The sequence below is a fragment of the Gossypium arboreum genome, chromosome 3, assembly GCF_025698485.1.
Source record: "Gossypium arboreum isolate Shixiya-1 chromosome 3, ASM2569848v2, whole genome shotgun sequence".
NCBI lineage: Eukaryota > Viridiplantae > Streptophyta > Magnoliopsida > Malvales > Malvaceae > Gossypium > Gossypium arboreum.
Genome location: NC_069072.1, coordinates 21,684,082 through 21,756,170, shown reverse-complemented (window position 1 = coordinate 21,756,170; position 72,089 = coordinate 21,684,082). Strand labels below are relative to the sequence as shown.

Sequence of the window (72,089 nt, the reverse complement as noted above, 5' to 3'; positions counted from 1 at the left end):
AAGCTATTTTCGCATGGCTATCCAAGTTTACACAAAACCGAAAGGTACATGACCTACAACAAAAGGGTAGTCCTATACATGCCATTTCAAAGTTCAACCAAAATTGTACCAAAAGGGGGCTTTGATAGTGTGGGAGACTTCGACTTCCAAAAATCCCGAGTCCGATAGCTGACGAGCCAAAATCTATAAACAGAGAAACAGAGAAACAGAGTAAGCAATTTATGCTTAGTAAGTTTGAGCAAGGGATTCTAGTACAACAAAAGCATAGCATTCATATAGCTAACGGATAATTTCATATGCACAAATTCTCAATATCATACTTATTTCACATTCCAACCCCTATATTCATACATAAGGGATCATCTTAGCCAAATACCGGAAGCTCATTACTCGTCTAAGCGAATACTATTCGAAGGGAATCAACTAATTCAAAGCACATACGAGCATACCTCATTGCTGGAATTTTTTTTTTCAAGCGTATTAACTGAAATTTTTACAGCAAGATCGCTCATTCTCGAATCACGTACCTTTGGAATTTAACCGGATATAACGACTCACTCAAATGCCTTCGGGACAAAGCCCGGTTATAGTAACTCGCACGAATGCCTTCGGGACTTAACCCGGGTTTAGTAACTCGCACAAATGCCTTCGGGCTTAGCCCGGATTTATTAACTCGCACGAATACCTTCGGATTCTTAGTCCGGATATAGTCACTTAGCACAAAGTCTTCGGGACTTAGCCCGGACATCATTCAAATAGCCAAGCACAATTATCAATAAATCATGACACATCCGTATTTCATTTTCATTAGCAAAATTCAAACACAAGACACTTATCACATTTACAATTTCGGCTCAATAGCCACACACAAAGAGCATGGTCTAATCAAATCACAATCTAAGTTCCATTACTCGAGAACTTACCTCGGATGTTGTCGAACGATTTCGATGGCTATTCGACCACTATTTCCTTCCCTTTATCGGATTTAGATCCCCTTTGCTCTTGAGCTTAATTAAACAAACAAATTGACTTAATCATTTGAGCATCGAAAAGAGGAATACAAGGCACTTAGCCCATATTTATACATTAGACATTAAAGTCACATACATGTGAAATCATGCATCAACTCAACATATTAACTCACATCCCTTTTAGCCGATTGTCCTAACCAAGATAAAGGCATCAATATGCTTGCCTCTAACCGAAAGCATGCAACACTAATCTTCTCATGTGGCCGAGTATGCATGTATATGTTGGGGCCAATTATGCTCAATACTTCCTACAAGTATGGTTACTTGTATTGATTATATCTCGTTTCGTTTCAAATTCAAAACTCGGCTAATACGCATTTATACACTAGTAATCAAATACTAACATTTTGCATTTCATCTTACTACCATGGCCGAATGCTCCTTCCACACCATTTACCTTCACAAAGCATGAATTTCATCATCCAAATTACAAGCTTACAATCTCATGAAGTTTAACCTTATAGTATCTATCAAACTCTCACTCATTAGCTTCTATCATAATCTCCAACAACACCAAATAAACATATACTTCGTGGGTCTATGGTAGAACCAAGAAAGGAACTCATAGATATCAAGATGTAAGCAACTACCATTATTTATCTAAGTTTAGCATAAGACACAACCATCACCCTTATTAATCTTTTATAGCCGAAAACCATACTCACCCCACAAATCAAATTTCAACATGGTTTACAAAAATCACTTAATATCTCATCAACACAACATCAACACCAAGCAAGAATGATACATCCATGGCCGAGTGTCATCTCCATCACATAGCAAGGTTTAGACCATGGGCTAGGTAGAGCTCAAGCTAACAACTAACACATGCAAGAATCTCATGGCACAACATCAAACTTACCTTAATAGTGACCTAGATAGCCGAATGCTTCACTCCCTTCTTCCCTTTTTCCTTCAATTTTCGGCCAAAAGATGTTCAAGGATGAACACACACATTTTTTTTTCTTCTTTGTTTTCTTTCTCTCATTCACGGCAAGGGGGGGCATGGATGAGACCATTTTTTTTTCTTTCTTTGCCCATGCTCTTTATTTTATTATTTCTAACATCAAGCATTCACCCAACATGTTTTATGACATGTTTTGCCCATAATTCTTTGTCATGGCCGGCCATTAGCAAATAAAAGGGGAAATTGACATGCAAACCCCTCATTTTTGCATGCATGATCAACTAGTCATCACAAATTTCCCCATCATACTTTCAAAGTTTTCTACTAGGTCCTTTCTAGTGAAATTCACATTTATAACTCTAAATTAAAACATCAAAAATGTCACACATGAGTTAACACATATTATAGGCAATAAAATAAATATTAAATTATTTTTATGCCTCGATTTTGTGGTCCCGAAACCACATTTCGACTAGGGTCGTTTTAAGGCTATCACAGTAGCACTAAAGAAGGTAAGCGATTGATTATATAACAAGCTGTTAAAATACACTCTCCCCAGAACCTAACAGGAACATTGGACTGAAACCTAAAGGCCCTAGTTACCTCAAGAAAATGTCTGTGTTTACGCTCAATGACGCCATTTTGCTGGGGTGTGTGAACACACGAACTCTGATGCAAAATACTAAGGGAAGCAAACAAAGGACCACACTCAGAATTGAAAAACTCTCGACCATTATCACTCCTGACAATACTAACAATAGCTGAGAATTGGCTTTGAACAAGGGCAAAGAAGTTTTTGAGTTGCATAATGCATTAGATTTAAGTTTTAACAGATAAACCCATGACATCCTAAAACAATCATTTACAATGGTAAGAAAAAACATATAACCAGCATGCGTTGAAACTTTATAAGGCCCCTACAAGTCAATATGAATAAGTTGAAACACTTTACGTGACCTAGAACTACTAATAAGAAAGGGAAGCCTACACTGTCTTACTAAAGGACACACAACACAATCTTTGATACAACTCGACTCAAGAGATTTATTATATAAAAAAGACAACAGAGGCATCTTAGGAAGAGGAGCATACCCTAACCAAGCATGCCAAATACCAATTTTATTCATAACAATTGCCATACATTTGGAAGTAAACTTTTGAGACTCACTGGGTAAAGAAAGAAAAGAAACAGACACACCATGCTGCTGAAAAATAGAAGACACAACTGGCTGCTTTTGAGAAGATCCAAACAAATACAAGCCCCCTGACTGCCTACCAATCGTCCTCACCTTGCCAGTGGAGAGGTCATGCATAACACAAAAATTGGGATAAAAAATAATAGCACATCCCAAGTCTCGAGATAGTTTAGAAATGGAAACAAGGTTATAGTTAAAAGAAGGAACACAAAGCACATTTTATAAGGTAAGATCAGAAGACAAACGTGAAGTACCAACATGAGAAATAGTGGCAGTACTACCATTTGGTAAATGAACAGACCTAGAGCTAGTGCAACAATAAGTAGAACCATTCAAAACATTAGAATCAGATAACACATGATCCGTGGCTCTAGTGTCCAATATCCAATCAATCGACTTCTCAAGAGAAGATTGAGATATAATACCTGCCATATTAACCGCAGGTTCTCCAACACCAGGGGCTTATTCAACAATTCCAAGACTCTGTTATACTGCTTCAGAGTAAGCATTGGAGAAGTTTGCAAAGAACGAGCCGAAGAATCTTCACTTGTCTCCGAGCTAGAAACATTTGCTACAGTCGTCCCTTTCTTCCTGAACTTGAAATTAGGTGGAAATCTAATAAGCCGATAACATGACTCACGCTTATGCCCCTTGACCTTACAGAAGTCACAAACCCCATTGAATCGATGCCGAGAAACCGAATTAGATAACATAACCTAAGAATCAGAAATAGGGGACACACCACCAACAAACTCACGATGACCTTCCTCTTGAACAAGCATCGAGTATGCTTGATTAACCGAGGGTAATGGTTGCATTAGAAGTATCTGACTACGAATCATAGAATACGACTCGTTTAACCCAATCAAGAACTGAAATAACCTTTGTTGCAGCAAATGCAACAAGTTATCTTGAGCTCGATCACAACCACAAGAACTATAGGGCACAAGAGCACTATGCTCATCCCACAACAACTTCAACCGATTAAAGTATGCAGCAATCAAAGAATCACCCTGACTTGCCGTGGCAATCTCTATATGTAAGTAAAAAATCCTCCCCCCATCAACCTTATTGAATCTCTCCTTCAAATCTCCCCAAACCAATGCAGCACTAGAAGCAAACACAATACCTCTAGACAAATCTTGGCTCACAGTATTGATGATCCAAGACAAGTCTAAAGCATTACAGTGATCCCATTGGTTACGAATCTGATCATCAAAATTCTCCCTACGACAAGTGCCACCCAAAAACCCTAATTTATTTTTCGCTAAAAGAGCAATCTCCATAGACCTACTCCAAACGTTATAATTCTCCGGTCCAGTCAACTGTTGTGAGACTAAAATCGTCCCCGGCGTATCTGATGGATGCAAATATAGCTGGTGAGTGTAATCGATAGAAGCATTCTCCAATCTCGATGACGGAAAGACTAGCTTTGATACCATGTTGGAAAATAAAATGTGGAATAATGCTTAATCTTTATTAACCATGTACATCCATATATATATACAAGTATTTACAGCTAACTGCCTTGATAACTAATCCTTAACTACCAGCTAACAATTACAACAAACTCTAACATATAATTAAAATGTGTTAAATAAAATTGTATACAAATTATTGAAAAATTTTAGTTTTATAAAATTATTTGTTTAAAAAATTAGAATATATTTGAAATAAATTTGGAAATAAATAATAAATACTACCAATTAAAAAATTAATACTAAAAATGCAATGGTGAAGTTGTTACAATGACTTTAGTATTAAGGGGCTGGAGAGGTTTTTTTACTGATATAGGATAAAAAAATAAAAAAAAAAATACTTAAATGGTATAAGGAAAAAACTAATGACGAAAATGGTATGGCCAGGGTGGTGTCGCCTATGGCAGTGGCGTGACCACCCTGAAATCTACCAAATACAGATAAAAAAAACAAAAACAGTAAAAAGCTGAAAAAAAGTTGAAGCAGAAAAAAATATAAAAATATTGGTGAAGCTTATGTCAGAGGCGGCACCGGTGTAGCCTCTGTCAGAGGCGGCACCCGACCCCAAAACCCCTATTTAAACCCTCAGTGTTAAAACGAAGCCACACAGCATAAAAATAATTGCAGAAGAAGAAAGGGAGAAGAGAAGAGAAGAAAGAAAGAAAAAAATCAGTAGAAAAAGAAGATTACAGAAGAAGAGAGGGAGAAGAGAAGAAAATTCAGTAAAAAAAGAAGATTACAGAAGAAGAGAGGGAGAAGAGAAGAAATAAAATGTATCTTCTTTTATGTTATTTTTAAATAGAATAGATTATGATAAGAAAAAAATATTTTGTTTGTATTATATAGTTTGTTTAGTGTTATTTTTATGTTTTGTTTTAAAAGTTTTTTGTTTATTGTGATTTTTAGTAAGTTTTGTATTTAGATTAATTATGTATTTATTGTGAATGTTATATTTTATTTTAATATATTTGAAAGTTTTATGTTAATAAAACTATTATAAAGTAATTGTTAATTAGTGATAACAATGAAAATAATTATGTTATACATATTGTTAGAAATGACAACATATTTGGTATTGCCTGATGAGATAATAACTTTAACACAAAAGGAGAAAGTTGATAAGATGATGAGAGAAGTGCAAGATTACAGAATGAAATCAGAAGAAGATATTGTTCAACATCTTATTACCGTAAATCGAAAGATGTAAATAGTGTTGTAGAAAGGTCATGAAATGATTAGAAATAATAAAGTGCAATACTTAACCCTTAGAGGGACATTAATTGAACTGGAGCATCAAATCATTTTAGACGAACTTTGGAAGACATCGGTACCACGAATCTATTGGAATCTAGTTATAAACTTCACGAAGTTTATAATCTCTTATGGAGCAAGGAAATTAGCGAGACAAAGTATAAGTTCACGAAAGTTGACTAAGAAGCGAAATGTGTTTGACAAACCATGGATGGATAAATTAGTTGTTATGAAATTACCGAGAGAACTTATATATTCAATACCCGTTATAAAGATTGAAAAGCCAGAAGATCCCGAGGAATTTCCAAATTGGATTGTAGAAGATGGATATAAAGAGAATAAAAATTTTCTAAATTGGATTGTAGAGAATTTCCCAGATGAAGAAATAGGATTGGAGATGGAAGAAAACAGAGAAATGAATTTAAGTGGTTAAATATAAAGATAAATGTTGTTCATGTACAAAATGGGAACTGAAAAAGTCTGAGCTTATTAATGAAAAAAATTGCATATTGATTAATTAATTTTTTATTTAAGTAATTTATTTGCTGTTCGAAATTGTTTTGAGAAATTTTGTTTATTTTTTAACAGATTAAGTATTGAAGATGGATAATCAATTTTTCGTATGCGTTTATTTCGATGGAATCATATTGACTACAACCGTTGGATACATATTTGAATGTCGATAATAAATAACAATGAGATTTAATAGAAATGTCTCGTTGGATGATATGAAGGGAATGATTAACGTAAAAATTGTTAGACGTTGTGGGAGAAGAATCTCGAAATTTTTCTACAAGTTTCCAATTTCGACAGATCCCATAAAACTCACCGACATGGAAATCGTAGACGATGAAGACGTGGAGATAATGATAGCTCTTTACTGTGGGAATGGGAGTGACAAAAATGCACTGATTCACTCATTTGCTGAGTTAGCCGGTATGGAGAAAAATGAAAATCTAACTGCATATGATGAAGAACAAGAAGCTTAAGAATCGTGCATGGTGGCTCCATCAACTATACGTGGGATCGATATCGATCTTAATGTTACACCCGATATTGATGTGGTTGGTGATGATGGATACGACAGTAGTGATCCTTGTGATCAAGAGGTCGATATTGATAGCGATCCCGATGGGATGATGTGCCCAATGATATTAACGATGAAGACGTGAATGACGATAGAAACATTAACACGTCTTCAATCGTGAACCAGATGCGACATATTGTGATACACAATAATCCTAGGCCACACATGTCGTTCATAGACCCCGACACGACGCATGCAACTGAGTTCCCCAAGTACCCTGAAATACTTTTTGCTCACCGGCTGGCCGTAAATTCCGATACTGAAGAATTGCTCGTAGGCCAGAGATTCGAAAGTAAAGAAGAGTGCGTATTTGCTATTAAGCAGTATAGCATGAATATATCAGTGGATTACAAAGTTGCAGTGTCTAAACCGACATTATATATTGGGGAATGTTGAAAGCCGGTAGAAGGTTGCAATTGAAGGGTACAAGCTGCATTTATTCAAAACTCATAGATGTGGGAGATACACAAATTTGTTGGGCCTCACACATGCACATCAACACGTATGACAGATGATCATCGAAAACTTGATTCCAAAACTATCTGTACGTATATCATGCCAATAGTGAAGGACATGCCAACCATTAAAGTTTCGGTACTGATAGCCGAAATGTAGGCACTATTTCAGTGTCGAGTATCATATCGAAAGACGTGGATAGCTAAATAGATGGCAATAGAGCAATTGTATGGGGATTTTAATGCATCGTATAACGAGCTACAATGATGGATAGCCGTTATGTGGGAGTACGTACCGGAGACTGTTATTAAGTTATAGACAAGACCTTATTACGGCCCGGATAACCAACTACAGTCGAGAAAAAGAATTTTCCATTGAATGTTCTGAATGTTTGATCCATGTGTGCGTGCATTTCCCCACTGCAAGCCATTTGTGCAAGTGGATGAGACCTGGCTATATGGAAAATATACACAGATCTTACTTCTTGTGGTTGCTCAAGACGACAACAAGAACATACTCCCAATAGTATTTGCCATCGTAGATAAGGAAAACATAGAATTGTGAGAATTCTTTCTTACCAACTTGCGGAGGTATGTTATTAACAACGATAATATTTACATTATCTCTGATAGAGGGAAATGATTAATTGCTGCCATTAGGCATTCCGGTGTACCATAGAGATCCATTTACTACATCCGACATATCGCGGCTAACTTCCATCGAGATTCTAAGAATGCAGACTGGAAGAGACAAGTTGTGAAAATGGGTAAATGATTACCTTATCTTCTAAATATAAGTTTTAATGTTTTAGGACAATACTATAACTTATCTTTTCCTAATACATATACAGCACACGAGCTAGAGCCACACATTTTCCGCCAAAGAATTACTCGACTTGAGAGTGACATGGAGGGTCAAACAAATACATGTTTCCGAAAGTGGTTGGGTACTATGGAGCTGTGGCAATGGGCTCAAAGTTTTGACGACAGCTTTCGTTATAGTCAGATGACCACAAACTTAGTATAGGGGGTCAACGCTGTGTTATTGAAAACACAACATCTTCCGATTTCATCTGTCTTCTCAGCTACATTCTACAAGTTGGCTACCTTAATGCTAAGAATGGGTCAGCAACAAGTCAACCAGATGGAGGCGGGACACGTGTTTGTCGAAGATGTCAGGGATGCAATAGTTACAAACTATCAGATGGCAAAGTCGATGAATGTAGAAATATATTCACGACGCCTTGAAATATTTCGTGTTACGGAAAGTATTGGTCGTTGACCTGGCATACCACCTAGGTCCTATGGAGTTGATCTTCGGAACAGACGGTGCGATTGCAGGAGGTTCCAAACACTTCATTATCCATGTGTGTATGTCGTGACAGCATATGTTAAAGTAAACCTTAAAGTTGAACAATTTGTCAATGATATGTACACACTCGAGCACATGTTACGTGTGTGGGAAAATGAGTTCCCCGTCCTGCCTGACCTATCTACGTAGGAGTTGCCTTTGACGACTTTCGAGCTTGTCCCAGACAGAGGGCTATGCAGGAATCCAAAAGGTCATCCGCAATCATCTAGAATCCGTAATGAAATAGACATTAAGGAGAAATCCGAGGGGTCACATTGTGGATTATGCAAGTTACCTGGTCATAATCGGAGTAAATGCTCGCAGCGAAACTATCATGTTGGCCAATCGTCACAGATTGGGTAGAAATTGAGCTTATGTTGTAATGTATTTAATTTATATAAAGAAATTATATTACAAAGTTTGTTCCAATTAGATTAATGTTGTAATGTATTTAATTTATATTACAAGATTAAGTTTGTTACAAGTTTTAGTGTTTTAATGTTCAAAATGTCCAAATTAATCTAATTTACGTTATGGTCAAATTTTGTTCCACTTTTCAAAGTTCAAATTAATCTAATTAAATATATACTAAAAAATACAAACTTTTTAATATCAAAACCCAAGAAACCCCTAAAATTGATGGTTCGATGGTGTGGTCCTTGGGGTATATTTCTGTGGAGGTTGACGTTCATGTTGTGGGTGATTGCAACCACCAAGTTCCTTTTCAGTCGCAGGTGAGGGTGTCTGATACATGGAAGAAAAATCATATGGCTCGAATGGCATCGATGAAATTGAGCCAGGAGGAGTGCCATGCTGCGGTGGATACAACCCAAAGGGAGTGGAGTACTGCAGTGGATACGGGCCGGGGTAGTGCTATACTGCCATGGATATATGCTGGGAGAAGTGTTATGTTGCGGTGAATACGACCCAAATATATCAAACCCGTAATAGTATCCGCCCCTTGACGAGCCTGGGAAATAGTCATAAGACGACAAATTCAGATGATAGGAAGTATCAGCCGAATGTGAATGAGATCGCTCAGACTCGGACTGGGGATCTGGTTGTGAATCGAGCTCTATATGGGCCACTGGCTCGTATGCCTCATGTCACTGCATGTGCGGGGGGACTACAGTTGACTGCCCACCAAGTAAATATGGTTTCCCCATACTAGAGTACCATTGTATATACTCTAACGATGGTTACGAATCGGAAGACATATCCATCTGAGGTCTTCAACCCATCTGATTATCCCACACCGAAACAAATTTTTTGTGCACAACCCCCCAATGCATTCCATGTTTCCCTCTCTTGTTGATGCCTTAAACCTTCCCCACCTGCATTGGCAGATCCGAGATATACTGGATGTAACCAAACTGTCATAGTACTCGATCCCCGTGGTACCACTCGACTATATTGAAACTGATAATTGGTACGTTATTGCACCACCATTGAGAATGAACGTAGGCAAACGAGGGTATAATAGCCACAATTTCTGATCTACGATATGGCATCCATATAAACTGCACGATTAATACCATGGCTAAAATTTAACACGGTTTGCGTAAGATATACAAAGTAATTACATGTCACGAATATTTGAATAGCTTATCCCTTCCCCGACATGTTGTTCAATCATTAGACAATATATCGGGACAGTGTACGATCTCCCGATACCCGGATAAATACTCTATCTACGAAACTAATTTTCAAGTAAATATAGTATCGTTAGAATAGTATCATTATAAAGAAATTGTCAATTAATAACAAGTTAAATTTTATGACCTGTTAACTAGTGGAAATACGTATGGTTGGTGACTAATCGATGCCAAGAATGATATCTAATAAAAAACCCATGACTGCAACAATACAAGGCATCCGCCTATGTCTACGGTATCAGGCTTTGTCGTCCGACAAAGCTCACGATACAACATAGCCAAAACCGCGGAACCCCAACTATATGAACGAACATTACTCAAATAAGCTAATAGAGGTAAATACTGGAGATGAACCTTGTTGTTGTTCGAATTGGGCATCAGTACACCCCCTATAATGTGCATAATGTACGCTCGAGCTGCACACATCAACTCTTCTTCAGTGGCATTAACTAATAAATGCTCAAAATTTGCTTTCAGCCATGTAAATTTCAACTCTGAAAAATTGGACTCATCATCGTCGGGCGAGGCTCTTAGTAGGCTACAACAAAGTGCATCCGGCTCAGCTATCGCACTTACGCCCGTGACGACATTCCCGTCGATTGGGAGCCCAAAGTGCAATGCAACATCCTCCAGAGTGACAGTGCACTCCCCACACAGCAAATGAAAAGTGTGGGTCTCCGGGCTCCAACGCTCGACCAATGCGAATATTAAATCGTACCGCAAATCAAACATCTAGGTCAATGCTGTTGACCCGAATCCAGCTAGCTCTAAGTAGGGCATCAGTCGTACATCCGGGGACTATCTTAAACCATTCACCCGACCTCTTAATACGTCGTACGAGTCCTGACAGTGTTAAATTACAAAAAATAGTTATAATAACATAATTTATTTCCTTAAATTATGTAGATCTTTTTTTAATGGAACCCGTGATTAACAAATAATAATATTTTACGATATTATTAACTATGTCACATATGTTAGGAAGATCCTTATTGATCAATGAAGCCATTGCAATGCCTACAATTTCAAAATAAATTTCGGTTATTAATTTTAATGTTTGATGGATTTTAAATATTTAATAGAATAACTAAATATATATTGCTTTTAATTACAAAAAAATAGCAAATAGTTTTTTCGACAACATATTTTTTGCTATACTACATTAAAAAATAAATATATCCAACTCAAATACAAATATTTTTATTATAATTTGAAATATTTAATAAGTAAAATATTTTGGTTTAAAATATAATATATTTAATACACCCGGCATGTAGTTCAATATATTTTAATTTAATTTAATTTTTATTTAATAATAATTTGAGTGATGCAATAATAATTAAAACACATGATAAGTTGTTCAATATTATTTTAAAATATATTATAATATGTAATTAATTAAATTCATTGGGAAATAAAAATTTTCGTATTTTTAAAATTTTAAAATTTTCGGATCTTATTTTTAAATATATTATTTTCGTTTTTTATATTATTTTAGTACATAATGTTTCAAATGTATTATTTTAGTGTTTTTATATTAATTTAGTAAATAATCCTGATTTTGGCCCTTTGTTTGTATTTTTAAATTTTTGGATTTTATTTTTAAAATATACTATTTCCGTATTTTATTTTTTATCTTATTTTAGTACATAATGTTTCAAATGTATTATTTTAATATTTTCACATAACCCTAATTTTGGCCCTTTGTTTGTATTTTTAAAATTTTTGAATTTTATTTTTAAAAATATTATTTTTGTATTTTATTTTTTATATTATTTTAGTGGATAATATTTCAAATGTATTATTTTAGTGTTTTTTATATTAATTTAGTAAATAACCCTGATTTTGGCCCTTTGTTTGTATTTTTAAAATTTTCAGATTTTATTTTTAAAATATACTATTTTTGTATTTTATTTTTATATTATTTTAGTACATAATGTTTCAAATGTATTATTTTAGTGTTTTTATATTAATTTAGTAAATAACTCTAATTTTGTCCCTTTGTTTGTATTTTTAAAATTTTTGAATTTTATTTTTAAAATATACTATTTTAATATTTTATTTTATATTATTTAAAAAAACCCGCCAGATACCACTTTCTCCCAAAATTTTTTTTCATATTTTATTTCTTTTCTTATTTTATTTTTTCATTAAGATATTTTTTAATATTTTATTTTTATACTATTTTTGTAAAATAGTATAAAACCCCATCACATAAAAAAAAATAACCAGAATATAACATGCCAAAGAAATTTTATAAAAATATATCTAATCAACTTAAAACACAATTAACAAATAAATTACATAAAATAATAATAAAATGTTCTTTACACATAACATATATAGGCTTTTTACTTCAATAAAATTAAAAATAAATTAGGAATGAATGAAAATATAAAATAAATACAAACATACCTTAATATCTCTTTTAACTAAATAACACCTTGCAAAAAATAAATTTATAAATTAAATCTAAATTAAATCAAAATCAATCAATAATAATAATAACACCTAAAATAAATAAATTACTTACTTAAAAAAAATTACCCTTTTTTTCCTTCTTTTTCTTTCTTTTTCCTTCCCTTCCTCTTCTTCTCATTCTCTTTTTCTTTTTTCTTCCCTCACCAATGCCGCCTGCTTTTCCTTCTTCTCCTTCTCCTTCTCTTCTTCTTCTTCTCTTTTTTTCTTCTTCTCTTCTTTCTTTTCTTCTTCTCCTTCTTTTTTCCCAAAATGAGGTAGGGGACCATAATATATGGTCCCAAACACAGAAAAAACCAAAATGCCCGAGCATGAGAGGTCTTCTCCATGGTGCCGCCTCTGGCACTGGCACCATCGTGCCGCCTGTGGCAGGCCCACCACCAGTGCCCTTCAACTTTTTTTTCAGCTTTTTACTGTTTCTATTTTTTTAACTGTATTTGACAGATTCCAGGGTGGTCACGCCACTGCCATAGGTAGCACCACCTTGGCCATACCATTTTCATCATTAATTTTTGTCTTATACCATTTAAGTATTTTTTTTTTATCTTATATGAGTAAAAAACCTGGCTGGAGATGTAATTTAATTAAAATAGTTTGTTTACATGGATTTAATTAAAATAAATTTGTAAAGCATAAGCGTTGAAGGTTTTTTTTTTCTTTATTTTTTTTTCAACTAGGCTTTGAAGCACTTGCACGGATAACTGGTGACATGGTTTTTTTTTTAATATTAATTTTTAATATTTTTTAAATAATATTTTTAAAATATAATATCAGTTTTTAAAGAATTATTTTTTATTAAAAATATTTTTAAATTTTTGTTGATCATGCTTTGAAGCGGTTGCATCATCGGCAAGGCTACCCATTTTTTGTTTGTATTTCTTTTTATTTTAAATATTCTTTATAAATATTTCAAAGTTCTCCACATTAAATTATATTTTATGATAAAAGTTTATTTTGTTCGGAAATGTTGTAAACATGGATTAAAAAAATTTTAAACTTTATTTTGTAGTTATTTAATAAAAACAGGGAGGTCATCTAAAAATATAATAATGTTACTATTACAACTTTTTAAAACATGTTTTTCATTAAAGATCATAATTTAAAAAATTATTTTAATAATTTATATTCAATTGCACGGGTTAATATATTTACTATTAGAATATAGTTTTAAAATTTTTAATCCATGCAGGAATTTATATATATATATATATATATATATAAAATTATAATATCTGTAATATTTCAGTAAATATATCATATCATCAACTCGTGCAATTCAACAAAATAATTTATTTAAATCCAATAATGAATATATTATATGTGTAATAATGGATATATTATCTATCAAATGAATATTTAGGAAGAATGTTATGAATATTTATTATTATAATAAAAATATATGTTTTAATTTATAAAAAGAAAACATACACAGTAAAAATATATGTAAATTAATTTGAACGGCAATTTTATTATTTGATGCACCTAATTGCACGCCAACGTTGAACTTGTTTTAATACATGTTTAGTATATTTGCACGGCAATACTTTTAATATATATATATTTTTGATATAATATAATGTTGAAAATTATCTATTGTCTGTTCTTAATTTTAAATAGAAAGATGGTGTGTTTTAGTGTACTCAATTTACATCCTTTTGTACTAATAATAATATTGATGTCAACTGAATTAAGACTTAATCGACTAATAATATGATTTTTTTAAATATTTCATTAAAGGTTAGTATTTGCAACACTAACAATGTATTTTTATTCTACAAATAATCGTAAAAATTGCATTGTATTTCTTTTTTAAAATATTTCTTTTTAATATTTTACTTAATCCTTATAAAACACTTGTTAATCTCCTATTCTTGCTTATGGTGTTTAAAAGTTTCAACGACAGTATATTAAATATTATTTTTCATTAATAAGAGGAAATATATCTTTAGGATGTTTTTTTTAAATATAATTACCCATTTGTTAAACATGTTTAAGTTGGAGTGTCCAAAAGAAAATTATTTGGATATAAAAAAATAAAGAGATGAAATTTATAAGATTAAAATCATAATTTATTAATAAAAATAAATTTAATAGATAATTATGACACTTGTCGTAATTTTAGTGTGTGCTTTAAGGAAAAAATCATTCTTTATTTTTTAGAGCTATAATTTATAATATATTTACTGAAACATTTTGTAAATGTAGTTAATTAATTTTTTAATAAGAAGTTAGTCTTCATAAAAAGATAGTTTCACTAATGCGAAACCTATTAAGTGTAAACAAAGTATTTTAATCGTATACTTATTTTTTTTTAAATTATAACTTAGAAGAATTAATTAGACTAATTATATAATAAACATGGAATTAAAGTAGGACCAGGTTAGTAATTTTGATATAAAATAATAATATTTTTATTTTTGAAACACAGTAAATAATTAGTAGTTATATTTAAGTAACATATTTCTTTTAACTAAATTCATTTGCCTACCGTTTAAAATTTTAAGTAGTAAATAATTAGTAAATTATAATCCAAATTAATGTACAAATGTTTATAATGTAATAAAAACAATAAAGTTATTATTAAAAGATTTTAAAAAATATATATAACTGTTTTAAAGCATTTTTGAATAAGTTTTTTTTAAGACAATTAAAAGTTAAAACAATATTTTTAAATTAAGTAGTTTTAGAACACTTAAAACAATATTTATAAATTGTTATTCGAATATTATTTAAAAAGTACCTAAAATAATATTATTGAATATAGTATTTGTAAACATTATTTGACTAATCATATATACTATACAAGGTCTTTGACTCCCAAGTATATGATGTGAAGGACTAATATTTTCAAGATATATTTTTATATTCACTCATTCATTTGTTTATTTTAATGCATTAAAAATTGAATGCATAACGATTTTAATTAAACTAATAATATAAAATAAAATTTTAACATTAATCATTATAGAAAAATATATATTTAATCAATAATTTGATATTTTTATAATAACTAAATAAATGTTAACATCAAATGACAATTATCTTACTTTGGAGGTTGTTATAAAATGAGGGTGGATTCTCCAAAATATAAAAATAATACTAGTTATGTACTATCAAAATAAATCATTTCATAAGGTTATATTACATTTATGATAACTTTAAATTATTTTAAACTTTTTAGAAATATTTGAAAATAAAAAATAAAGGTGAGATAAATATTGATTTCAAATAATATTGAAATAATATTAAAGTTAAAATTTTAATATTATCTAAATATTTAAGTTAATTTTATAAATTTATAATAAAATAAGTATTCAATACTAAAAAACTACCATACAAATATTATGTTAAATAGTTAACAAATTTAAGAAGAGACACTAAAATTGAATGAAATTAGTGCTAAAACGAGGAGATCATTCTAAATCCCTTAATTAAAATTGCAGTATTTCCATTCATTATATTTAAATCTATTTAACTTTTATAAATTTTTTTAAAAAAATAGAGCTTCAAAATGACTTAAGACTTTTTATAAATGTTGCTTGTTCTCAAATAAGTAATTTATCACAATTATTTGTTGAAAGTGATCATATTAATCATTAAGAAGACACAATGGTGACAATGAGATAAAATAGGATTGTATTGAATAATTGGATTTAACTCAAAGGAATAAATGACATCATGCTATGAGAGTAATACACACATGACGAGGTCATCGGACAAATCAACTAGATGAATTGCTTTTGCAAAGAGTATACAATAATGAGTTTTCAATCATGGTACTTTTTGTGGACTGGCTCCATGATTAAGTAAATTGTGAATTATCGAAACAATGCTTCTAGACATAATTGCAATTATTAAAGTCTAATTGTATATGTTCGATTGATCCCTTCACTAGCTCAACAAAAACTTGATTGGATTGCATTTGAATCAAAAGGAAATTCTATGACTTCAGAATAATTTAATTGAGTCAATTTATTCGATATGGAATTAAATTGGGCAGTCGTGAGAATTATTCAACTAGAGAATTTGATTAAAGAATTTTCTTAAAAAATAATTTTAGAAAATCTCAATGATTTTTGAGAAAATTAATTTTGATCAAGTAAAATTAAATTAATCAAATTAATTAAAATAAATATGATATTTTAGAAATTAATTTTCAAGTTAGATAATTGACCCAATGTAATTGGACTTGAAAATTGAACTTGAGATCAAAAGTTAAAATTGAGAACTAAAAACCGAGACTAAGACCCAAAACTAGTCGAACCGAGCCTGACATGTGAAACAGAGCCGATGGTCCAACCGGTGGCTGGAGCGGACCAGCATCAACTGAACCGGCTCTAGGTGTCGTGAGGGTGTCACGCCTAGGATGACACCACCAGGCACGATAGTGCCAATAGCTATGACGATGGCATTCCGGTGGTCGACAGATGGTCGGCAATAGTGATTCTTCGATGATTGAGCAATTGAAGAATTACACTCCTACTAGGACTCTACTGGATAATTTGATTTCAGATTAACTATTTCAAAAATAATAATATTTTAATAAATTTAATATTAAATTTAATTTAATACTTATCTTGATAGTATTTTATTAATTTAATATTTAAAGTAATTACCTAATATTAAATTTATTTTAATATTTATCTTGTAGATGAATATTCTATTAATTTAATAGATTTAATATTAAAGTGATTATGTTTAATCTTAATTGAACTATCTAAACTCTCCTATATAAAAAAGCTTGGGTTATTATTTTATACAAACTTGAATTTAAGAGAAGTTGTAGAGAGAAAATTCTCTAAAGAAATTATTTAAGAAGATTTCTGGAGATATTTTTCTTATTTATAACTTAAGCCAAAAGTTTAGAGAAATTTTGAAATTGCCCCATTGGTAATTTTGTGGAAAATTTTCTAATTCGAAGCGAGCCCACGCTCAACAGATGTGAGCTTCAAGATAGCGGAAAAGACTACTCAGTCGAAGCATTCATCCTAAACGAATAAAAAATGTACAATTTTGATTAAGTGTTTATTACTTTAGATATCAAAATCAAGTTCTTGTTTTTGGAAAAAAATTTAAAACTTTGATTTTTTTCCTTAAACTTATTTTCTAGCACGTTTTCCAAACTCGTTTTTTCAAAAATTGGTATCAGAGGCAAGTTGTGCTTTATCTATAAGTATAAACAGGTAATCAAAATAGATTTCTCTTCTTGAATGATTCGATTACATATAAAGTAATATTTTTTAGATCTTATGCATGTTTTGAGTTATATATGAGAATGGATGCGATATTATATATTTTTTAAGTAATTTTTATTTTTGTCAAGGTTGTGGTTCTTAAGAAATAGACCGTAGACTATCACCTCCACGTAGGACCATTTTTTTTTAAATTTATAGAATTATTGTAAGCCGAAAACGGATATAGAATTTAAATGTAATTTTTCCAAAAGGAGTCCATGATGAAGAGAAGATGGAGTGATAGCAGTTGAAAACCCAATGAATGCCTTGTGGTGAAAGCCTATATAATTTTATTTTTCATTTATTTTTTAAAAACAAAACCAGAAAACCTTGGTTGACAGTTTTATTTTAATTACCCATCTCTCTCTCTATATATATGTTTAGTAATTGTGATATATATTTATGAGATGATCCATAGTTGATCGATTAAAAATAAGAAGTGTGGTAATGTGAAAATACATTTGTTGTATTGTTCCATTCACTCTTTAGGTTATTCGATTGTTGTGAGGAGCATGATAATGAGAAGGTGCATGTCTAGGACTGACTCTAGCAAGGAAAGACTTGATTTTTTAACGGTCAAATAAGACTCACCTCCCTTTATTGAGACCTTACTTGGTGCACGGTTCACATTTACTTCTTCGGTTTTTCCCTTAAAAGAAAAACTGTGGAGAATCAAAATTATTTGTCTTTATGATTGATTGATTATTATCAATGAATGAACGCGAATATTATAAAATTGCCATAGCATGCCATGCATATATAGGAAGCATGTTATATAGATTAGGTAAGAATGCCATTAGGACTATTGTATGATCATTCTTGAAATTTGGGATAAAAACATTGCATGTTTATAAAATATTGAGTGAGAGAAGGTCCCTGAACAACACTTACGACCTTCATTGATGGTCCTTAAATAATAGTATGATAAAGTTTCAAATCGGTTCTTACCTTGACCACACCTCAAGGTAAACTTTATCATGTGGGTTCACTAGATGAGATTTCCTTGTTAAGGACAACTAGTCATACATGACTCTTAGTGAGATTGTCTTATTAAATAGTTTTCCAAGAAACTATATTTAAGCTAAAGATGATAGCAAAACATTAAACGGTTGTTGATTCGTGTGGAATATTGAGAATCAAGATTCACGAACTAATTGGATGTAATCCACGTTCTTGCTAGTTAATCATGAAAACCCAAAGCTACATGATTGATGGGTGTAAAAATGATCATAGCGACGAAAAAAAGATTTTCAAGGTTTTAATACAAGATGCATGCATGATACTGCATTCTTGATATGCTGTTGAAATGAAAATATTTGCTTAATACAAAGATAGTAATTAGTGAATCTTTATTATTTTTCAGTTTAAATATGTCTCCTACTCCTCTTATTAACATTCTTACTTTCGAGAATTAATTGAATGAGGATAACTTTCGAGAATGAAAATGGAACGTCTTGATAGCTTTCAGCTTTGAGAAACAAAAAGTCATCCTAGATGAACCGTGTCCGTCTGAAGCTCAACCTAAAGTGAGAAATCGCTAGAGAGATTCTAACTCGATTGCTCGATGTTATATGTCAAAGAGCATGAATAGTGTGTTGTAAAAATAACACGAGAATTTCTGTACTACTAAAAAAATCATGACAAATTTGGAGGATTTGCTCGGAGGCCAAGTACATTGGTTCGACAATCTGCTATTACAAATTTAATGAACTCCCAGTAAAAACCCGACACTCCGATCAAAGAATATATGCTTAAGCTTATGGGATTCTTTGCAGAAGCGAATGATAATGGGGTTGAATTGGGCATGAATACACATACTAAAAAATAGTGTTCAAATCATTAACCAAGAAGTTTGTTGGCTTTAGGGTCGCTTACAACTTAGGGAACAAGGCACTTACCTTGACTCAACTCCTAAAAGAATTGCAATCCTATGAGTTGATGTTGAATGGTGATAAGCTGATTTAGGAGAAACCTAAGTCAAACTTAGCTATAAGCCCCTCGTCCTCTAAGGGGAAGCAGAAAACTAAGGGAAATAAGAAACCAACTAAGCCTTCGGCTCCACCTCGTGTTGATAAGAAGAAGACTAAGAAGTCAAAAGATCCTAAAAAGATCAAATGTTTCTTTTACAATAGAAAAGTGCATTTTAGATCAATCTGCAAGGAGTATTTGAATTATTTAACCGAAAAGGAAAAAAGTATGAAGCTCTTTGTGGTTGAAGTTTACTTAGTGGAAGAATCAATTGACAATTGGGTTATTGATTTTGGAGTCACTAACTATGTGTATGTTTCTTTATAGGGGTTCAGTGAAATGAGAGTCTATATGACAGGAGCCTCTTGTTACGAATTAGAGATGAAAGCTATGTTTTAGCCGAAGTAGTGGGGGAAATTTTACATTTTGATCATTTCAGGAAGATTGTTTTAAAGAACGTGTTTTATGTACATCATTTTAAAAGGAACATAATTTTTATAGCATGTTTATTTAATGATGGTTATTATGTGACATTCAATAAAGGGACTTCTATTTACAGAAATCGCTCTTTGATCTATAATGAATGGATGGAAAATAATCTTTATTTTATCAAACCAAATAACTACTTAATGCTTCAAACTAAAATGGTAAATAAGAAGCTTAAAACTTCTCACTCTAATGAGGGATACTTATGGCACTTAAGACTTGGTCATATTAACCAAGAAAAAATCACTAGACTTATGAAAGATGGTCCCTTAAGTATGCTTAAGGAAGTTAGTCTTCTACAATGTGACTATTGCTTGGAAGGTAAAATGACTAAAAGGTCTTTTAATGTAAAAGGTACAAGGGCCAACCTACCCTTAGAACTTGTACACACTGATGTATGTGGTTTCATGACCATCATTGCCCAAGGAGGTTACGATTATTACGTGACTTTCATCGAAGAATATTCTTGATATGAATATGTGTATCTAATGCACCATAAAAGCGAAACATTTGATAAATTTTGAGAGTTACATACAGAAGTAGAAAAGTAATTAGATTTATCTATAAAGAATAAAGAATCTTCGCTCTAACCGAGGTGAGAAAACTTGTTCTACGAGTTCTTAGGATACCTTATAGAGAATGAGATTTTATCCCAGTTGACTGCACCAGGCATTCCAGTAGAATGGCATAGCTGAGAGAAGGAATAGGACATTGCTTGGCATGGTTTATTTAATGTTAAGTTAATTACAACTTCCTACTTCCTTCTGGGGATATGCAATACAAACGACTTGTTATATTATGAATGATGTGATAATGAAGTCTGCTTGTAAGACACCATATGAATTGTGGCATGGAAAGAAACTCGTTCTAAATCACTTTAGAATATAGGGTTGTCTAGCCCATGTTCTGGATAAGGATGCAAAAAATCTGAGATGGGATTATACATGTTTGTAGGATATTCGAAAGGAACAAATGGTGCATTATTTTATAACCCGAAAGATAATATGATTAAAGTTTCTACTCATGGTACTTTACTTCAGGAAAACTATATAGATAACTTTCAGCCTCGAAGTAAAGTGGTATTTGACAAACTTTTGAGACTTGTAAAACAATCATAAAGTTCAATTCTCGAGAAAGTTATGGAAAAACTTGCAAACGATCAATAGCATAAAGGAATCTATCGTATTGAGAGAGTTTTAGACTTCTTCATCTATGATGGTAGTATTTATAATACGGAAACCAATTATAAGGATAATGATTCACTCACTTACAAGGATGCTATACAGGAGTTGATTCCCAGCTTTGGAAATAGGCCATGGATTTCGAGATGGATTCTATGAAATCCAATATAGTGTAAGAACTTGTAGGCTTGCCGATTGTGTTTAAACTCATAGGGTGTAACTAGATCTACAAGAAGAAAAGAAATGCGGAAAGGAAAGTGGAATCACATAAAGCTAGACTTATAGAAAAAGACTACACATAGAAAGAAGACATCGATTACGATGAGACCTTCTCTCTGGTAGCCATGCTCAAATCTATCTACATACTCTTATCCATTATCGCTGCTCTCAATTACGATATTTTGAAATAGATGTCAAGATAGCATTCTTGAATGACTATCTTGATGAGACCATTTATATGGCTCAACCAACTGACTATGTTGTCAAAGGATAAGAGTAGAAAGTTTGCAAAGTGCTAAGATCCATTTATAGATTTAAACAAATGTCCCGCTCATGGAATAAAAGATTTGATCAAATAATCAAGACTTTTGGGTTTGAGCAAAACTCTGATGAACCTTGTGTTTATAAGCATATGAATGACAAAAATATGGTTTTCCTCATTCTTTATATCGATGGTATTCTACTTATCAGAAACGATGTAGGGGAATTATCATAGGTTAAACTGTTGTTAACTCAAGAATTTAACATGAATGATTTGGGTGAAGCTAGTTATATTCTTAGAATTCCAATCTTTAGGGATCAAAAGAATAAAATGGTAGCTCCATCACAAGCTTCCTACATCAATAATGTACTGAAATGGTTTGCAATAACTGATGCGAAGCCAGACACTCAACAGACTGTATTGAGTTTTCATCTTTCTTTGGATGACTGTCCTAAGACAATGGAAGAAAGAGAACATATAAGTAATGTTCCATATGCTTTAGTAGTTGGAAGCCTTATGTATGCGATGCTTTGCACACGTCTATATATATGTTTCATAGTGGAAATAGTTAGTCGATATCAGATGAATCATGATCTCAGGCATTGGCAAGTTGTTTAAAAGAACCAATGTCTATATGATTGTGTATTTTGGGGAGAACCTTACTCCTATTGGATACAAAGACTCAAACTTCCAAACCTTTTGTAATACCCCGAAAATTTTTGCAGTAAGATATTATCCTTGATATAGTAAAATAAGAAAATAAAGTGACAAAAAGGAAAATTTTGAGTTGTGTCAACCTTGGGAAGTATATTATGATATATTAATTCAAGAAAGGACTAAATTGTAAAGATGAGAAAAGTCTTGTTGCACAAGAGTAAATACTCAAAATTTGAGGGGTTAAAGTGTAAATATGAAAAATTTGAAGGACCAATAGTGCAAATATTTTAAGGGTAGAATGATCTAGAAACTAAGGAAAATAGATGAATTAGGACCAAATTGAATAGGTGAGAAATTATAAGGGACTAAAAGGGAATTTTACCAAATTAAGTGATGACTCAAGGATGGAATTCTAAAAGATCATGAAGGGCAAAATGGTCAATTAGTAAGAGAGAGAATTCTAGAATGTAATGATTATGTTGATGATATTTTAAATTAATTAATTAGATAAATATTATTTTATTAATATTTTAATGAGATATTTATTATTATTTTATTATTATTTATTTAGTATATAAGGAAGGAAAGATGAAGAATTCTCATCATCTTTCCATGCATGCAAACGTTAGAAGAGAAGAAAAGAAAGAAAGTTTTCTTTTCTTTACAATTTGGTCATTTCACCAAAAATTCGCTATTTTCACCTAGAAATCAAAAGAATTTCCATAGCTACCAAGAGAGAAAAATGTTAAGGAGACTATGAGGAGTTAGAATGTCAAATTGGATTCAAGGAATAGAAGCTGGAGGAGAGAGAAAATCAAGTTAAAGATTGGAATCAATAGAACAAGGTAAGTACATCAAGATTTTAATATATTTTTAAGTTGTTATTATTGAGAAAGCATGGAAATAATGTTATAGTATAGTTTTCTTACATAAGGTCCTATGTTCTTGATATGTTAGTGAAGAGAAAATAAGAGAAAGTGATGAGAAATAGTGTAGAAAAAGAAAATAAGGGTGTTATAAACATGGTAATTAATATCTTGCACTAAAACAGTTTTGGACAGCAGCAGTAGTCTAACTTTGAAAAATCATAAAAAATTGTATAAATATAATTATAGGATGAATAAAATATGAAATTAAAGCTTATTTAGTCTAGTTTCTTATAGAAGAAATTATGTAAGAAATGGATTGTAAATCATGAGATATAATAAATTTTGTGAGACAAGGTCAGAATGATTTTGGGTTCCCCTGTTCTGACTTTGGAAAATCATAAAAAAATTGGATAAAAATAATTATGGGATTAAATTTATATTTTTAGAATCCTGAATGAGTATATTTTAAAGAGAAATAAACGGGAACATCATTTGAATTCTGTACGAGGAGATAATTAATTTTTAGTGAAGAAGGGTCAGAACTGTCAGACAGCAAAATAGGGGTAACTTTAAAGAATAAACTGTACTTATTGACTAAACTAAAAATTCTGAAAATTTTATGGTAAGAATATATATGAGTCTAGTTTCAGGTAAAATTATCGGATCTTAAATTGGAGTTCTATAGCTCCAGATATAAATAATTAAGTGACTATGACACAGATGGACAGCTTGAATATTAATAAAAGTAAATAATAAAAATTATGGATAATGTTACTTTCAAGTGTGTTATATACACTAAGGATGTTGAATGGAGAGGAGGAGGAGGAAAAATATGTATGAATATTCATCTAGCATGGCTAATTTGCATGTTTTAGGCTCAGGGACTAAATTGAATAAAAGTAAAACTTTATGGGCAATTTTGTAAAAATGTAAAAAATGATAAAATTGCATGAAATGGATTATTTTATTATTTAAATTAAAAATTGAATGAAATTATTAATTTATTTCAAGATCGGGGGAAAAAATGTTTTAGGGATTAAATTGAAAAGTGTTGAAATTATGGAAAATTCTGATATTTTATAGAACTCATGGATTGTTATCAATATGTATGAGAATATTAGCTGGAAGTAAGGATTAAATTGTAAGAATTTTATTTTCCTAACCCTAAGGATGAAATCGTCATTAATTAAAAGTTTAGGGGCAAAATGGTAATTTTTCCTAGAGCATTAATTAAATGCATTAGAATATGAAACGAATGAAAATGATGATCAAATTTATTTATAAAGATCCGGACGACTCAAATACGAGACTTGATCGTGGAAAAGAAAAGATATCGAATTAATGAAATTATAAACACAAACGAGCAATGAGGTAAGTTCATGTAACTTGAATTATATTCTTAAATGCTTGAAATGTATGTTATTGATGTGAATATGATTTGAATGTTCATTGTATGAAAATTGATGAAACATTGATATATTTGATAAAAAGGGGAAGAAATCTCGGTTGAATGAAAGGAAAATTCGATGGATCTCTGAAAAGGAATTGACGGTAAAAAGGATCTAGCCCGGACGGGTGATCCTATCCTGATATAGCCCTCCCGGAGAATATGTGAAATATGGATTTAGCCCGGACGGGTAATCCGAATTAGGATCTGAATTTAGCCTGGACTGGTAATTCAGATCCAAGCTCATTAGAGTAATTGTCGTTGTAGGGGATTTAGCCTGGACTGGTAATCCCGACAATACTCTATGAGTTTACATTCTGAGGATTTAGCTCGGACCGTAATCCATTGTAAGGATGAGGTTCATGGAGTGTGCTCTCTGAAATGAAATGTGTAAGACCATGGTTGAAAGATACCATGGCAACATGATATGAAATGTGTAAGACCATGGTTGAAAGATACCATGGCAACGTGACATGAAATGAACAAGACCATGGTTGAAAGATACCATGGCAACATGATAGAAAGTGAGTAAGACCATGGTTGAAAGATACCATGGAAACGTGACATGAAATGAACAAGACCATGGTTGAAAGATACCATGGCAACATGATAAAAAGTGAGTAAGACCATAGTTGAAAGACACTATGGCATCATGTCGAAGATAAATAAGATCGTGGATGAGAGACGCCAAGACATCTATTGAACAATTAATATTCAGGTAATGTGTATCAAATGATGAATGGTTTTATGAATTGGTTATACAAAATGGTTGTATGAAATGTTTACAAGAATTGGTCATATGGAAATATATGTACAAAATAGTTGTATGAAATAATTAAGAAGATAGATAAATGAAATAAGTATAGGTACATGGAATATAATTTATGTTAAGTTTGATATAAACTATTACCGAAATAAATATACATAAAATATATGGAAATGATGGAGCATGAAATATTGATATAATGAAATGAATGATATATACTTATGAAGAAACGGTAAGAGAATGATATGTTTCATGACATGTACATATATGATTATCTTTAATATGTTGAAACAAGGAAATTATGTAAGTAAAAACAATTATTAAAACTCAAGTGTGACATGTCGAGAAAATAAGTATATCAATGTTGAATTTATTTGAAATATGTACTAGTATACTAACAATGTTGCTGTTTGATACTTAGACAAGTGCCAAGCTGTTGATTGAATGGTAATATATTTATTTATATGATGCATTGAATCTGTAAGTATTTAATTGAATTTTTTTAAGTGATCTGCAAATTCTAGTAATGCTTCGAAACCCTATTTCAATAGCGGATACGGGTTAGGGTTGTTACACTTTTAAAGATTTGAGGAAATCAAAATCGGGAAATGTATTCGTCCTAGGAGGTAGAGCCATAGTATAAAGAAGTGTAAAGAAAACTTGCACTGTTGACTCTACTATAGAGGCCGAGTATGTGTTTGCTTCTAAGACAATGAAAGAAGCAATATGGCTTCAAAAGTTTTTAATCGATCTTGAAGCCATTCTTGGAATGGAAAAAGCTAATCATTGTATTGTGATAACAATGTTACAATAGTTAATACTAAGGAAATGAGAAGTCACAAGAGAACCAAACACATTGATCGGAAGTATCATTTGATACAAGAGGCAGTAGCCATAGAAATATTAGATGTGGTGAAAGTAGCTTCTGAAGATAACCTTGCGGATCTGTTTACTAAGACTCTTTTAACTAAGAGTTTTAACAAACACGTCGAGGATGAGAATGCGAAACATGACACATTTACTTCACTAGGAAAAGTGGGAAATTGTTGGGAAATGTGCACATATTGTAGTAAACATGTAACTGTTTTCTATGTATTTGAACGATGAATAAATAAAGTTAATTTCACGTTTCACTGTTATATCTTTTGTGTTTCTATCTTTCATGTTTTGCATATATAGCAAAATTGTGACAAGAAAATATTAGTTCATTGATTGTCTAAGTTCAAACTGGTGATTAGTGGCACTGTAAGAACATTTACATTGCAAGAAAGACAACTTACTTTAGTAGATAAACTAAATAAGTCAGTAATCCTATAAAAGAATCAAAGTGAGCGTTTGATTCAAATACTTAGAAGGATTATTATGTTGTCTACAATTCCAATTGGGGAGATGGGTAGTCTTGGCTATCGCAGCAATTGACTCCATGGGTAGAGACATAGAAGTACTCATTGGAAGAATGATACATTGAACCGCACCCAAGTTGAATTAATTCTAAATCCATTTGTGAATTAATTTACTTGTGGTGTTCGTGGTGTGATTTACCTAATTCCTAAGTTAGTCGCTGACTATGTGTATGTAACTCGTGTGCTTTGATATAAGTAGAGGCTTATGCTCTAAAGATGATCGAGCTCATAGCTAGTATATTGGGTACATGACTTGTGTATGACATGGTTTTACTAGCAACAATGAAATTCATATCTCGATTAAAGAGTTAACGATATCCTCTCATTGACATTACGTGGATTGATAAATATGAAACGTGACCACGAGTTTCTTGTTATCAAACGAGTAATTTATTACAATCATTTGTTGAAAGTGATGATATTAATAATTAAGAAGACACAATGGTGACAATGAGATAAAATAAGATTGTATTGAATGAATGAATTTAACTCAAAGGAATCAATGATATCATATGAGGGTAACACACACATGATGAGGTCATTAGACAAAGCAGTTGAATGAATTGCTTTCGTAAATAGTATATAATAATGAGTTTTCAATTATGGTACTTTTTGTGGACGGACTCTATAATTAAGTAAATTGCGAATTATCGGAACGATACTTCTAGACATAATTGCAACTACTAAAGCCTAATTGTCTATGTCTGATTGGACCCTCTACTAGCTCAACAAAAGCTCGATTGAACTGCATTTGAATCAAAAGGAAATTCATTAATTTGTTATTTATGAATTCTATTTATAATAAATATTTTATATATTTTAAAAAGTTTTTTAAAACTCAATCCCATAAATAATCCTTATTATAATAAAATACAATTAGCATAAATTTTTTAACATAAAAGTAAAAGGACTAAATTCTAAATGTACAAAAATACAAAGACTTGGAGCATATTTTAAAATTGTTTTAAATATATATGCTATTAATAAAGTCAAAGCTTTTAAATTATATTTATATTATTTTTAAATTTTAAACATTTTATTACATTAAAAGTCTATTATATTAATAGAATTTTAAATTCTTAAATTAAAATTATTTTATCATTTTCTTAAAAAATTGTTTTAATGTGTTTTAAGTTTTAAAATCATTTTAATACATTTTATTTATTCCATTTTATATAAGTTAGTATTTTCTTGAAGAAAAATAATATTGATTACAATGATTAATGGTGGCATTTTAATAGTTAGGTTAAAAGATATCATGTTGTTGTATTTTTATAAATTTAGAATTTAATCTCTATTTTTATATCTCAAATTTCAGATTTAATTATTAATGCCACTTTAAAATAAAAGTAGGGTACTAAATTCTAAATATAATAGTACAAAGAGTTAGATTTTAACTTACTCATTAAATTCAAATTTAGATATTTATTGATTTTTATAAAAAATTTAATTTATTTTAAATTTTTATTTTATTTTATTTTGAATTGATCACATATATTAAAAATATATTTAAAATATATATTTTATAAATATAAATATTTCAAGAAAAATGAGGATTTTGAATGGTTAATCTTATTACATTTTATTTTGTAACATTATCACTTCTATGAAATTTTTTTAACTAATAACAAAATTTTAAAAATAATTAATTAACTTAAAATATGAATAACCCACGTGGCAAAAAAATAGTTTGTCCACATCAATTGGAGCCTAAGGCCTTGTATATTATATATACATATATATAAGATGATTAGTTTGGTTTCGGGCTCAAGGGTCGAGTTGGGTTAATTATTTTGTTGACTAAATTATATAATTGAAATTTAAAGTTTATAATATGTTTCAAGTTTTCTTACTCTTGGTATATTTGAAATTTACTTTTTTTCAAGAATTTTTTCCATTTATTATTAAAATTTAAAATTTTAGTCCAATCATTAACATCGTTTAAGTTCTTCTATTAAATTTGCTTGTATGACATTCTAAAATTAAAATGAAAATACTCACTTGGTAACTATGTGACAAAAATTGCATTGTAATTTATTTGAATTTAACAAAAATTTTAATGATGTTAACAATTCTTCAAATTTATTTTAGCATTTTATCAAAATAAAGTATTTAGGCAAACTAATTATATTATAAACATTGAGGTACTAAATTATGTAAAGAATTTAAAGCATAAAAATTAAATCTCAAAGAGTGTATTATAAGAACCAAAAATTAAAATTGGATTAATTTTATATAATCTAGAAAAAAATAAAAGGTTAGACACTATGTTAATAATGTAAATAAGAAGACCATATTCCCAAGTCAAAGAAGGCCTTCGAAAAAGGTTGACATTTCAATTAATAGAGTAACATCAACATTTAAATGTTAATAAATAATTTCGATCGAATTTTAACTTAATATTAATATTATTATCAATATAAAAAAACATGAATTCAAATAAGATGAAACATGTGTATCCTTCTATTGAATAGAAAAAAGGTTAATAAATAATTTTTTCCTATTTTCTAAGACGGATAACATTATTAGTTGGTAAAACTTTGAATCATGAGCTTGGTAAAGTTAGTCCATGATGTTGGCCTGTGACATCTTGGCGCCTTTGCATGTTTCCCTCATGGAGATAACACCAAAAATGATGGAAAAAAATTTGTGATTTGCAGTATCATAAAAACAAGAATCTGAAATCATTTCTTCCGCCGCCACCAATCCGGAATTTTCAACCTTCTATTTCTATGTACAGCAAGTTGGGCACCGGGAAGCTTGTGCTTTACCTGTCTCCATATCATATAGACTGCATCCTCCTCCTTCGGAGGGTACTGGAATTCATAATGATGGGAAACCTGCTTAAGCCGCTTCCACATTTCAACCCATCTATCCTTTGGAAATTGGCGCAGCTGATTCACCAAATAACCCGGTTCTAATGCCTCTTTCATAGAGAAGAAAATTGAGAATTTAGTGTAGTCGATTTCGTCCTCAAAGGGAAACTCAATTTTGTCACTGACTATCACAGGTACACAATGGCTCACAATCGCATCAAATAGTCGGCAAGATGATGGAGTGTCCCCTGCAGGATGCAGACAGAATTTCGACAACCGCATTCCCTTTGTAGACTAACACACAAGAAGGCAAAAGAAATAAGATGTATAGCATAGCATAGTTATAACATTAAACATTTATTAGAAAAATACAAATCGACTCGAAAGTTTTCCAGCATCTCGAAAAGCATACTTTGTTTTAAAATTTTTAATGTGTTTGAAAGGATGATTGCAAGTTCTGAAAATATACTTCCTGGGGATTAGATAAGCAGAATACCGTTTTAATGTTTGATGGAGTTGCTACACTCTTTTCATAACGAACATCATTGTTACCGGTCAATATCTTTGCAAGTTTGACTCGAATTTTGCCTTCCTGCAACAGAAATAGTCTTGATGAGTAAAATATTCAGATTGCACAGAAATTTTACAAATGGACTATTTGCGTCTTAAAAACTACCGTAGAAATTTTACAAATGGACTATTTGCGTCTTAAAAACTACCGTACATCTTTCCTGACTGTATTTCCCCGGAAGAAAAGAAGGGTGGTTCGGTTCTCATATGGGTCTAGAGGGTCATCATCTGTGAAGGATTTCACAACGTGTACATAAGGGGAAACCACATCTTTGCTTAGAGTTGCCATGGTACGGGGATATCGACCAAAGTCTACAATAATAAGGATAGAGGCATTCAACTGCTCTCGAAGAAATCTGAAAGCATTTGGATGTGTCATGGGAATAACATGGTCTCTTCCTCCAGACCTTTGATAGTACTTGGATTGTCGCAAGATTTCCAGTAATTCAACCTAAAATGAGAAGAAATGTACATTCCACTAATTAATAGATGCTCCCTCCACCAAATTCAAATGTCGCTTAATGGTAGCAAACTAGCAATGCATGGTACAGATAAAACACAAACCATGAACTGCAAACTAGAGAAGCTCCTCAGCAAAGTAAGGAGGATCCCACAACCCGTGTAAGGTCCAAATTCTTGTCTACTACTTGCTTGCAAATAGCAACAGACAACATATAAATGTTAAACAAAGATTGACAGAAAACAGTACACTCTTCGAGGTAACGCGAGAAGCATGGAATAGATCATGCTTTGTCTAATAATCATACCATCAATCACAATCGATATTGGAACCATTAACAAAGGATGGAATGCATCATGGCCAAAAGACAAACTCAAGTTACAATGTCTAGAGTTTATACGTGTTTGAAAGCTATATTTCATTAATCAATTCCAAAATATCAAACCTTTTATCATTCCACAACGCTATGCTAGTTCCTAATGAGTAAACCATTGGGCTAATTCTTCTACAAGTCAAAAATACCAGCAAAGCATCATTTACTTTCGTATAATCAATTACCAAATTCATCCTTGTTCCATTTTAGCGAATGACTGATGACTATGGGTTAAAGAAGTTCAACTTATATACATAGGGAAGTACTAGGAGGCTGGAAATTCAATATCAGTGAGGGAAGTGCTTCAAATTGGAACTATGAAAAAAATACTAACCAATTGTGTTGTTTTATTAACTTTTAGGATCAAAACTTAAACAACTCAAATACAACTCCCTAAATCTAGTTTCTTTTCTTTTACTCAAACTCAGTAAACCAATTAATCGCATGCCTATTTAAAATCAGAAGCTTCCAGACAAAATTCCAGCAAAAAAGCGCATCAAACCGTAATTGATAGAAATTAAACAGTTTAAAGTGATCAATGAAGGTTTTAAGAACCTGTAATCGGCGGTCGCCTTCCGTCGCAGCATCCGTCATGTTATGGCCGTGCGTAGTAACACTCATCGAGGAGAAAAAGGGCACAAAAAAGGCGTCCGCAGTCGCGGGATCCGAAACCCTGACCGCCTCCCTCTCTTCTCCGCCTTTGCCATCGTAAAGCAGGGACGCCATCAGCCAATACTCCACGCTGTGTTGCCTCCTTACCCCTGCTCTCGCGGGCCACGGAGGCAAATTCTCCATGGTCACTGGACCCGATTCCTTGGAGTACCGACGGCCCATCATGCCGACGTGGAATTTCCTAGGGAGATCGTACATGTAAACGCGAAGGGGACGACCGGTTGCACAGAGCGAGCGTGGAGCCGGCTGTACAGGGAAGAAATATGATCTGAGATCAACGGTGCCGAGATAGATTGAACATGAAATCAAGAAGGTAATCGCCAATGTCAAACAAATTGCAACTTTACCGTACATTGTTCTGGAAAAAAAAAAAAAAAAGAGTTCGAGAACGAGAGCGAGCGAGTGAGCGAGAGAGAGAGAGAGAGAGAGAGATCTCCCTTTGTTTTTTTCGCTTACCGTCTTTTAACTGTTTTTTTGTCCAGTTAACTGACTGTCCGTTCTGTTATTTTAATTTTTTGGTCAAAATTTCTCACGAGTCCATGTACTTTGGCCAAATTAGATATTTAATCCCTATATTTAAAATTTTTAAAATTAAATCCTCTTAAATTTTGATTTAAAGATCCTAATCCAATCGTCAACACATTAGTATTTATAGTAAAAAATTGTCAACTTAATATGTTCATTTTCTATGAAATTATATGTCATATAGTACGAGAGTAATTTAAAGAACATATCTTCATTAAAAAAATACTACGAGTGCCTTAGCTAGACGAGTGTTTCGAGGTAATAATGGTACTTAGGTCATTGGCTATGATAGAAATGTAAGGATGTCTACAATAGCTCAAGCTTAATTACGGGTAATTTTTGATGAAAAATGTGACTAAGGAGAATAATGTTAGAATATGAAAACTCTACAATAGCACACATGATTAAAGGATCAAAGAGCAATGTGAAAGGCAATGGAAAGTGCAAATGGGTCATATATTCTCACAAACAAATTCAAATGTAGACTTTAGGGCTAATTTAGCTTCCAATTGTGAGCCATGTTTATGTAGTTTTGATAGACTTCCTATAGAGGAATTGTATGCTATAGTTTTGAATAATTTAAAGGGCCTTGCCCTCCCTATATTACCAAAAAAAAAAAAACACAGAGATTTTGCGATGGGCGGGGCATAAAAATCATGGATGTTGCATGGTATATCTGTTAGTATTGTTACTTCCAGGTATTAAGATCATGATTGTCACTTGTTGCGTGGAAAATTTGTACTACTGAAAAATAATAAGATAGTAAATATTTTATATTAATATTTAATTTTTTTTAAAAAGAAATGATTTATTATTGAATTTTGAAAAATTTCATTTGAAGAGCAATGGATAATCCATTCTTCGAATAAATGTAAATTTTTGCCCTAAATTTGAAAATTAACTTCATTTTGGTATTTACATTTTTTATTCACTTTGGTATTTAAATCCTTCACTCGATCCAAGCAAGATATGCTACATTTAAGCATATAATCATCTTTTAAAATCACATTCATACACTTGCTTTATAACACATTTCTGTTATACATTTATAGCCCATATTTACACTACTAAAACTAAGTACATGTCATTTCTAAAGTAAAAAATTTCTATATATACCAAAGCATAATTTGGTCTTGTAGCTTGAATTAGTGATGTGATTCAACTTGAAGTAGCAATCCTCGTAAGGAAGTAATCAACGTACCTTAAAACTACTTTCTTTCACCTACACGTTTAAACAAACGTGTTAAGCTATGTGAATAGCCTAGTAAGTACTCAAATGAATTCAATTTTACCTTATATATATATATATATATATATATATATATAATTTAATTAATTTTAATAATATTTAGTCACACAATTTCTTTCATTGATATACAAAAATTTTAATTCATTTCCAAAACATAAAATCATTTAAATTAACTTGATAACTTATAGTTTCTACTTTAACACATATAGTCACTAATCAACTTTCACATTCACATATCAAAATCTTTTTCTCATACCACAAACACAATATAAACACTTAATTCACATATTTCATTTAACACATAAATTCACATGTATTACTGAAACACATGTATCACTATAGCAATTTTATTTCACATATCACTTTTACCGTCCTTAGTGAATCTTATAAGAGTTTAATAATTTCGATGCATTGTAGAGATTCAGGCCAAACAATAACTCCCAGCTTATAATGAAACTCTGATAACGGGAAGTCTAGAAAAATATATGGGAACTGCAGTAAACACACCCAATACTCCTCTCTTAATCCCCTTCGAACCCCCGTATCACTAACCCGGTTCCCATCCAAACCCTCAGCCCCTCTTAACTCCAAAATCATTTTGTTATCATATATCATATTTCCTACGAGTTCACTAAGACATTTATTCACATATTACTTTCATATATCATACTTGATATGTCACACATATATCACTTTGTATCATATTACTTATTCACTTTGTATCATATTACTTATTCACTACATTTTTATTTCACATATTCACTTTATTCACAATTCATAAAAATATATACATAACATATACTCATATCACTTAGCACTTTATATTTCAATTCACTATCATTAAGCATTTTACTTTCTTACAACACTTCACTTAAATATTTTATTTCACTATTTCAACACACTTATTAATTTTTGAACATTTTACAATTTAATCCCTAAATTCATGAAAAATCAAGATTTTCTTTTATAACACTTTAATATCACTATCCACTTTATTTAAATCATTAATGGTGTTGATGTGGTTGATGCGTCGTTGAAAGCACCAAAAATGTCCTATCCCTATAAAATAATGAAAAGAATAGTATAAGGGAAGCAGGGTCAAATCCTCAGGGACTGGATTTGCACAAGTTCCTGTTCCTCGATATCCCGGACAGAGTCATGCCCAAGAAAATCTGTGTACCTGGTAAAAAAATAGAATTAAAAGTTTGATTGAATTGAAATTGCGAAAATTAAAATTAAAATTGTAAAGACAAACAGAGTTGAGGAAAGAGAGTTTTTTTATGGAGAGATTCTAGCCTCCGGATGTCTTGATTTTCCTTCGGTTCAATCCTAGACTTTTAGGTGATCATTCTCAAACAGAATGAGCCAATTATAGTGGAAGAGGACGCCTACGACCACAAGCTCCACTTAGATTTTAGACTTACGATTTAGAGGAACCTGACTTTAGCCAACCGTCGCTTTTGTAGGACCGTCTTACACTAGATCATCACTTCTTAATAGCGAATGCCACACCATTTTGTCTCTTGGGCTTGACAACCACTGATGCAGTAAGCTAACAAACTGACTGTGCAACCTTCCCAAAACATACAAAGCGGCCGTTTTTTGCAGAAGTTGAAAAGATCACCTTTGAAGGGACATAGACGGAAGCGCCAGCCCCATAATGCAGAGAAACGATGAATACTTGTTGAGAAGGCTAAGCGTGGATTCTAAGCCTCATGAACCCTTTTTTGGGGAATTTTGACAACCTTTGGCTAGATAAATTTAGTGGTTCATGCTTTTTGGGGAAAAATAAATAAACGTAATAAAAATGGAATTTTTATTGAATAATATGAAAGGAACAAAGGCTAAGCTTTTTGGGAGAGGGAGTGTTTACAGAAAAAGATGCGTCAAATTTGAGTCGCTCCATTCCCTATTTATAGTACTAGGAAACATAGTCTATTCTTAATTAAATTCTAAAAGATAAATACAAATAAATAAAGATAATTAAAGATAACAACTAAAACTAAATCTAAATAATAATCTTTAACAATTATCCTAATATAATTAAAATTTAAATAGAGTCTTGTGTTTATGAAATCTCTTCTTTACACTTTTGCCCTCAAGTCTCCCATACTTTGCATTTTCAGCACCACTTCTTTCCTACTTCGCATGCTGGCCCATTTTATCTTAAAATTCATGCTTTTTGCCCCCAAATTTCCTTTTGCCTTCAATTTAGTCCCTACAAGATAAAAAACCATAAATAACTCAAATTAGTAGGATCGTACTCAAAATAAATATGTAATTAATACATAAAATATGTCATTCTAGAGTATTATTAGTGGTTGATGACAACTACCAAGAGACAACATGTGGCATGCCACGTGGAAGGGTGTTGACTTAGCATGCCACATTAGCATTTTTTTAAATAATTAAAAAAAGTTAGTTAATAAAAATTACATCTCGAATGAACCTAGACATATGGTTATCAAGGTTCATTTGAATCCGGACAACAATTTATCCGACTTCTTTTATAGGAGTTCAAAACTATATAAAATATAAAAATTATAAAAAGGTATTAATAATTAATTTAAAATTCTAAAATATAAAATATTAGAATAACTTATTTTTAAAATAAATTTTTATATGTATAATTTTTATATAAAAGTTAGAATTCCTACATAACAATTGTGATAATGATTAATATGTTTTCAACTTAGTGATCAGTCATAAGTGTTGTAGAGAATTCAATATAAAAGATTAAACATATATAAAAAGTATTTTTAAAAATAAATTCTTTTAATATTTTTATATTTTATAATTTTTAAATAATTATTAATATTTTTATAATTTTTAAATTTTATATAGTTTTGAACTCATCTAAAACAAATCTGAAAATGGTTGTCCAAATTCAAATGAACTTGGACAACCATATGTCCGATTCATTCAGTGTAATTTTGTTAATTATTTTATAATTTTTAATTTTTTAAAAAATCCTAATGTGGCTTGCCACATCAGTACCATTCCGTATGGCATGCTAGGTCACGACGGAATGTGCAAGTGCATACAATCATTATCGTCTCCATAGATGTAATCTTTGTTAATTATTTTTATAAATTGTTTTAAAAAAATCCTGATCAGTACCCTTCCATGTGGCATGCTGGATCACGATGGAATGTGCAAGTGTATACAGTCATTATCATCTCCATAGGGACTATATTTGTTAACCAATAATTGTAAAATTAAGAATTTACAAGTTGGTTAAGAAAACACAAGATTTTGAAGTGATGGATAAAATTAATTTAATTATCTAAATGCAAATGAATGAACCTAAACACAATGAATGAAATGCAGTGAAATGATTTTAACAACAATTTCACAAGTTTAACAACAATAACATGAATAAGTTAGAATAATTACAACACTTGACTCAATTCACTCTTCATCATGTTTAATAATGTTCCAAAAAGGAATTCCATGGCAACTCGATCATTCATTAACTTGGAATCTAATTTAAGTTCTTTCGAAATCTTATACTTAAAAAAATATGTATATTTCTATATCCATATTTAACTAAAGATTCCTTAGAATTTATGTGAAGTAATAGGGACGGATTAGGTTTGAAACAATTTAATCACAAAAACCTAAAGTTATACAAGGTAATAGAGCTCTCTTGAGTTATTACAAACCTTTAATTTAATTGGATTAGGATCTATATTAAGCATGTACCTTCCAATTATTGTGTCCATTAATTGCCATCTGATTAGGATTGATCAACTAATTCTAATGCATCCAAACATATTTTAATGCATGAATAACATGAATGATTTTAATTGGAAGCATGAACAATTGAGGCACATAACATCATAAACATGAATCAAAATGAATTTTATCAAACTATTGCAATCATTCTAGCTAAAACAAAATTAAGTCATCATTGTTAATAGAAAAAATTTAAACAAACTGCAAACATATTTGAATAACCAAGAACAAAAATAAAGGACAAGGTAGAAGAACATCTTGATGATTTCGATGATTCTCTGAAGATCGATTGCGGTGGCTTCCTCGAATTCTTGTGATTGCTCCTTCACAAACTGCTCCTTAAGGTGGTTGACCAAGAGAGTTTTTTATCAAGGGAAATGCTAGTTAAAGGGAAGTGGGGAAATGAATGGCTTATAAGTGGAAGAGAGGAAAGAAATATGAGAAAAATATGATAGAAATGTGTCCTGAGGGATGATTGAAATGAGAGATGCGAGGTGGTATTTATACCAGATGAATGGCTTGGGAGTTTGCTAAAAATAGCATGGATATCCCTTAGATTTCTCCCTTGCTTGGCCGGCCATAAAGTGTGGAGAGAGGGTTGATTGGTTGCTTGATTCGTGCTTGATTTTATGCATAAATCATGCAAAGGGTTAGATGGTTTTCAAGGGTTTAGTTAGGGGCTAATTTTTGATTTTTTTCACACATGCAAGGACCTTCAATTCAAATATTCCAAAGCTAATTTGGGTTGATTTTCATGCCTTAGTCAATTTGGGCTCTTTTCCCCTTGTTGGACGGTTTTGACAACTCGATTAGTTAGCAGATTAGCCCTTCTCAGCAACCAAACCCTTCTCAGCAACCAACTTTCAACTAGGCTTGATTAATTTTTCTAGGTCAAAATTGTTATGTTGACGTCCACATGGAGTGGATATTAGCTCATGTCCATGTGTGTCTTGGTTCCCACATTTATTTAATTTAGTGGTCCAATTGTTGCAAATTGAGAAGGAAAAAAATTATATGTAGCATAAAATAGTAATATTATGTGAAAATAATACTTAATTTCACAAAATTGCACATTTTACTAAAATTATGTCTAATGTCTAAATATGAACTAAAATGACTCAATTAATTGTTCATATACTTGAAATTTGCACAGGTTATAAGTTAAAAAAAAAAAAAGTTGAAAAACCTATATATTTTAGACGTATCACATGCCACATGTCTCATGGTGGCTTCTATTAGCATCGTTAACAATCAAACAGGCCAACTAACGATTTTTGTTAATGGAAGGGCCTAGTTGATTATTTTTTGGTCATTAAAGACTTAATAGTGTGCACTTTTTTTAAATGCTCAATTGATTTTTTTTCATTTTTGTTAAGGGATTGTTTGACCCTTAAGCCTTTAATTTATAATTAGTTACAAAAGAAGTTTATATCAAATAGTAATATTGATATTAGATCAACTGAGTTTTATGAGTTTCAATTAATATTAATTTATTGTTTTTAGTAAGATAAATAAATGTAGTTTTAATTTGAATATAATTCTAAGCTTAAAATAGATAAAATAATTTTATTTATTAATTATCACTTAATTAATATTAGACTTATATTCCAATTAAAATTTAAGTTTGGTCCTGTGAATAGCACCAGTAGCTAGGCATATTCAGTTAAGTAGTATATAAGAAAAATTACCGGTATAAAGTGTAACAACCTGATTTTTAGTAGATATCGAAAAATGTAGTTTCAAAGTCGAATTTCACAAATCAAGTTGGTGAAATTATTAATTGAAGGGTCGACACAATTAGTACAAAATTATGACATTGAGTTGTCAAATAATTAAATTAAGAAAGTTGCTAATTATAGTACATGGACTAAATTGTAAAAGTGTAATTGTTATTGGATTTTATATAATAATTTGGAAGAGAGGTTATATAGCCAACCAACCAAATATTTAATGGTTATTTTACCACAATTACTACATGATTAGTGGGATGGAATGATCCCATCCACCCAATTCCAATAAGTGAGCTAATGTTAAATATTAGTTATTAGATTATGTATACTTTAGTTAATTAGCTAGTTAAGTATATGTATATGCGTGTGTGTGTTGAGATAGTCAGAAATAGAAAATGAAAAAGAAACATTCTCATCTTTCTTCTTCGAACCATTCCAAGCTAGAAGAAACAAAAGATATTTCTCTTCTTTAATCTGATCCAATTCATTAAGGTAAGGAGGATTATAATTTGTAATTTTTATAGATTCATGATCCTCCTAGTTCAGCACGTATAACTCATATGTTGGATTTTCTAATTGTTGTATTAAAATCAAGTTATTATTGTTGAATTTTAGTAAGATTGAAGCTCGATAGTGATGAAACTATGAATAATATGCTTAGTATATGTTAGGTCTATGTTAGTAAGTAGTGGAAAATGTTGAATTAAGTTAGAATTTGAGTTAAGTCCTATAGTTAATTTTATGACATTAGGGATCAAATTGAATATAGCGAAAGTTTTTGGGGAATTATGTTATGGACTGAAAGTATAAGGTATGGACTGAAAGCATGAGGTTCCTAGTGGATGGATATGAAATTGGATTTTGATTAAATAAAGAAGGTCAAAAGATACGAGCATTTTAGACATTAAGACTTATAGGGACTAAAACGAATAAGTTGCAATTCATGCTTAATTGATGTATTTCTATGTATTGTGGGAGAAACTAATATTGTTTCCATAACCGGATTTATCGGGCATAGCTAAAAGACGATGTTGAGACGTCAAGAGATAGAGGAAAGGCAAAGGAACTAAACGAGTAGCTCTATTTTGTTTTGTGCTTCTTGTGACTTGTTTTTAATTCATAGCTTGACTAAGTACTATGTAACGACCCGAACTTTAAGGTTATTAGAAAAGTGTATTTTCGGGTCACCGTTTCTGAAAAATGGATTAGATTATAAAAAAAGTAAAAATATTTACTAAGTAAAATAAGTAGTTAATTAGAGTTTAATTAAGTGAATTTAATTTAATTAAGAGTAATTAAGAAAAAGACTAAATTGAATAAGGGTAAAAGTTAAATTATAGATTCAAAGAAAATAAAAAGGACTAAAAAGGAAATTATACAAAAGTATAAATTGAGGCGGTGTACCGTGAAGAAAATCTAAGATTTTTTATGTTTAATATATTATTATATTATTATATTATTATATAATAAAGATATTTTATGTTTTAATTATATTATATTATATTATATTATATTATATTATATTATATATATAAACTAAAGAAGCAAATGAAAGGAAATAGAAACAGAATGAAACGAAACACAGAGCAGGGGAGAAAAAGAAAGAAAGAAAGGGAGAAAAGAGAAAATTGAAGGTTTGAAGCTTTAAGCTTTAATAGGTAAGTTAATCAAGCCCTTTTTACTTAATTTTGATGTTTTAGAAGTTTTAGAACAAAGTTTTGATGAAATTAAGTTGATATTTTGATAGTTATTTGATTTCTAGATATTGTCCATGTTAAATAAAATGATGAATTAAGGGCTAAATTGATAGAAATTCAAGTTAAAAATGATACAAGGATTGAATTGTAAAGTGATTCATAAGTTTTATGCTTTAAGGACTAAATTGAAAGAATTTTGAAATTATGGTTTTATGATGAAAATAGATAATTATGTCTAAGTTTGGTTAAAAATTGAGTAGAAATAAAGTATGAATTAAGATAGAAAAGTAAGTGAATTTAGTTAGAATTAAATTGAAATTAAAGTAAATCAACATTTTGTACTAAGACTATTTTGGACAGCAGCAGTAGTCTAAGTTTGAAAAATCACCACAAATTGTAGAAAGTAAATTAGAGGATTAATAAAATATGTAATTAAATATTATTGAGTCTAGTTTCTTATAGAAGAAACGATATAAGCAATTGAATTGTAAATTATGAGATATAATGAATTTTGTGAGATAAGGTCAGAATGAATTCGGGTTCCCCTATTCTGACTTTGGAAAATCACCAAAATTTGAATAAAAATAATTAGAGGCTTAAAGCTATATGTTTAGAATCCCTAATGAGTCTATTTTCAGGAGAAATCAACAGGAATGTTATCCGAGTTCTGTACTGTGAGATAATTAATTTTTAGTGAAGAAGGGACGAAACTGTCAGACAGCAGAATAGGGGTGAATTTAAAGAATAAACTGTACTTAATGGCTAAACCAAAAATTCTGAAAATTTTATTGTAAGAATATTTGTGAGTCTAGTTTCAGGAAAAATTAGCGGATCTTAATTTAGAATTCTGTAACTCAAGATATGAATTAGTAATGTATTAATGATTATGAATTGTATTAATTTCGTAGTCAATGTGGTACCGGAAATCTCGGCTAAGAAAGGACAAGACAAAGTCAACGGGAGTTAGCTCGAAAATTACGGTTTGTATTTCTATAATCCGAACTTAGTTATTATTTGTCATATTTATATACATATGGCAATTGTTAGTGTTAGAATTATGATGTTTTACAATTGGAATGGATTGATTTTGGTATGCGATGAATTTATTGAATTTATACTGATTGGAAATATGAGGAAATTGATATGAATATATGAGATTGTGATATTTGAATATTTGGTATTGAAAAGTAAATTGAATTGTATTGAATTATGAATTAATGTGCATAATTGAAATATATTTGTTGAATTGAATGAAATTGTATGAATTGTGAAAATGGGTAAATATGTGTAATTATCGGAATGAGATATTGATGAAAGAATTATTAAATTGAGAAAGTGAATGAAATACCCTATTAATTAGTCGGGCTGAGTCGGATATAATTGGCATGCCATAGGATCTGGAAGTGTACGGATTTGCGGCTTTATCGATCGGGCACTTTATGTGTCGATTTCGTGCACCTCGTGTGTCGAAAGGTGCACCTTGTGTGTCGCTTTAGGCACTTTATGTGTCGTACTCTAATCAGGTACTATGTACCGCTTTAGGCACAATGTGCCGTCTCGGTGTGTTTGGGTTAGAATCTGTATCCGTCAAAGTCCGGGTTTGTTAATAGGGTAAATAAGTGAAAGACAAATCGAATAAATTTGATTGATCAAGCTATTGAAATGAAACGAGAAATTGAATTGAGAATTGAAAATTTAGATATGAATTGAAAATATGAACCAAAGGTTCATGAAATGATTGAAGTTCGAATTGATGATATATGATGCCACTTGATGAATTGAAATGTGATTTGAGATATATGAATCGTATGTATATACTTGAAAGCTATCGAGGATAGTAAGTTGATACGATATAAATGAAATTGATCGTTATTGAAATGAATTAAAATGGAATATGATTGATAAGTATATAGTTGAATATAGTTTAATGATATTGAATTGTGAGTAAATTAAGGAAAGCTTTACCGAATAGTAAGTGAAAGAACGGAGTAAATCGTAATGAATTTATTTAAGAATTGAACAATTATGTTATTGTGTTTATTATATGAACTGTATAAAATTTATATGGTAAGTAGTTGAAATTTATCTATGAATAAATAATTGAATAATTGTAATTATTATTATGATCTTAAGTATTTGTTATATTATTAATTGTTCAGATTATAGAAATACCATGAGTATACCATACTCAAATGCATTTGTTTGTTTCGTGCATGCAGTTAAGTAAAGATAGTACGTTGAATCAAGATCCCAAGACGATCCCGAATTCATTAAGGTAAAGTATGTTGAGTATTGATAATGGCATGTACCTAGGACGTTTTATGAGAGTCATTTAGGTTATAGAAGTATTGATGAAATGAGTAAATTATGGTTGGCAACGGTATGTAGTATGAATTTTGAAATTTACTAAGAATTCGTAGTGATTCTAAATTAGTCCCAAATTGAATTTACTGTTCATATTGGACCGCGATGGCCCATTAAAGGGATGACATCTTAAAATTAGGATGTGTGAATATTTATTTTAATTAATGACCGAATTGGACCTGTCTCGATTGGTAATGTCTCGTAACCTGCTTCGGTGACGGTATAGGGTTAGGGGGTGTTATAATTAGTGGTATCAGAGCTATTCAGGTTTAGCCGATTCTCGGACTAAATCGAGCTCGGAATTGAGTCTAGAGGTACATGCCATAATTGAGTCGAAATTGAGTCGGGATCGGATACTGATATATTTGTTTAGTATTGTTTTATAGTGAAAATGTTAGAGGAAAATATCGATGGTATTGATTATGAAATGTGTACTGGAGAAGAATAGTCTCGTGAATTAGATAAAAACTGAATCAACAACACTGGGTATAAACTCAATAGGTAATTAATTACTGAATAATGACTAATGAAATAATAGAAAAAGAAATGATAAATAATAATTTAGAATTATAACTGATGTTCTTCAGTGAGTAGAAGAAATTGTATCTGCTACAGTATTTATCCCTCCTGTTTCTTACTCGGTTCTCGAAGTGCTTCAAGGTATAGAGCTTGTCTGAACGGGTAAGTTATCTGCTGTTAATGATCTGTACATGTATATGTATAGTGTGGATGAATTGAGAATTACATTTGAGAATGATCTTGAAAGAACTGAAATCTGGTTAGAGAATATATCGGGATTGTAAATGAATTGTTCTATTCACCGATTAAATGTTAGAAGGGTATGATATTTCTGTTAAAAGATTTAGGTTATCAGTGGTAGAAAAATTGATTATGTTGTGATTAAGAAAGGGTTATTTGGAAATTTTCTGAGATGAGTTCTGAAAGAAATATATATATATCGATCGAGATTTCTTGATCGAAACGCATGAAATTCTTGAAGCTTAAACAGATCATATAACGCAAATCGTATGAAAGGAATTTGTTTGATTAAATAAATATATCAGAGGGTATATTCTGATGGAAACTGTAAGGTACAAATGGTTTGAAGATGGTTTAAAAGAAGATAAAAAGTTGAGGAATGTAGAATAAAGAGTGGCATATGTGATTAGATATGATTCTTCTGATTATTATCTTAGTGATTGCTTGAAGAAAATTGAAAAAGACATTATTCAGAGTTCAAGACCGAGTAATGTAGTTAACAGAGGTAGGTTACCCTGTAATCTCAGAAATACGAGTAAAAGCCGAAGTGTGACAAATGACTTCACTGTAAAATCTGGAGAATGAACATCAGCCAGGGTATATGTTAATTGTATATAAGATGTTTCTCTATCGGATGTCATTATAGGTACCTTCTTCTTTTATCGGCACTGATATGATTATTTTAAATTGATATTGGTTTTATTTATTCGTATGATTGCATGAATTTAGCATTTATTGAAGAGTTTTCTGTTCAGTTCGACGAATTATTGGTTGAAGTATCAAATTTTTCGATCAGTATTTATTGATTGATAAAATTACAAGAACTGTTTGATAATGATATTAGGGTACTGTTTCCTGATTGATTTGATGTTATTATTATTTGATGTGATTTCAAGAACGGAATGGTTAATTCTACATGATATAGTGGTGAATTGTAAGCAAAAGTGCATTATACTGCAAGGTTAGAACGATGAAAATTGAACTAATTGTTTATTGTGATATTGAACATGTCAACACAGAAGTGTGCTAGAAAAGGGTTGTGGTATTTACTTTGCTTATGAATTGGATATTAAAGTATCTGAGTCAAATTTTAAATCAATGGCAATTTTGATGTGTTTCCGGAAGAGTTACCCGAATTACTGTTGGTTGAAGAAACTGAATTTATTATAGATCTTATGCCTGAAATAATATTGAAAAATGTATCTGAAATCAGAGAATTTCTGAGATTAGTCGGTTATTATCAGAAAGTTAGAAAAAGATTTTTGAAATATATGGTTACCATAGAAAGATATGGCATTGGAATGATCTGATAAATGTCAAGAAAGTTTTAATCGCTTGAAAACTCAAGAACTGAAGCACTAGTTCGGTTTAGCCTAAAATCCAAGAAAGAAACTTGTGATTTACTGAGGATAGCGATGTTTGACGCAAGAAAATGAATTAACGGTTTATGTTTTGGAAAGTTAAAACTACATGAGAAGAATTATTTGATACATGATTCGAAAGTGATAGCTATTGTCCTTGTATTAAAGGATCATGATTTTATAATTGAATATCATCCAGGAAGAAAAAAAAAAGCAAATGGAGTTATGAACACTCTATTGTCATTATCTGATGATCGCTCAATTCTAATTGAAATAAAGGTTAAACTTACTTCTCTACAGTAGGTCTACAAAGTTCAGAAATGTGATAATGAATTAATGGTTAAATGGGTATAGTGAACAAATGATTTTGATTGAAAATTTCAGATTGAATTTGATGATTATTTGTTGTTTAGAAATAGAAGCTGTATTGAAGAATTCAGAGCTTAGACAAAAGAATTTGTATGAAATTTATAGCAAATACTATGTCTATGCATTTTGGAAGAAATAAAATGTACAGTGATTTGAGGAAGATGTGTTGAAGACTGGGAAAGAAAAGTAGTACTTTGAAATTGTATATAAATGTTTATATCAGATACAGATATCTTCAGAACTGTTACAGCTAGAAAGGATATCAGAATGGAAGTGGGATATAATTTTTATGGGTTTGAATTGGAATTATCTCGATCTTTGAAAAAGAAAGTCGGTATTTGAATAATCGTCAAAGGTATGGTAAAGTCTGCAAATTCTATTCAAGTATGAATAAATTTCTTAATAATTGTCTGAAATATAGGTTTCTGAAATTATCAGATTTCATGGTATGGTGGTTTATATTTTTTATTATTATTGAGATACGTGGTTTATACTCTGATTATAGAACAAGTACAAAAGTTTTGGGTACGTGATAACAGCCAAAAAGACTGTATGAAGTTCGAATGATTATGATGTAAAAGCGCATGAGATCCGATTAAACACAAGTGAGAAAAGAATATACGTAATCGTTTAATTCGTGAAATTGAAGAAAAGTAGAAGTGATTCGAGATAGATTGAAAGCGCTTTTGATGCACATGAATTATATGTGGACTTGAAACGTTAGGATATCGAGTATTTTGTTAGTGATATGATATTTCTTAAAGATTCAGTTTGAAAAAAAATTTTGAAGATCAGGTTGAAAAAGAAATTGAGTTCTTATTCTATTGGGCCATGTGAAGTTGTAGAAAAGTCGGATCGGTAAATTATTGCTTGGTTTTGCTTCTGAAGTTACAGAAAGTTTATGATAATTTTTCCATGATTTGAAGCTTAGAAAATGATATAGATCAGATCTGTTACATGTTATATCGACAAAGGATATTGAGATTTGACGCAATCTATCGTATGAGAAAGAGCCGGTTGAGATACTAGCCTGAGCGGTAATATTGAGGAAACAATACGGGAACCGAGAGAAACAGCGAAATCTTTGTACTTGTACTCCCACCTCTCTTAGGAAAATTTCGAGGACGAAATTTATTAAAGGGGGGGAGAAATGTAACGACCCGAACTTTAAGGTTATTAGAAAAGTGTATTTTCGGGTCACCGTTTCTGAAAAATGGATTAGATTATAAAAAAAAAGTAAAAATATTTACTAAGTAAAATAAGTAGTTAATTAGAGTTTAATTAAGTGAATTTAATTTAATTAAGAGTAATTAAGAAAAAGACTAAATTGAATAAGGGTAAAAGTTAAATTATAGATTCAAAGAAAATAAAAAGGACTAAAAAGGAAATTATACAAAAAGTATAAATTGAGGCGGTGTACCGTGAAGAAAATCTAAGATTTTTTTATGTTTAATATATTATTATATTATTATATTATTATATAATAAAGATATTTTATGTTTTAATTATATTATATTATATTATATTATATTATATTATATTATATTATATTATATATATAAACTAAAGAAGCAAATGAAAAGAAATAGAAACAGAATGAAACGAAACAGAGAGCAGGGGAGAAAAAGAAAGAAAGAAAGGGAGAAAAGAGAAAATTGAAGGTTTGAAGCTTTAAGCTTTAATAGGTAAGTCAATCAAGCCCTTTTTACTTAATTTTGATGTTTTAGAAGTTTTAGAACAAAGTTTTGATGAAATTAAGTTGATATTTTGATAGTTATTAGATTTCTAGATATTGTCCATGTTAAATAAAATGATGAATTAGGGGCTAAATTGATAGAAATTGAAGTTAAAAATGATACAAGGATTGAATTGTAAAGTGATTCATAAGTTTTATGCTTTAAGGACTAAATTGAAAGAATTTTGAAATTATGGTTTTATGATGAAAAATAGATAATTATGTCTAAGTTTGGTTAAAAATTGAGTAGAAATAAAGTATGAATTAAGATAGAAAAGTAAGTGAATTTAGTTAGAATTAAATTGAAATTAAAGTAAATCAACATTTTGTACTAAGACTATTTTGGACAGCAGCAGTAGTCTAAGTTTGAAAAATCACCAAAAATTGTAGAAATTGAATTAGAGGATGAATAAAATATGGAATTAAATATTATTGACTCTATTTTCTTATAGAAGAAATGATATAAGCAATTGAATTGTAAATTATGAGATATAATGAATTTTGTGAGACAAGGTCAGAATGACTTCGGGTTCCCTTGTTCTAACTTTGGAAAATCACCAAAAATTGAAGAAAAATAATTAGAGGCTTAAAGCTATATGTTTAGAATCCCTAATGAGTCTATTTTCAGGAGAAATCAACGGGAATGTTATCTGAGTTCTGTACTGTGAGATAATTAATTTTTAGTGAAGAAGGGACGACACTGTCAGACAGCAGAATAGGGGTGAATTTAAAGAATAAACTGTACTTAATGGCTAAACCAAAAATTCTGAAAATTTTATTGTAAGAAGATTTGTGAGTCTAGTTTCAGGAAAAATTAGCGGATCTTAATTTAGAATTCTGTAACTCAAGATATGAATTAGTAATGTATTAATGATTATGAATTGTATTAATTTCAGTAGTCAATGTGGTACCGGAAATCTCGGCTAAGAAAGGACAAGACAAAGTCAACGGAGTTAGCTCGAAAATTACGGTTTGTATTTCTATAATCCGAACTTAGTTATTATTTGTCATATTTATATACATATGGCAATTGTTAGTGTTAGAATTATGATGTTTTACAATTGGAATGGATTGATTTTGGTATGCGATGAATTTATTGAATTTATATTGATTGGAAATATGAGGAAATTGATATGAATATATGAGATTGTGATATTTGAATATTTGGTATTGAAAAGTAAATTGAATTGTATTGAATTATGAATTAATGTGCATAATTGAAATATATTTGTTGAATTGAATGAAATTGTATGAATTGTGAAAATGGGTAAATATGTGTAATTATCGGAATGAGATATTGATGAAAGAATTATTAAATTGAGAAAGTGAATGAAATACCCTATTAATTAGTCGGGCTGAGTCGGATATAATTGGCATGCCATAGGATCTGGAAGTGTACGGGATTTGCCGGCTTTATCGATCGTGCACTTTATGTGTCGTATTTCGTGCACCTCGTGTGTCGTATCGTGCACCTCGTGTGTCGCTTTTAGGCACTTTATGTGTCGTACTCGATCAGGTACTATGTACCATTTTAGGCACAATGTGCCATACTTGGTGTGTTTCGTTGGAATCTGTATCCGTCAAAGTCCGGGTTTGTTAATAGGGTAAATAAGTGAAAGATAAATCGAATAAATTTGATTGATCAAGCTATTGAAATGAAACGAGAAATTGAATTGAGAATTGAAAATTTAGATATGAAATTGAAAATATGAACCAAAGGTTCATGAAATGATTGGAGTTCGAATTGATGATATATGATGCCACTTGATGAATTGAAATGTGATTTGAGATATATGAATCGTATGTATATACTGAAAGCTATCAGGGATAGTAAGTTGATACGATATAAATGAAATTGATCATTATTGAAATGAATTAAAATGGAATATGATTGATAAGTATATAGTTGAATATAGTTTAATGATATTGAATTGTGAGTAAATTAAGGAAAGCTTTACCGAATAGTAAGTGAAAGAACGGAGTAAATCGTAATGAATTTATTTAAGAATTGAACAATTATGTTATTGTGTTTATTATCCGAATCGTATAAAATTTATATGGTAAGTAGTTGAAATTTATCTATGAATAAATAATTGAATAATTGTAATTATTATTATGATCTTAAGTATTTGTTATATTATTAATTGTTCAGATTATAGAAATACCACTGAGTATACCATACTCAGCGTACGGTTTGTTTCCGTGCGCAGGTTAAGTAAAGATAGTACGTTGAATCAGCATCCCAAGACGATCCCGAATTCATTAAGGTAAAGTATGTTGAGTATTGATAATGGCATGTACCTAGGACGTTTTATGAGAGTCATTTAGGTTATAGAAGTATTGATGAAATGAGTGAATTATGGTTGGCAACGGTATGTAGTATGAATTTTGAAATTTACTAAGAATTTGTAGTGATTCTAAATTAGTCCCGAATTGAATTTACTGTTCATATTGGACCGCGAGGGCCCATTAAAGGGACGACATCTTAAAACTAGGATGTGTGTGAATATTTATTTTAATTAATGACCGGAATTGGACTGTACTGACTGGTAATATCTCGTAACCCTGTTCCGGTGATGGTATAGGGTTAGGGGACGTTACATACTAAATTGAATAAAATGTAATATTTAGTGCTTTGTCTCATTAAAGGTAAGTTTTACTTATGATTTAATATTGGTGAAATTGAAACTTGATGGATTGTTATGATTATACATGTGATTGAATACTGTTATGGTATAATGTAAATATTATGATAATTACATAAATCAAATAAATGTTATATGATAAGATGATTGAATAATGGTATAGCAATTAATATGAAAATTCCATGTAAATTGTAATTGAAAGGAAACTTGTATATATTGAAATGCATGTGATTAAATGCTAATTATATATGAATGCAATCGAGATAAAAATTAGTTGAATGGATATGTGATACATTAAATGATTAATATTAGAAAGTATGAGAATGTAATGCAAATGATATGAAAATGTTATATGATTGTTAATTGATATGTGAAGTTAAATAAATTGATTGGTAAATACCCTATTAAATGGTCTTGGATAGAATTGGGTATAGTTGGCATGTCATAGCATTCGTGTACATTGTTGGTAGGAGCTTATTGGCACTTTGGTGCGATTGTTATTGACACTTTAGTGCGATTGTTATTGGCACTTCAATGCGATTGTTATTATGGAGTGTTAGGGGGATTAGTCCATATTAGTCTAATTAGCACTTCGATGTCATACTTGGAGTGTCTGAAGTTTAAATTTGTGTATTTGTATTGAGTTAATAAACTTGTGTATTTGTATTGAGTTAATGTCTAGTTAATATGGGTTATAAATTTTATTATATGCGATTGAATATGAAATAGATATTGGATATCGAATGACTTGTGTTGGTTTGGGTACTTGCATACCAATGCTATGATATGGAAAGATAGTAATTGAGAAAACATGTGAAATTGTAATACGAGCCCTAGGGGCCAAAAATGTTATGAAAATGAACTGAATTACTCGAATGATGAAATTGAGATATTGATAGTAACATGAGAATGCCATTTTTTTTTTTATAAAAGTTATTAAGATATCATTGATAATATGGTTTAGTTTCATGTATAAATATTAAATAACAAAATGTAAGCTTTGCAAGATTAATTGATAAGTTGACATATAATACCTAAATTGAGTGATCAATCACATGAAGTTTTAATGGAATGGATCATGAGACAATTATTAACGATATGAGCATGCGTATAAATGATTTGTATTGCTAAATTATATATTTGACTTGTATATGCATTACCTTCAAATCACGTTAGCACCATTGAGTTTTTTTGCTCAACGTGCGAATTTGTTTGTTTCCATGTGCAAGTAACATTTAGGTCTCGAGGATACAAGAAGTTTAATAGCTTCCAGGACTCACTTTTTTGTTCAACAAAGTTTGTATAGCCTTTTATATGTTTTGTTTAAGTTGGCATGTACTTAGTGTCATAACTCAGTTTTGGAGTCCATTTTGATGTTTTGGTATCTTCTACGCTAAGGACTTGTAATTGATGTGTGATTATATTTTTATAATGGTGTATGAAAATGACATTCTATAGATAAGTTGTTATACATAAACTTGATGCAATGTTTATGCCATGATTCAATTGTTGCCTGCATGCTATGTAACAACTCGAAAACCTCCTTAGTTATAAACAATATTTGATAGATTCTTAGTAAAATAAGGTGTAAGTAAAGGCCATGGGATACCAAAGGAAGTTGAATCAAAAAGTAAGACATGACGATGAATTAATTTAAAGTAGTGGCTAAATTGTAAAAATGTGAAAGTGTTATGGCCTTAGTGTAAATATTTAAAATTTATGAGGTCAAAACATAAATATGAAAAAGTTAAAGGACCAAATGTGCGAATACCTCAAATAATGAAAGGGCTAACAGGTAAAACAAATTGATAAATGGGGACCATATTGGAAAATAGAAAAAAATAAGAGCAACTAAATTGAAATTTTACCAAAAGTGAGTAATGGCACAAAAGTGAACATTAAGATATTACAAGGGCAAAATGATTATTTCCCAATCGGATAATTATCATGATAATAATTGATGAATATAAGGTATTGAAATATAATTGGTGAGATATTTTATTATCTTATTATAAGATATTTTAATATTTTAATTAATTAAATTAAAAGAGATATTTGAAATAAAATCTCACTATTCTACCTTAGATTCTTGAAATTGTTTAGAGGCATCTAAGAGGAAAAATGAAGTGGATAACCTAGAGGGCTTGTCTATCATCTTAGAACCAAGAAATAAGAAATTAGAAGTGATGAAAGCTGAAAAACGAAGGAATGGAAGTGAGAAAGGAATAAAAAGGGAAGCAAAGAAAAGAAGTTATTGTTAAAAAGAGGTACATGTTCATTTTAATTCCATTGATATTTCAAGGTATTAAGTTAAAGTATGTTATAAATTGAGTGTTTGATATGTGAATTTAATTAAGTAATAGTGATGGAAAGTATTTTATAAATTGTGATTCATAAATTGTAACGCCCCAATTTTCGGGAATTCTGTGAATGTTGGCAAAATTTCATGCTTTAATTTTGTCATTTGTGAGTGAAATTATGAAATAGGACCTATGTGAAAATGTTTGAAAATGCTATAGGCTAAATTGAAGTGACCAAATAAATAGGAGTGCAAAATAGGAGGATTTGCATGACAAATCTCCCATTTTACATGAAGTGGCCAGCCATCATGTTGTTGTAGACAAAATGTGCACTTGATATCCATAATTTATGGTACAAATTGATACAAATTGATAATAGGTTAGGTAAATGTTCCATGATAATGGGTTAGGTAAATGTGGTTAGGTAAATGTTTCATGATAAGAATTTTATGTCTTTTGTATTAAAGAATTAAATGGATGAAATATAAAGTTTTATTAAAAGAAAAAGGGGTGAAAAGAACAAAGTTTTGTCCATCTTTGTTCATCATAGCTGAAAGTTAGAGAAGAGAAAGGAGAGGAGAAAGCTCTTGAGTATTCGGTCATTAGGAGGAGGAAAATTGAAGGTAAGTTCTTGGTACCTTGCTTCTATTTTGAGGTTCATGAGTTCTTCTTGATTCTACCTTAACTCTTGAAGTATATTTTGATTTTTAGTTGTGTTGTGAGCATTTAATCATGAATTAAAATGAAGGAAATGGTTGTTGTTTCATGTTCTTTTGATGAAAAATGGAAGATAGGTGAAGTTGAGCCAAACAAATGAGCATGCATGTGCCTTAGATGTTAAAGGGAAAAATCAGCTAACATGTTGTGCTTTAAAATGATTAAATGGAGATTATACTTAAGTAAAATCATAGATATGTGATGATTGATTGGTGATATACATGTTTAAATAATATGCATGCAAGGTATGTGTGAAAGAGTGATTTGGTAATAAATCTGCTTGGGACAGCAACAGTAACGTGACTTTGGAAAATCACCATAAATTGTGGGAGAAGAATTAGAAGCTGAATAAATTATGTAATTAAAGCTTATTGAGTCTAGTTTCTAATGAAATAAACAAGAACATATTTTGAATTCTGTACAATGAGAAATTTGATTCGTAATGAAGGGTGGTCAGATTAGTCAAACAGTGAAACATGGGAAACTTTGAGAAAAATCTGGTATTGATTGGCCAAACCAAAAATTCTGAAAATTTTATAGATAGAAGATATATGAGTCTATCTTCAGGAAAAATTAACGGTACTTGATTTGGAGTTTCGTAGCTCCAGTTATAAATAATTTAGTGACTATTGCTCAGGAAGACAGCTTGCAGTGAAATTATGATTATGTGGTAAACATTGACAAAAATTTGTTAATGAGTTGCTTATTGATTTCTTATAAGCTTACTATGATCTGTAGGTGTGGTTGGCCGAATATTGTAAGGGGTTAATACGTAGTTCGTATTTGAATAGTTAGATTAACGTGTTAGTAATCCAATTGTAGGCGTTCGTGTGTGGATCTCACAAGATATCGTCGCAAACAGTGTGTAACTAACACCCTCTTTCTTAGTCTGGATCGGTAAAAGTCGAAAAGGCGAAATGCGAAAACCGTATTTTGTAGATTTGCGAAAAGCGAATGCTCGTGAGGTAAATCGATTAATGTTTTGGTAAGCTGCAAAATTTGACCGCAAAGTGCATGATTTACACTCGATATTTTTGGGCTTAATGGGCCAAAATTGGAATGATGGGCCAACGGGCCCAATTCGTAAGAACCCTCGAGACGTGATTCTGTTAGTACGTGAAAAGTAGGAATATGCATGAAAAACCCTAAAATAGATAAATTATGAAATACCTTTAAAAGTGGAAAATTTATAGTTTTACCCCTAGGAGATAAATTATCGAAATACCCCTAGGTTAAATTGACTTAAATGTATGTTTGATTGTTGTTATTTATCGCATGCCATGTTGTTATTATCGATGCATGAGATTGGGATATTGACGGAGGAAGTACTGAAAGTGGCTTGTCCACGTCTTGGAGGCTTTGCCTCAATTTATCGTTAATCGAGCAAAGAATGTCAAAATCGTGGAGTGTTGGGTGGGTGGGTTGAGCTATCCCCACATGGAGTGTATGGTGGTACGGGTGGAGTGTAGTGGTTGGTGGGTTGAGTAGTCTCCCAAATGGGCTTGCATATGTTTATTGATGTTGCATGTATTTTGAAATGGGCCTATGGGCCATACTGTTATCTGAATAAGGGCTAAGGCCCGGTTATTGTAATCTGAAAAGGGCTCGCCCAGACCACTATTACCGAATGGGCTTAGGCCCAATAGGCTTGAGTGACTTGGGCTTTGCATGGGTTTTCCTTACACACTGAGTTTCCCCAAACTCACCCCTTTATTTTCATCCACGCAAGAAATCCCCAACCATAGTGGGCTTGGAGTCGTGGGAATTTGAGTGGCCACCCGCTCAAAGTTTGATTTTCTTCCGTGAACTAGACATCTTTTAATTACGTTTGAGGTTTTGGGCTTTTAAATGTAATAAGGCCGCTTATTTATTTTGATGGTTTTATATGTTTTATTAAGATAGGTAATATTTATATTTAACTGTTGAAATTGGATAGCTTTAGTGCGCGTTTTCAAAACAAGAATTGTTTTCAAAATAACACGAAAACAAGCAAAGCTTCCACAATGAAAGTATTTTCCAAAATTAATCACTTTTCCTAAAAATAACTTAATTAAAATCGGTTTCCTAGAAATATCCATGACGTTAAGGTGTGGCAATGGCGGTATGCATGTCTAGGATTGGATCCGAAGGGAGCTTGGTACTTAAGCAGTCCGATGGACTCACCACCTCTTTTTCGGTTTCCTACCTGGTGCACAGCTTCCATTCACTTTAACCTATAATGAAGTTATCTTTTAAAACACTAAGTAAGTTTTTCTGGATCAACAATAGAAAATATTTTGAACGCTTCGATGTGGCATGTCGGATCCGGCCATAACGTCTGGGCCGGGTTTGGGGTGCTACATTTAGTGGTCTCAGAGCCTAGGTTGCAACAACTCGGCTGTGGAATAGGTTTACGAAAACAAATATTTTCAACAACAAAAATTTTATAAAGAATGCGAAAAACTCAATTTTCAAAATTTAGATCTTTAGAATGTGGCATTCCGAATCTCCGGCTCAAGTCTGTAAGTATTACTCTGAACTCTTCTGAATATTTTTTTAACTTATCTGTCTGTACTGAAATCCTATTAGGATACTCTAGATAGGATGATACTGAAACCATAAGAAAATCGATAAGAGATGGCTCGTAGCTAGACTTGATTCTGCGAAAACAAACTTTGAACTACTGTCTGATTCATAAAACATCTGTAATAAACACTGAAATATTAATTGATGCATAAAAATTCGTAATCAAGATAATACAATATGAGTACAAGAGGCCGTGGACGGAGCCGAGGAAGTGCTCGAGCGAGATCTTTGTCTTCGAGATATATACCGGCGATGGATGCACCGGTACCACTGGTAATAAAGGTAGAGTCTCATGACCGCGGTGCCGAGGATGATGCCCTGTCACAGGCAATGCTTCGTGTTCTGGAAAGGGTTGTCGGGACAAGTTCGGGCAACGGAATTCGAGGATCGATTTCTAAACGACTCTAGGCCAACGGAGCGGAGATCTTTAGGGGTGTGTCTGGTATCGCCTCGAATGTGGCAGAATATTGGTTGGAGGCCACAGAACGGATTATGGACAACTTGGACTGCTCTGAGGAGATTGTGAGTGGGGTATCTGTACTAAGTCCTTTAGGTCACTCGGTTAGGGTAGATAAACTGTATAGAGATGTACCCTTAGAAACTCCAGGTAAGATTTTCCCTGGAGATCTGATGGAGTTACCGTTCGGAGAGTTTGATCTCATTTTGGGAATGGACTGGCTTGTTAAGCATAAAGCGACTCTGGACTGTGCTGCTAAACCAATGGTGTTAAAGACCACAAAGGATGAGGAGGTTATAGTGATAGGTGAGCGAAGGGATTATTTGTCCAATGTGGTGTCGGCTTTAAGAGCCGAAAAGTGGATTCGGAAAGGTTGTGAGGCCTATTTGGCATTTGTAAGTCAGTCAGAAGAGAAGTGACTGACAGTGGATAAGGTTAGGACCGTAAAGGAGTTCCAAGATTTTTTTTTTCTGGAGGAGCTTCCAGGATTGCCTCCGAATCGAGAAGTTGAGTTTGGAATAGACTTGTTGCCTGGAACGGCGCCCGTGTCCATCGCATCGTATAGGATGGCACCGAAGGAGTTAGTGGGGTTAAAGGCTCAAATTCAAGAGTTGTTCGATAGGGACTTTAATAGGCCAAGCGTGTCTTCATGGGGAGCACCGGTGCTATTCGTGAAAAAGAAGGATGGTACGATGCGGATGTGCATTAATTATCGCCAGTTGAACAAATTGACGATTAAGAATAAGTATCCACTGCCAAGGATTGACGATCTATTCGACCAGCTTAGAGGAGCTTCTGTATTTTCCAAGATCGACCTTCGATCTGGATATCATCAGTTAATGGTCAAGGAGGTAGATATCCAAAAGACGACATTCAGGACTCGGTATGGTCATTACGAGTTTCTGGTTATGCCATTTGGACTAACGAACGCTCCTGCAGCATTTATGAATCTGATGAATCGTGTGTTCCAACCATTTTTGGATCAGTTCGTAGTCGTCTTTATTGACGATATCCTGGTATATTCTGAAACTGAAGCGAAACATGATGAGCATCTCCGTATAGTGCTGCAAGTGTTAAGGGAGAAGAAACTCTTTGTGAAGTTCAGCAAGTCTGAACTTTAGTTAAGGGAGGTAACCTTCTTAGGATATGCGGTCTCTGCTGAGGGGATTAAGGTAGACCCTCGAAAAATTGAAGCGATTTTGGAGTGGAAACTGCCTAGGTCAGTGTCAGAAATACGGAGTTTTCTAGGACTGGTAGGATACTACAGAAGGTTTGTAGAAGGTTTTTTTTTGTGATGGCAGCACCTCTGACAAAACACATAAGGAAAGGAGTACTGTTTGTATGGACTAAGAAACAGCAGGAAGCTTTTGAGAAGTTGAAGAAAGTTCTCATCAAGCACTTGTGTTAATTCAATGAGTCTGGAATGATTTTACTGTGTACAATGGACGCATCACACGTGGGTTTGGGCTGTGTGTTAATGCAAGAGGGTAAGGTGGTTGCATATGCATCACGATAGCTTAAGCCTCATAAGGGAAACTATTTGACTCATGATTTAGAGTTGGCAGCAGTGATATTTGTACTTAAGATTTGGAGACATTACTTGTACGGAGAAATGTGTATTATATACACTGACCATAAGAGTCTTAAGTATTTGTTGACTCAGAATGAGCTGAACCTTAGGTAAAGGAGATGGATTGAGTTGCTTAAGGATTATGACTGTTCGATTGAGTATCACCCAAGCAAGGCTAATGTGGTAGCCGATGCTCTAAGTCGTAGAGTCAGATTCGATCCGAGAGCAATGTTTGCTCGTCGAGTCTCAGATGATGATGGAAGTTTGTTGGTGAGTTGCAAGTGAGGCCAACTGGTTGGATCAGATTAAGGAAAAACAGTTGAACGATGAGTCTTTGGTCGCTCGTTTTCAACAAGTTAAGGAAGGAAACTTCGAGTTTGGGAGCGGAAGAGACGATGCAACAACAATACCCTCACTGTTTGATTAGGTAAATTTCGAGGACGAAATTTCTTTAAGGAGGGTAGAGTTGTAACGCCCCAATTTTCGGGAATTCTGTGAATGTTGGCAAAATTTCATGCTTTAATTTTGTCATTTGTGAGTGAAATTATGAAATAGGACCTATGTGAAAATGTTTGAAAATGCTATAGGCTAAATTGAAGTGACCAAATAAATAGGAGTGCAAAATAGGAGGATTTGCATGACAAACCTCCCATTTTACATGAAGTGGCCAGCCATCATGTTGTTGTAGACAAAATGTGCACTTGATATCCATAATTTATGGTACAAATTGATACAAATTGATAATAGGTTAGGTAAATGTTTCATGATAATGGGTTAGGTAAATGTTTCATGATAATGGGTTAGGTAAATGTTTCATGATAATAATTTCATGTCTTTTGTATTAAAGAATTAAATGAATGAAATATGAAGTTTTATTAAAAGAAAAAGGGGTGAAAAGAACAAAGTTTTGTCCATCTTTGTTCATCATAGCTGAAAGTTAGAGAAGAGAAAGGAGAGGAGAAAGCTCTTGAGTATTCGGTCATTAGGAGGAGGAAAATTGAAGGTAAGTTCTTGGTACCTTGCTTCTATTTTGAGGTTCATGAGTTCTTCTTGATTCTACCTTAACTCTTGAAGTATATTTTGATTTTTAGTTATGTTGTGAGCATTTAGTCATGAATTAAAATGAAGGAAATGGTTGTTGTTTCATGTTCTTTTGATGAAAATGGAAGATAGTGAAGTTGAGCCAAACAAATGAGCATGCATGTGCCTTAGATGTTAAAGGAAAAATCAGCTAACATGTTGTGCTTTAAAATGATGAAATGGAGATTATACTTAAGTAAAATCATAGATATGTGATGATTGATTGGTGATATACATGTTTAAATAATATGCATGCAAGGTATGTGTGAAAGAGTGATTTGGTAATAAATCTGCTTGGGACAGCAGCAGTAACGTGGCTTTGGAAAATCACCATAAATTGTGGGAGAAGAATTAGAAGCTGAATAAACTATGTAATTAAAGCTTATTGAGTCTAGTTTCTAATGAAATAAACAAGAACATATTTTGAATTCTGTACAATGAGAAATTTGATTCGTAATGAAGGGTGGTCAGATTAGTCAAACAGTGAAACATGGGAAACTTTGAGAAAAATCTGGTATTGATTGGCCAAACCAAAAATTCTGAAACTTTTATGGATAGAAGATATATGAGTCTATTTTCAGGTAAAATTAACGGCACTTGATTTGGAGTTTCGTAGCTCCAGTTATAAATAATTTAGTGATTGTTGCTCAAGAAGACAGCTTGCAGTGAAATTATGATTATGTGGTAAACATTGACAAAAATTTGTTAATGAGTTGCTTATTGATTTCTTATAAGCTTACTATGATCTGTAGGTGTGGTTGGCCGAATATTGTAAGGGGTTAATACGTAGTTCGTATTTGAATAGTTAGATTAACGTGTTAGTAATCCAATTGTAGGCAGTTCGTGTGTGGATCTCGTTAGCATATCGTCGCAAACAGGTGTGTAACTAACACCCTCTTTCTTAGTCTGGATCGGTAAAAGTCGAAAAGGCGAAATGCCAAAAATCGGTATTTTGTAGATTTGCGAGTGTGCGAATGCTCGTGAGGTAAATCGATTAATGTTTTTGGTAAGCTGCAAAATTTGGACTGCAAAGTGCATGATTTACATACCCTCGATATTTTTGGGCTTAATGGGCCAAAATTAGAATGATGGGCCAACGGCCCAATTCGAAGAACCCTCGACGTGATTCTGTTAGTACGTGAAAAGTAGGAATATGCATGAAAAACCCTAAAATAGATAAATTACTGAAATACCTTTAAAAGTGGAAAATTTACAGTTTTACCCCTAGGAGATAAATTACCGAAATACCCCTAGTTTAAATTGAATTAAATGTATGTTTGACTGTTGTTATTTACTGCATGCCATGTTGTTATTATCTGATGCATGAGATTGGGATATTGACGGAGGAAGTCTTGAAAGTGGCTTGTCCACGTCTTGGAGGCTTTGCCTCAATTTATCGTTAACGAGCAATCAATGTCGCAAATCGTGGAGTGTTAATTTGGGTGGGTTGAGCTATCCCACATGGAGTGTATGGCTGGTACGGGTGGAGTGTAGTGGTTGGTGGGTTGAGTAGTCTCCCCAAATGGGCTTGCATATGTTTATTGATGTTGCATGTATTTTGAAATGGGCCTATGGGCCATACTGTTATCTGAATAAGGGCTAAGGCCCGCTTTATTGTAATCTGAAAAGGGCTCGCCCAGCACCACTATTACCGAATGGGCTTAGGCCCAATAGGCTTGAGCCGACTTGGGCTTTGAATGGGTTTTCCTTACACACCGAGTTTCCCCAAACTCACCCTTTTATTTTCATCCACGCAGAAATCCCCAACCATAGTGGGCTTGGAGTCGTGTGGGAATTCGAGTGGCCACCCGCTCGAAAGTTTGATTTTCTTCCGTGAACTAGACATCTTTTAATTACGTTTGAGGTTTTGGGCTTTTAAATGTAATAAGGCCGCTTATTTATTTTGATGGTTTTATATGTTTTATTAAGATAGGTAATATTTATATTTAACTGTTGAAATTGGATAGCTTTAGTGCACATTTTCAAAAACAGTAATTGTTTTCAAAATAACACGAAAACAAGCAAAGCTTCCGCAATGAAAGTATTTTCCAAAATTAATCACTTTTCCTAAAAATAACTTAATTAAAATCGGTTTCCTAGAAATATCCATGACGTTAAGGTGTGGCAATGGCGGTATGCATGTCTAGGATTGGATCCGAAGGAGCTTGGTACTTAAGCAATCCGATGGACTCACCACCTCTTTTCGGTTTCCTACCGGTGCATGACTTCCATTCACTTTAACCTATAATGAAGTTATCTTTAAAACACTAAGTAAGTTTTTCGGATCAACAATAGAAAATATTTTGAACGCTTCGATGTGGCATGTCGGATCCGGCCATAACGTCTGGGCCGGGTTTGGGGTGCTACATAAATAATAATATAATTTGTGTTATGAGAAGTTATGATAAAACTATACGTTAATGATACGTGATCTTTAAAGACTAAATTGAATACTAATCTAAAGTTTGATGTTATACATAATCAAGTGAAATTGTATAACAATTTAATAGTTGATAAGTAAAGTAAGTGTTAAATGTTGGTATGAGTGATCTGACTGATAATAAGTAAAATTTTCACTGTAACGATTTTGGATAGCAACAATAGTTCAACTTTGAAAATTCACCAAAAATTGTAGAAGATAGTTAAATGATGAACCAAGTATGAAATTAAATATTAATGAATCTAGTTTTGTACAAAAGAAACAATTCAAGCATTGAGATTGTATTGAATGAGATATATGCATTTTAGTTAGACAAGGTCAGATGAATTTCTAGATCCCCTGTTCTAACTTGGAAAAATCATTAAAAATTGTAAAAAAAAAATTATGAGATGAAATAAAAATACTAATGAGTCTAATTTCAAGAGAAAAAACGAAAATGTTATACAAATTCTATACAGAAAGATAAATAATATTTAATGGAGAAGGGTCAGAGCTGCCTAGCAGCAAAACAAAGGAATAGTTGAAGAAAAACTAGCATTAATCTACTTCGAACTAAATTTTAAAATTTTTATGGTAAAAATTTCATTGAGTCTAGTTTCAAAAACAATAAACGGATATTAATTTTGATTTCTATAGGCCAAAATAAAAATAATTTAGTGATTGCTACTCAAGTAGACAATCTTATTAAGAGTATACATGTATTGTAATTGGTGAAAGAATAATTAATATTATATATAGGCATGATATACTAAAAGCCAAAGATATAGGATGTGGAATGGAGAGTAAGAGGAGGAAAATAATAGAATAATTGTAATGCTAAAAAGTTGTGGTAAGTGATGAAATTGCTATTACATAAGAGAAGTTTAAAAATGAAATTGTTGAGACATTAAGTGAATAATTGTTATACGATGAATTAATGAAGTATTAGTTGATAAATTAAAGTATTATCTAGATTTAAATTAATTGGTACATGTGTGGGATTATGTTGTTTGATCTTAACACTAAAATAAAAAAGTTTTTACTTATTTAGAAAAAGAGGACCTAAGGTCGCAACATTGGCTACAAGATGTCGCAACATGAACAATCAGAGAACCTAGTGTTGCAACACCGGCCCCATGATGTCATGACACTGGCCTTATTTTCCTCTACTTGTTCTTTTTTATCTGAAAGAGTCCTGTATGAACCCCGAGTGCAATCAAACTTTAGAGAAAGCCTAGAAATGGTTTATAAAACCTTAAATGATTTTTAAAAAGGTCTAAAAATGAGAAGAACTTGAATAATAAATTTTGTTCTTGAATAAAGTATTTATCCTGAAATGTAGCATTTCATGCTCAAGTTTAGGTATGAGCTCAGGTAAGGGGTGTTATATGCTAAATTTATGAATTTGATGTTTGAAATTGATAATGTTGTGATCAAGTTAATAGCTATATGTTTGAATGTGTTTAAATATGCTTAAATGATGTTTAGAACATGTTTTTAGCGTCCCATAATGTTTGGAAGTGAAATAGTAATGTTTTGAGTCAAACTAGGTGTGTTTTAGGGACTTTTTGTGTCTTAACAAACTTGTTCCAGTATAACTGGTTAGAAATATCAGAACAAGTAAGTCAGTAGCAAAAAATGAATAATATTAGTCAAATGTATCAACACAACTAGGTCAAACAAGGGTACTTTCCTTGTTTTAAGTTGTTGATCCGTGAAGACTCGAACTTGGTCTTGATCATCCTTAAACACCTATTAACTTTTTAGAAATGTTTTTGTAGAATTACTATTATACTAATTAAAGCTTAATCCAAACGCACCTAAGCGTTCTATGTTCTAAACATTGTAATTTGACCAATTTTTCCTTTTTGAAAATACTCAAAAGGGGAAAGGTGAAGCAAATTGAGTGGGAGCCTCACTCTTGTATGGCGCCTTCACCCTAAAATACTAATTTTGAGCTTTCCACAATCAAAGTCAATCCAACGATGTTCGGAGCTCAAGCTTCCACTTCTGCCTTCGGCACTCCTTCTTCCACCCCTGCCTTTGGCACTCCTTCTTCCACCCCGGCCTTTGGAACTCCTTCTTCAACTCCGGCTTTTGGGGCTACTTCTTCCACACCGGCATTTGGCACTCCGTCTTCGACACCGGCGTTTGGCACTCCATCTTCGACACCGGCGTTTGGCACTCCGTCTTCGACACCTGCGTTTGGGGCTCCGTCTTCGACACCGGCATTTGGAACTCCGTCCTCGACACCGGCTTTTGGAACTCCCTCAACGCCGTCTTTCGCTACGGGCTTTGGCGGCTCCTCTCTTTTCTCCACCCCATTCTCTTCTCAAACGCAACAGCAACAGACTTCATTGTTTCAGCAACCACAGCCATCCATCGCGGCACCCTCTAGTGGTTTCGGATTCCAGACTTCGTTATCCGCCCCTCCTTTCCCCAATGCTCAATTGACAACTCAAATGGCTCCCGTGGCCCCTGTCCCCTTCTCTCTTGCCGATCGTGACATTCAAGTAATTCTCTTCTTTAAAAGTGTTAAACCCTAACCCTAGGTCGCACTTATTTGATTCTCGTTTTTTTCTGTTCGATTGTTAGGCGATTGTGGATGCTTACAAAGAGGAGGCTGGGAACCCTAAGTATGCTTTCAAGGTCTGTTTTCTCCCAATGCTTAATTCTACTATTAATTGCTTTTTTATTCAAATCAAGAGGAAGAACAATTGTAGATATGTTATCTTGAAGCTACATTGTTTCTGTTTCATGTTATCTAATTACGAGAAATGCAATATCTGCAATAATCTATTTTGATGATTTTCTTATTCGATCCATGCAACTGATGAAAAAGACCCGAAATCAGGTTTTAGATGCTTTGCGTGTTTTGATATTTAAGTTAATTTTTTATGCAGCATTTGTTGTTCAGTGTAATTGAACCACAGTTCAGGGGAAAGCCAGCTGGTGTTTCAGATGTAAGTTTGCCAGCATTTACTTTTGTAATTTCTTACTACTACTCTCTTCCTTTTCATTTAGTTCATGGAATTCTACTTTTACTAAGGTTGAATGATAGTTTACCTTTGTAGATAATGTGGGCAGAAGCTATGGCAAAACTGGAGGGTATGGAGAGTTCTGATCGGGAAAGACTCTGGCCTCAGCTTGTTCAGGGTTTTAAGGATCTTTCACAGCGGTTGAAGGTAATTATTATTTATATTTGAGGTGTGAAGACAGAGTTTTCTTCCTTGTTTCTTTTTTTTATTGTCTGGAAAATCTTCATAACCATTCTATGGGTATTTATAAGATTTTGATATTGGTAAGTAAATGACGCCTATTTTATAAGGACTTGGTCTTATCCTGATCTAATTGATTAAAGGGAAGAATCTCATGTGCCATTTTGTGTTTCTGTTTTCAAAATGATGGAAATTTGTTTTTCAGTACCTCTGGCTGTTAGAAATGGCATGAAACCTTGAAAAATTCTTGATAAGGATAAAATAAAGAAGATTTTTATGCAAGGCAATTGAAATAGGAGAGCTTTTATTAATCTGGCAGGATAGTGTAGTTAGTATGTTGTTAGTTTTGTTGCAATTTATTGGAAGGAACGGCGATGAATGTGGTCAAATGTACACAAAAATTTTGCACTTCTGAAGATCTATGGGTATGTAAGTGTACAATAAGACTTGGTCTTTCCAGTGATTATGCTTTTTTATTTTTGAGTTCTAATTTGGTTGAACTGTTTGACTTTTTGTTTGCTGATTTTTGGCAGCTACAAGACGAAGTCATTGCTTCAGATGCTGAGAGGTTGCGAATGACCCAGAGCAATGTGAAAATGGTATTGTATTATCTGTTAGTTTCCATGGATTACTGTTCGGAGTGTTTTTTTTAACATTCTATTTCTTTTGGCAGCTTCAAAGGCATTTTCAAGCTGAAACTCTTCCATGGATCCAGAGAATGAGACAAAAGGAGCAAAGCCTCCAAAGACGCCTCTTAAAGGTTAGACAAATTTTGATTGGTTTTTTTAGAATCTACTAGAAATGATTGACCTGAACCTAGGAGTTGATCAGAAACTGAATTTTGTTGAGCTGAAGTGGATTCTTCATTTTTCCTTGATGCTATGCCCTCCCCCTACTCCCAAAATTAGTCTAAATAAATAGTGAGGAAAAAGGAAAAGGGAATCTGCTTGATTAAACACTAGTAATTACAATTGTCTTAGGAGTGTGGCCAGGCTGAATACAGAGTAAAATGTTATATATAGTGGGATTTTTTATGGTTTCTTCAATAATTTATGCATCTTTGGTGTTCTTATGCTGAATTTTATTGTCCCATGGTGGCCATAAAGATGATGAGAATACTGGAAGCATTAGAAGGTAAGGGTTGCCGTGTGCCTTTAATGAAAGGGGAAGTTGAATTGGCTGAGAAGTTGGCTGCAATAACTAGACAGGCTAGTCTTCCTATCTTCTGATCCACTACTTTTGCATTTCCTATACTATCATCAAGATATTGTACTGACAAAGCAGATGCAATAACAGTTGAAAGGATCTGGAGCTGAACTTTCTAGGAGGGTTCAAAACCTCCTAACCATATCTCGTGTTCAAGCAAATGCTATTGGTGCTGGAGGTTCTCTTTATCTTCCAGGATCAACTAAAATACATGAGCAGAGTCTTGCCGATATGCAGGAGGTATGACCGAACAATTTAAGCTTTTCTGTACTTTACATCTTGGGGAAAAAAAGGCTACTACAAGTGCATTCACGACATATTATTTTAAAGAATAGTCACCTGTCATTTCCATCAATATTTTCTTTTGCAATGATAATTAGATTTCGCCAACAACAACAATGCATCTTCAACTACTTTTACGGGCTCTGCGGTTTTATGTCCAAGATATTTGCTTGTTGCCATGCTTTAAATCAATTCCTGATTTATGACTTGAATATGAATGATCTTTTCGGGGGAATAGGTATTACAACAGCAAACAGAGGCCATTGCAAGGCTTGGCAACGTTTTGAAGCGAGATATCAGGGATATGGAGATAATAATGGCTGAAGACACGGATATGACGGAAAATGTGAATTAGACGGCAGATACCTCTGGTAATTCTTTGAAATAATTTTATTTTATTTTGAAGTTTTGTATGTGGATTGGATGGGAATTTAAAGTTGTCGTTTTAGACGGTTCTCATCAATGCTAAGTGAAGCTATGATCATTAGAGAGTTAGGTGATTATCCTATTAGTATCGGCTGGGCGACCTGAGGCCTACAATCCGAACCTGCCTCAAGGCCAAACTTGATTTAAAATATCGAAGTTTTAAAGCTTGGCCTAGCCTAGAGTTATTATTTCATTCGAGAGTTTTATTTGAGAAATTATTTAAGACATACTTTAGGTCACATGGTAAAAGTAAGGTTAAAACATGGAAGATAAAAAAGAAAAAGAAAAAAGTAGAACATGTTAGGGTTTCGATTTCCTGTGTAAATTATTTGACAAATTTTTTAAATTTATTGGATAAGGTGAATCTAAAAATAAATTGATCGGATACGGTGAACATGGAACCTTTTTTGTTTATACGTTTCAAATATAGACGTTGAATCTAATATAAAATCTTTTATTTATTTATTTGAATTGCAAATAAGTTATGAGATTGATGTGGAAAATGAAAAGGGAGCATTTTTGAAATAATTTTATACAATTAAGTAATGCTTGAATCTTAGAATTATGGCTGAAAACAAAAACCCATGGGCTGCCAAGTGGAAGTGAAGCAGAGGCTTAATTGTTCAATGATTGATGGAAGTATGAAAGAGTAGCCTTTCTCGTGGCCTTGCTTTTGATCGTATTGTTCTCACGAGCGCCAATTTTACAGAAGTATTGGACAACTGACGAGGTTATCCTTACCAAATTTCTTGGGTATAGGTGTTTAATGCTGGTGCTGAACCAATGTTTATTTAAAACTGTGTTTTTGTATTGCTTTCTTCTGGTTAAATCAACTTGATCCAACTGAACAATTAAACAAACAAATATGAGCAATAAATGGTTTTTAAGAGTTTTAAATAATTTATTAACTGAGTATAAACGAACTTGCAAATTAATGCCGAGCTATCTATAAAATCATTTTATTTAGTTTAATAAAACAAATGAAATTTTAGAGTTGATCAAGCTGTGTTTGGCTTTGGAATCACAAAGGCACGTGGTTCTAACGCTTTCCAAGAGAAGTTTTTATTGAGTAGTGGCGGAGGGGGAAAATGCCCAAAGTGCCGAGGATGATAAACGTGACTGGGTTATTGAGAAGAAAAGAGATAGATTAGACCAGATAAAGAGGAGGAAATTTTGATTAAATTCATCATATTTAAATAAATAAAGGGAAAATATTTATTACATTGCTATTAGAGTTTTTTGACTCACAAATAGGATTAAGGGATTGATAAGTGTCTTATAAGAATATAGTGCACATGTCAATTTTTTAAATTCGGCTGTGAAATAAAACATACATTATTAGCATACTAAATACTAACCTATAAATAAAATCACGTTAATTTTTTTTAAATATGTAGTATTCTTGGATCTTCAAATTACAAATTTAAATTTTCTTAAAAATCTCTCATATCGTACCATTCGAGTCTTTTTTTTTTTCATGTTTTTTCCTAAGGTCTAGAGAAAGCTGCAATCAATAGGATTTTCCTAATCTTCCTTTCTCGAAAGGAAGAACATGAAATTCTTTTTCCTTTTCGCAAGGACCAGGAGATTTGATCTAGCCGTAAGAAGAATGCTTGGCTGATAAATAATTCACTTCTTGGTCTTCAACCCACTCAGTCACTACAACCCCTCCTCCCCCCCCCCGATCAATGCAATGGCATGTGCCTATTTATCTATCTCTTGACTCAAAATGGGAGCAGGTTTGAAAAAATGATCTTAGAGTGTTTAGGGTTGGGCCAAGAGGGTATCTTAACACCTTTTTTTTTTTTTCCTTTCTTCCTATTGGAGTTATTTCTTATTTCATAAATACTTTTCATGGTAAGGAAGAAGGGAGGAACAAGCACACTTGGAGAGCATAGTACAACGGAGAGTTGTATGCTGTGTTTAGGAAGGATGAATCTCTCTCGAAAAGGAATTTATTGATTCTATCCCAATTGGGTGGACTGTAGGTGTGGTGATTTACTTCATGGGTGAGGTTTTTGGTTCAGGTCCAGGATGACCCAACTATTTAAGAAAAAGAATAGATGAAACATCTGACTCCTTTATGCATGCTCCACTTGGCTCGGGGGATATAGCTTAGTTCATAGAACTCTGCTTCTGCAGTTAGGTTGTTGCGATTACGGGTTAAGTGTCCAATTGTCTAGGTGGTAATGATAGTATCTTGTACCTGAACTGATGGCTCACTTTTTCTAAGTAATGGGGAAGAGAACTGAAATATGCCACTGAAGGACTCTATTGAGACAAAGATGGGCCGTCAAGAACGTAGAAGAGGTAGGATGGGTAGTTGGTTAGATCAAGTATGGACTATACATAGATGATAGCTGGAGTCGGTGGCTCTTCTAGGTTCCCCCATTTGGGATCCCTATGGAAGAGGATCAAGTTGGCCCTTGCGAACAACTTGATGTACTATCTCCCTTCAACCCTTTGAGCGAAATGCGACAAAAGGAAGGAAAATCCATGGACCAACCCCATCGTCTCCACCTCGTAAGAACTACGAGATCACTCGAAGGACACTTTCGGTATCTAAGGGTTGCGGACTGACCATAGAACCCTATTTATAAGTTGAATGCATTAGTTGCCCGCTCTTAGGTTGGGCAGTAAGGGTTTGAGAAGGACAATCACTTATTTTTAAAACTAGTATTATTAAGACCAAAGGGTTGGAGGGGGAAAACTCTCTGTCGTTCTTGGTTCTCCTATAGTAGGATCCTCTAGAACCACAAGAATCCTTAGTTATAATGGGATTCTAACTTAGCACCTTTTGAGATTTTGAGAAGAGTTGCTCTTTGGAGAGCACAATACGATGGCATCTATGGTAGAATCTGTTAAAGACCTGAGAGGTGATGGTTTACCCTGTGGCGGATATCAGCGGTTCGAGTCCACTTATCTCCAAGTCGTGAACTTAGCCGAAACAAAACTATACGATAGTATCCAAATTTTCTGATTCGACAGGTACTTCGATCTAAGATTTATCATTTATGGACATTGATAAGATCTTTCCATTTCATTTAGCAACACCTTAGGACGACATAGCCTTAAAGTAAAGTAAAGTTAGGGTGATGTTCAAACAAGGAAAGGCTTACAAGTGGATACCTAAGCACCCAGAGACGAGGAAGGGCACAGTAAGCAACAAAATGCTACGGGAAGTTGAAAATAGGCGTAGAACTAGAGATTCCTAAATAGGTCAACCTTTCGAATTGCTGCTGAATCCATGGGCAAATAAGAGACAACTTGGCGAGTTGAAATATCTTAGTAAATATAGGAAAAGAAATCAAAAACGATTCCTATAGTAGCGACGAGTGAAACAGGAGCAGCCTAAACCGTGAAAATGCGGTTGTGGGAGAGCAATAAAAATATCGTGCTGCTAGGAAAAACGATGAAATGTCAAACCCTAAATAGCAATAGTCCAGTAGTCGAAAGCATCACTAGCTTACGCTCTAACTCGAGTAGCATGGCGCACGTGTGTAGATATCCAATTTTTTTCGAGCCCAATTAGAAGCCCATTTGTTCCCTTTAAATATTTTTTCTCTATTGGGCTCGTTCGAAGCACACCCGATTTTAGTCAAATGGAGGCCTTTTTTTTTTTTTCTTCTTCTGTCAATGGCCCAAATTATTATTATTATTATCATTACTACTACTACTATTATTAAATAATATTAACTTTTTTTTAGAGCCCAAGACCCAAGCTGTTACAATGGTCAGTTAGGGTTTCATAAACACTAGCCTCCCTTTTGCCACACATCACAAACATCCAAAATAATACCAAACCATTAATCAACAAATCAATGGAAACATAACACAAAAATTACAAATAAACAAACATTGAAAAATAGTATATATACATGAAATGAAAGAGAAAAAAAGGAGGACGCTTTTTATATTCTATTTTTTTTAAAGGTAAAAACAAGAAGAAGAAGCATGCTATTTCTTTTTCTTTTCTTTTTGCCATAGACATGTCATGAGTAATTGGGTTTTGGGCTCTGATGAAAGAGAAGTCACTGGACCGTCAGTCCTTTACCCTTAGGAGCCCAAAAAATCCCATTTTTTCCTTTTCCCTTTCTAAAATAATTTTTTTTTAAAAAAAAGCTTGATCTTGGTAAAAGTTTTGATTTTTTTTAAAAAAGAGAAAGTTTAGATTTTAAAAATAAAAATATATTTTTTAGTCATTTTAAAGGAAAAGTTTAAATTTTTAAAACAAAACTTTGATCTTTTCAACTATTTCAAATAAAGTTTTGATTTTTAAGAAAATAATAATTTTTTAGAAAAGAGAGTTTAGATTTTTAAAAATAAAAATATTTTTAGTCATTTTAAAGGAAAAGTTTAAAATTTTAAAACAAAGTTTTGATCTTTTTCAACTATTTCAAATAAAATTTTAATTTTTAAGAAAAGTAGTGATTTTTAAAAGAAAACTTTGATTTTACAAAAAAAAAAAATCCGACCACCGTATGCGACAGCTCCACCACCGAAAGCCGAAGAGCCATTGGACTCTCTGGTGATGGAGCCATGGCCAACATAAAAGGATGAAGAATTTTTTTTTTTTGAAAAAAAGATGAGGTTAAAATAAAAGAATGAATAGATTTCTCCTATTTATAGGTGCCAAAATAGACAATTTATTATCATCCCCTTATTTTTTAAATTTACAAAAAAATACCCCATTTTTTACAACGCCACCCTCACTCTCCGGCCTATTTACATCCGTAACCCTTTTTTTTATTCAAACCTTCGATTTAATTTGAAATTTCAAAATTAAAAGCAAATTAATTACCATATCATTCCTCTATCTTTCACATTTTTTTATCTTTTAGTCCCAAAATCAAACTATATTATTTTGTTTCCATCTTTAATAAATTATTTACACTTATATCTTCCATTTCATTTGCATTTATACCTTATATATTTAATGTCAATTATGCACTTTATTTTAATGTTTTATATTTATTCACACTTGTATAATTTTTATTTATTATTATTTCATCTTTATTTATTTTCATGTCTATTTATATTTATGTTTTTTTACACATTCCCTTACATACATTTTAATATTATTTGTTTATGTTACTTTGATTCTTTTATTGTATTATGAATAAGATGTATTATTATTATCATCATAATGTTAAGGTCTTATTTATTTCATTTATTTAAGTTCTCTTTTATTATTGCCCTTTTGAAAGAGTGTTAACTTTTCGTTAACTTTAGCCAATTTAATTAATTTTCCTATTTTATTACTATTCGCTTTAAAATAGGGAACTTTAGGTCATGTTTTCATCCTATAAATGTTGACATGAAGCTAGTTAAGTAGGCGTTACATTTTAATGAAACCATAAGGTTTTTACATTTGAATTTAGGTTAGTCTTTAAGATCTTATCTAC

The 72,089-nt window shown here is 32.1% G+C and overlaps 3 protein-coding genes and 1 long non-coding RNA gene across 6 annotated transcripts; 2 read left to right on the top strand and 2 right to left on the bottom strand.

Annotated features, from left to right (window-relative positions):
- Positions 1 to 10,594: 10,594 nt before the first annotated feature.
- LOC108466218 (protein MAIN-LIKE 2-like) lies at positions 10,595 to 11,143 on the bottom strand. The gene has a single exon (XM_017766563.1). It carries the CDS (start codon positions 11,141 to 11,143, stop codon positions 10,595 to 10,597), a length of 549 nt encoding a protein of 182 aa, XP_017622052.1.
- An 18,627-nt stretch (positions 11,144 to 29,770) lies between these two features.
- On the bottom strand, positions 29,771 to 32,746 carry LOC108466622 (probable arabinosyltransferase ARAD1). 3 transcript variants are annotated; one of them, XM_053026158.1, is made up of 5 exons: positions 32,625 to 32,730; positions 32,156 to 32,518; positions 30,922 to 31,218; positions 30,694 to 30,789; positions 29,771 to 30,491 (listed from the first exon to the last, which is right to left on the bottom strand). In XM_053026158.1, exons 2-5 carry the CDS (start codon positions 32,468 to 32,470, stop codon positions 30,066 to 30,068), a joined length of 1,134 nt encoding a protein of 377 aa, XP_052882118.1. In that variant the 5' UTR covers positions 32,471 to 32,518; positions 32,625 to 32,730; the 3' UTR covers positions 29,771 to 30,065. The 3 variants fall into 3 exon arrangements, with proteins under 3 accessions (XP_052882118.1, XP_052882119.1, XP_017622496.1); XM_053026159.1 differs by having other exon boundaries at positions 32,620 to 32,723; XM_017767007.2 differs by having other exon boundaries at positions 32,156 to 32,746.
- Positions 32,747 to 41,064: 8,318 nt separating this feature from the next.
- Positions 41,065 to 42,326, top strand: LOC128290079 (uncharacterized). Its single transcript, XR_008279720.1, has 2 exons — positions 41,065 to 41,172; positions 42,120 to 42,326. It is a non-coding gene; the product is annotated as an uncharacterized LOC128290079 (long non-coding RNA).
- A 21,028-nt stretch (positions 42,327 to 63,354) lies between these two features.
- On the top strand, positions 63,355 to 66,877 carry LOC108487195 (nuclear pore complex protein NUP54). The gene is made up of 9 exons (XM_017791468.2): positions 63,355 to 64,065; positions 64,148 to 64,201; positions 64,456 to 64,515; positions 64,627 to 64,737; positions 65,304 to 65,369; positions 65,444 to 65,530; positions 65,877 to 65,978; positions 66,067 to 66,216; positions 66,497 to 66,877. The coding sequence occupies exons 1-9, from the start codon at positions 63,538 to 63,540 to the stop codon at positions 66,611 to 66,613; spliced, it is 1,275 nt and encodes a 424-aa protein (XP_017646957.1). The 5' UTR covers positions 63,355 to 63,537; the 3' UTR covers positions 66,614 to 66,877.
- The last annotated feature ends 5,212 nt before the right edge of the window (positions 66,878 to 72,089 follow it).

Coding starts and splice junctions, on each gene's coding strand:
- LOC108466218 (XM_017766563.1), bottom strand. CDS start 11,143: ATGTTTGATTTGCGGTACGATTTAATATTCGCATTGGTCGAGCGTTGG.
- LOC108487195 (XM_017791468.2), top strand. CDS start 63,538: ATGTTCGGAGCTCAAGCTTCCACTTCTGCCTTCGGCACTCCTTCTTCC. Junction 64,066..64,147: donor TTGCCGATCGTGACATTCAA/GTAATTCTCTTC, acceptor TTCGATTGTTAG/GCGATTGTGGATGCTTACAA. Junction 65,979..66,066: donor TGGCTGCAATAACTAGACAG/GCTAGTCTTCCT, acceptor ATGCAATAACAG/TTGAAAGGATCTGGAGCTGA.
- LOC108466622 (XM_017767007.2), bottom strand. CDS start 32,626: ATGTACGGTAAAGTTGCAATTTGTTTGACATTGGCGATTACCTTCTTG. Junction 31,219..32,155: donor AAGGCGACCGCCGATTACAG/GTTCTTAAAACC, acceptor TTCTCATTTTAG/GTTGAATTACTGGAAATCTT. Junction 30,790..30,921: donor GAAATACAGTCAGGAAAGAT/GTACGGTAGTTT, acceptor TTTCTGTTGCAG/GAAGGCAAAATTCGAGTCAA.